The sequence below is a fragment of the Xenopus laevis genome, chromosome 3L, assembly GCF_017654675.1.
Source record: "Xenopus laevis strain J_2021 chromosome 3L, Xenopus_laevis_v10.1, whole genome shotgun sequence".
In the NCBI taxonomy this organism is placed as follows: domain Eukaryota; kingdom Metazoa; phylum Chordata; class Amphibia; order Anura; family Pipidae; genus Xenopus; species Xenopus laevis.
Window position 1 is genome coordinate 137,182,108 of NC_054375.1, and position 53,869 is coordinate 137,235,976.

Here is a 53,869-nt window from a genome sequence, read left to right on the forward strand (position 1 = left end):
GACTAAAGCTTATTCTTGGCTCTCTACATCTCTTTTAAGACTAACAACGTGTATTTAAAGACAGTCTTTCATGATTTGTATGGTATAGTTTGTATTACTAAATTACACTGTGTACATTGCAAGTAATTCATTTTACCATTTAAAATGTTATTCTTGAACCAATAAATGTATTTTTTAGATGTAATATTGGTGTGTAAGGAGCCATATCAAGTCATTGTGCCTGATCCTGTGCTCTCAGAAAGAGCCAGCACTTCACAATGGAACTGCTTTCAAATAAGCTGCTGTTTCTCCTACTTAGTGTAACTGAAGAAGTCTTGACTTGTGTTAGCTGGACTTGGATTTTTACTAGTGAGTACTGTTCTCATATCTACCACTAGATGGGACATGGGAGCATTTTTAGCAATGCAGGTGTCAGCGAGCTGTTATCTGGTTACCTTCTGGTTCCATTGTTCTGTTGTTAGGCTGCTGGGGGGAAAGGGGGGTGGGTGACATCACTCCAACTTGCAGTACAGCAGTAAAGAGGCGACTGAAGTTTCTCAGAGCACAAGTCTCATCACTGAGGGCACCTGGGAAACTAACAACATATCTAGCCCTATGCCAGATTTGAAAATAAAATGTAAAAAAATCTGTTTGCTTTTTTTTGAAAAATGGATTTCAATGCAGGATTCTGCTGAAGCATTTTTTCCATGGCATAATCCCTAATAGAATATGGAGGGATACAAATATATTGACAACACAGAGAAATCAAATGAGAAAGAGATTTAGAAGCACAACTAACAGAGTTGTTGATTAGAATACAGGAGGAAGTATCATTTATATCCCATTAGGTCAAAATGGTTTTCTCATTATTGCCACCAACTTGGTCACCCTTGACTGAGCTGGCAACCAATCGACCCATACTACCTATTCGATATCTATCTGGAGTTTGTTCAGTTATCAATCCATATGGCTTGAAAATTCCATTCGATGAGGACTGCAACATTGATGAATCCGAGGAGCATAAGTCTGCACTGAGCTACCAATTTCATATAATTTTTATGTCAACCGAAGATCAAAACCTCAGCACACTCAACACTACTTAATAAGACATTGGTGCATCACAAGAACAGCAGCAGAGGTCTATTAGTGATCCCAACTGCAGCAACATGGGGTTGAATTGAACTATAAATTAAACATAAAGGCTAGGGAGATTAGGGAGAGATTTAATTGAGCTACAGTAGAAGTTGGAAGGAGGATTTTATGGCTTAATAGCAGCAGTTATTGAGATGATGTCATGAATAATAGAATTATTAAGACTTGGGGCATCACTAGAACAGCAGCAGAGGTCCGTTCATGATCACTGCTGTAATAATGGAGCATTATTGGGCTGAATTAAACTATAACTTAATTATAAGGAAAGGGTCGAGGCATTATAGAGACCTTCTATTGAGGGGTTATAGGAGAAATAATAAGAAGGAGCTACAGGTATACTAAACAATAGGACACAATATACTGAGCAAGAGTAGGACTTCTAGAGAGAATTAATATGTAATAATAGGGAAGATTTATATGGGGCAATAGAAGGAGTTATTGGAGTATTGGGAAGTGGTTGGGAATGTTAAATTGTCTAACAGAAGGAGTTCCAAGGAGAAACTATACTCAGCAATAGCGTGGATGAAAGGGAGAAGTTATATGGAGAGACAGAAAAATCCAAAGAAGGGGCAGTAGATATAGTTATAGTGAATGGAAAATGAAGGAAAACTAAAGCTATGGTTATACTAATAATCAGAGATATAAGGAAACAGTAATAATTAGTAGCAGACATTTTAGGGAAAGGATTTATAAGGGAAACTCTAAGTAGGAATTATTTGGAGCAATAGGAGCTTACAAATAAATAAGACCAAAGTATTATATAAGTCTGATGAGGGACGCTAATTACTCTATGTGTTTACATTCCTCCCATATGATGCATCCAGATAAGATAATGCTGATATCCCCTTTGGAATTCTCCCTTGCCAACTGCTCTCAAAGATTAAAGTCATTCCCTCGTAAACAAATCCATCCTGCTCTTGTCCTGGCCCTCTTACCCTCGCCACTTCAGGGACAGGAAATGCTTGGAAAACAGTTTCAGATGGAGGGGGCGGTGTTCCTGGGCACTCTAATGGTGCCACGCTAGGGTTTCATCGCTGGGGCACCAGGAAAAGAAGAGGGGAATATGTGCAGATGTGGAGCAAAAAATTCTGCCAAATTGTATACTATGCATAAAGTTAAAATTGTTATTATACAGGGTAAAGTGGGGTTTATTGTTATTATTATTATTATTATTATTGTATCCCAGTCTTGTGCTGCTATATCTGCTGTTGATCATCCTTCTTCCCTATAACTGCTGCTCAGTACTATGAACTATATCTGAGGCCCAAATCTATCCTATTTCAGCACCTGATCTGAACTTCACAGTGAAGTGGATGGTGCATGGGAGCATTTTAAACTTTTTTATAAGTTGATCTCAAGGGGCTGTGAGCTGATAACTCTGGAATGCTGAGTATGATAAGTGTAGACAGTGTCGGAAGATGGGTTATGGTGGATGCACAAAGCAGTCTGCCTCAATCTGGTGACCAACACCTGCCAAGGCAACTTTTGTTTTCAGAATATAGTGGAAAAGGTGGCAGGTTTCTGCGGAGTATTCAGGCAGATTAAATGTAGATGCCTTAAGGGTTCTTGGTAATTCTAATTGGGCTTAAATTAATATACAGAGAATGTGGATTTATGTGTGCCGTTTAGCATTTACATAGGAGATCCGCAGTTGCAGAAGAAGAGCGTAGCTTACTCATCTGCAATATATCTTAAAAAAATGAACATCAAGGCTCAAAGAGGGAAGAGTTCTTCCTGCCTCCAATATACCAACAAAAAAAGATTTAGCAGCAGGACACTGTAGAGACTGAGAGAGAGGCTGTTGAAAAGCAATTTTATTCAGCAAAATAACATTTAAAAAAGGCAACATTTTGGGCCTTCAAGGCCATTTAAGAAGGGTTGATTCATGGCCCAGCTAAAGGATCCATGAAGCACCGACATATTGCCTTCCTTGTGTGTTTTTGGGCTGAATAAACACTTCAGTCTTCACAGTGAGCCAATCCTTTTTTATTGGTATACTGAGTCAGGAAGGACTATTCTCACTTTGGGGCAAATTCACTAACAGGCGAAAATTCGCCAGCGATGGTTTTGCGCACATCGCAACACTTCGCCAGGCGTAAATTCTCCTGGACAACGCTAATTCACGAAGATCCGAAGTTGCGCACAGGGTACCGAACGCTGGTGAAATTACGCTCAGCAGTTCGAAGTTACGCTAGCGTTGGCTAATTAGCATACGGCGTGCAGTTAAAGTACAATGGACGTATAAGGCCAGGGAACCTTAATAAAATTATATAAAGTTGTTATAATGCCCTACACATGTGCCCACAGTATAGTTTAGGTGCCATATGTTAGCAAATGTAGGGGGAAGGAGCATACCCGAAAAAAAAAATTACGATCTTTTTCAGTCTATCACCCTTTAAATCGGAAATATCGCCAGTTCCCCAACTTTTTTTTGAGAAACTCCTATCTAATCTATTGCACTTTGCCTGGTCTGAGGTGGTGAAGGCAAGTCTGGCGATAGAGGTAACGGTCAGTAAAATCAAAAACTTAGTGAATTTGCGTAGTAACGCTCTTTCGCCAGACTGTAAATTCGCCTGGCATTAGAGTGCGAAGTTGCGCCAGAATCTATCTCCTTGGCGAAATTACGCCAGCGAATTTATGCCAGCTACCAAAGTGCCGATATGACGTCAATTTTCGCCAGCGTTAGTCACTCTGCCCTTTAGTGATTCTGCCTTTTTGAGCCTTGATGTTCCTTTTTGCTTTCCTCTGGATGAACTAGAACAGGGATCCCCCCTTTAGAACCCGTGAGCAACATTCAGAAGTAAAAGGAGTTGGGGGGAAACACAAGCATGAAAAATGTTCCTGGGGTGCCAAATAAGTGCTGTGAATGGCCATTTGGTAGCCCCTATGTGGATTATCAACCTACAGTGAGCCTCTGTTTGGCAGTACATCTGGTTTTTATACAACCAAAACTTGCCTCCAAGCCTGGAATTCAAAAATAAGCACCTGCTTTGAGGCCACTGGGAGCAACATCCAAGGGATTGGAGAGCAACATGTTGCTCACGAGCTACTGGTTGGGGATCACTGAACTAGAAGATATATTACAGTTGGATCTCCTATGTAAAAGCTGTTTCAGAGGTGTTGATCCCACCACAATGGTGTGTGTTTCCAATTTACCAACAAGGCCAGCCCCTGGATCAACATTTCACTGAAGAACTGAAACCATGCATGGGTCCTACAGTTGACCCATGTAGCACCACCTTTATAGAAACTGGTCATGTGAATATATGAATGTGAAATGAGTGGCATTTACAAGTGACAGCAGTTGATACACCGCACTCCTGTCAATCAAGCGTAGACTGCACTGGTGGTGCACACATGCATTGAATGGAGGTGCACACAAGCATTTATATGCATCTGGGGAGCTTAACCCATTTATTAATCTACGTTTTGGGGGAATGCAACCCTCCTGGGTGGGGGAGGGATACTAAGTACAGAGGAGGCATTTAGGAAGCTGCAGGAGGGACATGTGGTCTGAGAGCATGCCCGCAGGTCAAGTAGTATTGCCTTGGGCTGGTTCTGGTAAATGCACACAGTATAAATTTGAGGTATATTTTCACCACTGAGATAAATAGGTCCATACGTAAGCAACAAAATGCTTGATACCACCCCCCACTGATTTAAATCAGGACTGCTGGGGTCCTCACAGTTAGGCACCTGATCCTCAAAAACAACTACTTCTTGTCCTGTGGTACCTGTGAATCAAGGTGATGGCCATTCCAATGAACAGGGAGTGAACAGCAGCTAACAACATGTCTATAAATGTCTATAAAAGTGACTCTAATGTTATTGTTCAGCCATAAACAATAACAAGTAACTTCCCATTTATTTGACACAATGAGAACTAGTCTAATGACATAATGAATTTTTATACAATTATTGACTTTTTTCTCTTCTAACGTGTTTAATGAGAAGGTAAAAATGCAGCCAAGTCTCATTAAACTGCGTACGTTGAGTTTCTCGGATACATTGTTATTTAATCGAGTGAAACAAAAATGAATGTCATTAATGCTATTATCTGCCTGTTAAGGACAATTCTATAAATATCAGTAAAGGGGGGGGGGGTTAGAAGTTGCAGAACAAAATATAAATGTGAATATTAACTTTAAAATGAATTCCAGATTAATTGTGTGAAAAACACAGTCGGTGTCAAGTTATGTCTCACTATATGCAGTGCTGCACAGAAGAGGAACAGGTGGGGGCATATGGGTTGTCCTGGAATGCCCTTATCATGCAATCCATTCACAATATGCGAAGAGGGGGTGCATCCGGGACACAAGATATTGGGGAGCTCTCTTGCACCTGACAGTGTAAACCCTTAAAACATATTGTCATGTAATGTTTGCTCTACTTAGAACTGACCAGAGAAACATCAGATGTCTCATCTCTGCTCATTTACTTTATTTTCTAAGGAAAGCAGCATCACAAGATGCTCTTTTTCTCACTAATTTAATTTTCATCTGACCGAAGCCATGATAGTAGCCCCATGACTTCTATTGGTAGCCCCTCACATAGATTTTATGAAGCTGTTACTTTCTTTTTAATCTGGTCCAACTGGCTGGTCGGTTACACCTTTCCTAACCACCTCCCTTTTTATTAAAACGTGTAAAAAGTGTACTACATATTTATTATTTTTCATAGAAAACAGAAAACAATGCTTTTGTACCTATAAAACTTTCTTAAGGAACAAGCAGCTTGGGCCTAAGTCTAAGTCAACCCAACTATTTGAGAGAGGGGCTTACAGGTTTGTATAGCAAGGCCGGAACTAGGGGCAGGCAGAGTAGGCGCCCCCCGTCTAGGGCGAAATCATGGGGGGTGCACTTTTAAGGGGGACCTGTCACCCAAAAAAATTATTCCAAATCCTATTTTATTATGTTAGCCAAGCAAAATAAACTTTAATTACACTGTAAAAATTATTTGAATCTTGTTTCCTTGCATCTTGGAATTAATAATTACAGCAGGCAGGAACTATTTTGTGGACACAAAATCTTGTTTGTGCACCAGAATGGGGGACCTGATGTCCATCCCCATGCCCTGACTTCACAATTAAATGGTTAAGAGAGGGGGGAAAGAGAGAGGGGGAATTTGGGGAGAGTAGTGACATGTAGGAAGTGCTGAATGGACAGTGAAAGTAATTGCCTAAGGCATAGAGGAGGAGCAGGCAATATATGATTGACAGCTGAGATTTTTAAATGAACAGTTATGAATGCTTAAATAAAAAAAATAATTTGGGTTTCATGTTTAATTTGAAAAGGACTTTTATTATACAGCTTTTTATGTCTGGGTGACAGGTCCACTTTAAGGGGAATTAGGGGCAATACGATGAATTTTTGGCTGTTGCAGGCACAGATACATATTTGGGAGATATATGATAGATTTTTGGCTGCTGCTGGCACAAGTACATATTTGGGGACATTATCACAGATTTTTGGCTCCTACTGGCACAAGTACATATTTGGGGGCAATATTGTGGATTTTTGGCAGCTGCTGGCACAGGTATAAATTAGGGTCAATATGATGTATTTTTTTGGCTGCCGCTGGCATAGGTACAGATTGGGGGCTTGGGGACAATCTGAGGGATTGACTGCCGTCGGCACAGGTACAAATGGGGGCAATATGAAATGGTAATGCAGGACCGGGTGGGGGGGAGGCACTGATTGAAGCCCTTGCCTAGGGAGCCAAAATACCTTGGCCCGGCCATGTTGAGAAATACCGGAGTTTGATTCCTCCAGACAATCACTCTACAGCCAAGACCAGTCCTAGCCTATAATGCCAAGCCATTGAAGCTCTCTATGATTAGTCCCGTGGGGTCTTTGCTCCTAGAAGTTAGTGCTCCAGTGTAATGAAAAAGTATAAGGTATGACCAATGAAGCAAAACTTTCTGTGAGCTGCTACAGTAACAGTAAATCATCTGGTTGAGCAGCTGAGGCTTCAACAATGAGGAAGGAAAGGGTCATCACCCCAGTGGTACCTTACTAGTCAGGGATACAGAGTATAGGGGCAAAGGCTTTGTTCTGCACCAGAAACCTTGGAGCCACCTAATCAGAAAGAAGATAACCATGAAGGTTGGAAGCCAAGTGGCCTTAATATACTTAAAACAGGTATAAGACCTGTTATCTAGAATGCTTGGGACCTGTGGTTTTCCAGATAAGGGCTCCTGATCGTCATACTAGAAAAAAAGCTGTACAGGTATTGGACCTGTTATCCAAAAAAAGCTCAGGGGGTTTTCCGGATAAGGGATCTTTTCATAATTTGGATCTTCATACCTTAAGTCTATTGCAAAATCATGTAAACCTTAAATAAACCCAATAGGCATGTTTTTTTTCGGCAATTAGGATACATTAAATCTTAGTTGGGATCAAGTACACTATACTGTTTTATTATTACAGAGAAAAAGAAAATCAAAATTTGGATTATTTGTATGAAATGGAGTCTCCTTTCCGTAATTTGGAGCTTTCTGGATAACGGGTTTTTGGGTACCTGTATTATTATTGTCAGGAACTGTGTAAACTAGAAATGGAGAAGCTGTGCTAGTAACTGTAAATAAAGTTTTTGTGCATTTTGTGCATGTGTGGACCTCCAGTTTATTCCATTTTAAATGATGGAATACAAGTCTTGGAAAAATAGAAATATATATCCTCTGTTTAGTGTGTATTGATGGTAATTACTTAGGGTGCATGTTATGCTACAGGAAGGCTTACTGTACAGATAGACAACACATTATACAGGTGCCTGGAGGCATATGAGAGGTCTAGGCAGGCTCTATAATTTGGCCCTGGCTTTTCACAGTTTGCACTCAAAGTCATGGGTTACAGTAATTGTTCTGCTGAAAGAATTGTGCTGTCAGTGAGCCTGCTTAGCTCTGGAATTGTTCAGGTACCTCCAGATGTTATGACAGCACCCACATTTAACAAGCATGCATACAATACACGCTCATTAGTGATGAACGAAATTTTACTCCGCGTTTTGCTGCGTAAATGACACCCATAGGGGCAAATTCACTAAAGTGTCAAGCACCTAACGCTAGCGCAAATTCGCCAGCGTGACGTCATTTCGTTACTTCGCCGATTTACTAACGGGTGCTGGCGTAAATTCGCTAGCGAAGTGGACCTACTCTTGCGCTACTTTGCACCCTTACGCCAGACGAAGGGACGTAACTACGATAATTCACTAACTTGTGCATTTTACTGAACGTTACCTCATGCGCCAGACTTGCCTTCGCCACCTCAGACCTGGTGAAGTGCAATAGAGTAGATAGGGATTGCTTCAAAAAAAGTTGAAATTTTTTCTAAGTTCCAAAAAACGCTGGCGTCTTTTCCTTTTTTAAGGGTGATAGGCTGAAAAAGATCATACTTTTTTTGGGGTACCCTCCTTCCCCCCTACATTTCCTAACATATGGCACCTAAATTATACACTGGGCTCATGTATAGGGCAATATAACAACTATATTTTATTTTATGAAGCTTTCCCAGGCTTGTGTAGTGTAATGTATTTGCTGCTACATATACGTCCGTTGTACTTTAACTTGGCGCCGTATGCAAATTAGGCATCGCTAACGTAACTTTTTCCTTGACGAATTAACACTAGCACAACTTCGCTACCTTTCGCCTCCCTGAGCGCAACTTCGGATTTTAGTGAATTAGCAGCGCCCTGGCGAAACTTTGCCTGGCGAAGTGTGGCGACGCCTGCGCTAGCGCAACTCCGCAGGTTAGTGAATATGTCCCATAGAATCCAATGAGAGAAAAAATTGTCGCACATCCAATAAATTTTGTTGCCCGTAGACTTCAATGCATTTACGTTTCGCAAATGTTCAGCGCAGTGGGTCAGATTCGGCCATCACTAAAGATGCTAAACTCACACATTAACAATAGGTCCTTTTTTAGGGTGACCACTCACTGAAAGTCAAAACAGTTGCCAATGTATGCTACACTGGAAGGGGGGCCCCAAGCTGAGGTTACACAAGCAGTGCAGGCAGGAGAGGGTTAAAACGGTATATACACAACCTGCATATTCATTCCTCGCAGTGTCCATTACAAAATGTTCTCTCTCTCTCCCCCGGCCGGTCACAATGTCAGATGTGTTATGTCACCCAGTAAAGTATGTCCCTGTCTGTCATTCCTGCCGTGTGGGAAGTGCAAAGAGACAGTGCCAAGCTAAAAGGAAGAGCTATTGTTAGAAGAGATGGGCGTTGCGTTCCTGTACCAGCTTCTAATTGCACTGGGCAAAGCTTTTGCTTTGAGGTCTGGTGCACACAGACGTCTGGATATACGCAGTACCCTACTCCTTAACATAAACAGAAATATGAGCCAACCAATGGGCTCGCTGCTTATCTCTTCATCTCCGCCGTTGGCATGTTATCTGCAAATGGCTCTATTTTTTCCCCTTTGTATTATTTATCTTTAAGGCATGACCATCTGACATAATCGCAGCTCACATCATGTTGTACGGAAGCGCCAGAAACCCATACTGGGCATAGTGCCACATCTAAACCTTTTTTTTTCATGATATTATTACAGTCCGTAACTAATAAACAGCAGATATATTATGTTTACTTTGTGTTACCAGCCTCTATAGTCCCAATTGAGTGCACCAGTATATATATTTGTGCACACAAGTTCCTTCTCGGTAAATATGCATGTGTGGGATCTCAGAGTTCTGCATTTTCAGTTCCTTAAATTATACTATATGGAATACAGGTACGAGACCTGTTATCCAGAATGCTTGGGATCTGTTGTTTTCTGTATAACAGATCCAAAAGATTTTGTGCAGGAGCCGGCCCACACCTGCCCCCAGGCGGGGTCGGACTGGGGGCTTGGGGCCCACCGGGGCTACTGGCCCCGGGCCCCCTCCGGCACCCCCTGCCGCTCCGGCACTCCGGTGCCAGGTATGTCTATCCCATCAGTGCGCACGAGTGCACACACGCGCAGCGCCACATTAGTGCGCATGCGCGCTGCGCAACGCTAGTGCGCACGTGTGAAAATTTGATTTTGCCGCGACCCCCTACATAGAGGTGTTGGGAAGCGGATCTGGGCCGGCGGGGCCCACAAGAGGCTTGGCCCACTGGTTTATTTCCCGGTGTCCCGCCGGCCCTGTCTGACACTGCCTCCAGGTAAACCGCCTACACTTTGGGTCTATGGCCAGCTTTGGTTTAGTTGAGTAGTTCCAGTAGAAAGTCACTCCACCCCTAGTGGTCATAAACAGATTGCAGCTATTAAAGGAACAGTAAAAGCAAAAAATCAAAGTGTTTTACACTTTACTGATCTGTTTGCTTCAGAAACACTACTACAGTCAGGGTTAAATTTATCCACAGCAGCTCTTTATCTTGGATCTTGGAAGGCTGTATTTTGAGTGTCAGTGGCACCGCACATGCTCAGTGTGCTGTTGGCTGCTGTTACAATGTTAAAGGGGAACTAGGCGAAAAGTCTATGGGCATCATAGGTGGCTCCTGAGGGGTTCATGGCTTGGTTGTCTCTGTTCTTGTGGCTAGTCTCTGTTCGGGATATTTTTTTTGACAAGCGTAATTTTTTTTGACGTGCAACACCATACAAGACTATGTGCGTCATTTCCGCTGACAAACAAGGGAAAGTTGTGCTCACCATTAATTCTTAAAAACATTAGGTGGGGGTTCAATGAGTCTGTGACCACAAACTACTTATAGACAAATACAAGAGGTCCTCTGCACTCAACCCATTATCAATATATTTAAGACAGAGACATTGCATACTGCTACTGAAAAATGCCTTACCCTTTAAACAAGGATTGTTTGTCCATATATTGCAATATACAGGTATTTAAGCTGGCCAACTACGTCAAAGTCATCCCATATCTGGCCAGTCCTATGCTCAACTGACATCTGATTCATTAAGAATTCTATTGCTTCATTATACATTTTACAAAGGGACTAAGTTTTACCTGCGAGTTACTTGCTGCTTTCAAAGTAAAACTCCCAAACTTGGCTGCCCTTTTATTAGACACCAGTTGTAGCTCCTTGTTGTAACTCCCACCCTTCCCAGCTACAGTCAGGTGGTCCACTGGTGTCTAATAAAAGGGCAGCCAAGTTTGGGAGTTTTACTTTGAAAGTAGCTAGTAAGTTTCAGGTAAAACTTAGTATTCGTCATTTCCGCTGAAACAAGCCAAAAAATGTGCCCATCTTTATTGACAGTTAGATCCAATATATCTTATAGGGAAGATCCTTTTGCCTAGAAGATGTATTAGAGCTCACTCTATTAAAATCACCAGACATCATGTCTCTCTACATGCAGAATTTGTGCAAAAGGCAGTTATTTTGTATATCTTTTTACTGGAATCAGTTATTTAAGTGAGCTCTAATACATCTGCTAGGAAAGGAAGCCCCCTATAAGATATATTGGATCTAACTGACAGCCAACTGCCCCATGAAGACAGAATGAAGAGAAACTGATGCTGAGAGAGGGATAATGAACATAAACTTGATTATTTCAGAAAGGATGCTGAATTTTTAATTGACTGTATTTTAGAAAGTTTCTTAGTTCAGTATGACTTTCATTCTCGCGATAGTTACCCTTTAAGCTTAGGGGTCATCTTAAATTGAAGAAATTGAGGGTACAGCTGTCATAGTAGGAGAAGCCACAAGTGTAATTACCAATCAATTCTGATGCCTAGTGCACTGGATTTCCTAATTTGGAAATCCGGACAGGCAGTTTTCACCCGGACAGCCCTTCCAAAAACTGGGCTGTCCAGGTGAAAAATGGCAACCCTAATGAAAAGCTCTCACTGGAAGCCAGTGCCCAGCACAGTAAGGCCACGCAGACATGAGATAAAACATTAAAAACACTTTTGGCAAAAGGATTATAAAGCCTGCCACCACATCAAAGTAGACTCTAAGCAAGTTCCTACTCTAGCCTAAATTGCACTTCGCTTTAGAATTTGGGTTGAGTCATTTGGGTTAATCAATTGGTCAAAAATAAAAAAAAACACTAGTGCCCAGGGCCCCTTACACAAGTAAAAAAAAAAAAAAAAAAAAAAAATGGTTGCCAGCACCACCCCTACATGATAAAACATAACATTGCTGGCCAGCCCTACCCCACAAGTTAAAGAAAACATTAGTGGTCAGCCACCCCCCCCCCCCACTTACAAGTTCAAAAAAGCATTTGTGGCTAGGCCCCCCCTACAAGTAAGAAATAAAACATTGGTGGTCAGGCCCCCCCTAAAAGTAAAAAAAACATTGGTGGTCAGGGCCCCCCTAAAAATAAAAAAAAACATTGATGCCCCCCCCCCACAAGTTAAACAAAAACTTTGGTGGCTAGGCCCACCCTACAAATAGAAATAATACATTGATGACCAGCTCCCTACCCCCACAATTTAAAAAAAACATTGATGGTCAGGCCCCCAATACTTTACTTACTTGATTAACAGACCCCCAGCGCTATCAGGGAAATGCATTCTTCAGAAGGGAAGGCGAGAGCTTAGGTGCCTGCTTATTCTTTCTGTACTGCCAATTGGTCACTGAAGTCTAAAGCTGGCCATACAAGCCCTAATAAAAGCTGGTGACTGACTGATTTGGCTGCTTATTGGCCCGTGTGTGTGGCCCTCCGACAGGCTTCCCCGATCAATATCTGTCCGAAAGTCAGCCAGATGTCGATCGGGCAGGGTCAAAAATCGCGTCCGAATCTGTTCGTTGATGTGGTCCAGCAATCCGGATGCCCATTATGATCCGATCATTGGGCCTGCGATCAGATCAGCTTGATATTGCCGTACCTCAATGTGGGCACATCGTGGAGGGATCCGCTTGTTTGGCAAAATAGTCAAACGAGTGGATCTTTCCACTCCAATGAGTGCATTTTAAAAGGGGTAGTTCACCTGTAAGTTAACTTTTAGTATGTTATAGAATGGATAATTCTAAGCAACTTATCAATTGGGCTTCATTATTTATTTGGAATTGCTTTTTTAATTATTTGCCTCCTTTTTCTGACTCTTTCCAGCTTTCAAATGTGGGGTCACTGACCTAGGGTTGCCACCTGTCTGGCTGAGACCGGGCAGGGGGTCCGTGACATCAGTGGGTGTCTGTGTGTGTGACCCGTGACGTCAGTGGGCGAGGCTATGACATAAGTGGGCGGATCCATGCCATCAGTGGGCGGGGCTATGATGCGGCAATCAGCGATTGCCCGATCGGAGTGTCAATCAAGGGGATCCCGCCCGGTTTTCCTTAATTGGAAGACTCGGCAGAAAGTATAGCCCCTCAAAATATCGGGCTCTCCGGGTCAAAACAGGACAGGTGGCAACCCTACACTGACCCCATCTAAAAAACAAATGCTCCGTACACATTCATTGTTACCTCTACATCATAATAAAAGTTAAAAGGTGAACAAACCCTTTGTCTATGCGCAAGCGCCAATCAGATTGGAGAGTGGCTGTTTGTCATTTCAAATGATTATACAAGTGACCAATGTAGGTCATGGGCTGCAAAACAAACTCCAGTGAACTGGTCATTCCTAAATGTTTAGCATTTGTTTGGAAATTTTTTTGAGGTCACCTGCACCATCTAGTGGTTAAGAAATAAATTACAGTTTATTTTTTTTTGTGACCAGCATAGGTTGTTCACCTGCACAAAGTACATTAGTTGCTCCAGAGATCAAGAACGTTCTTATTTAACCACAGTTCATAACTTTATAAGAAGTTCATAAGAAATGCTATCTCTTAGATACAATCAATAAAAGCGACACCCTTCCACTGGTTACATAATCCATAAAATTACATAAAGTTCAAAAATTAAATAAATAACTTTGGGTCAGTCTGGAGAAAGAGCTGTATACAAGCAAGTTGTCTTGTGAAGGTGATATTCTCTATAATGACTCTTCTTTATTAGTATCCTCTATTTAGATAACACTGACAGTGCCTTGCAGAGATTATGCCTCATTGTGACCATTAGTATTACTCAAGATGAACAGTTTAATTAAATAATACTAGTAATAATTATGCCATTCAAAATGTGCGCACAGTCCCTTCCCAGAGACTATTATCCCACTGTTACTATAGGCACCATCTCTCCCTACTATACCTGCTATCCCACAGTCACACTCCCTTCCCAGAGACTATTATCCCACTGTTACTATAGGCACCATATCTCCCTACTATACTTGCTATTCCACAGTCACACTCCCTTTCCAGAGACTATTATCCACTGTTACTATAGGAACCATCTCTCCCTACTATACCTGCTATCCCACAGCCACAGTCCCTTCCCAGAGATTATTATCCCACTGTTACTATAGGCACCATCTCTCCCTACTATCCTGTACCACAGTCACAGTCCCTTCCCAAGACTCCCACTGTTACTACACCATCTCCTACTATACCTGCTATCCCACAGTCACTCCTTCCCAAGACTATTATCCATGTACTATAGAAAACCATCTCTCCCTACTATACCTGCTATCAGTCACATTCTCTTCCCAGAACTATTACCACTGTTACTATAGCATCTCTGCTATAAACCTGCATCCATCACACTTCCTTCCAGACTAATTATCCCTGTTACCCATATCTCTCCCTATTATACACCACAGTCACACTCCCTTCCCGAGACTATTATCCCACTGTTTACTATAGGCACCATCTCTCCTACTATAAGACATGCCTGATCACACCAGTATCCCTTCCCAGAGACTATATCCCACTGTTACTAAAGGCACCATCCTCCCTACTATACCTGCTATCCACAGTCACATCTCCTTTCCAGAGAATATTATCCACTGTTATGCTTACTGTACTACCATATCTACAGTCAGAGATTATTATCCACTACTGATAGCACCTATCTCTCCTACTATTACCTGCTAATCCCACAGTCCACAGTCCTTCCCAGAGACTATTATCCCACTGGTTACTATAGACAAAACTCTCCCTACTATACCTGCTATCCCACAGTCACACTCCCTCCCAGAGATTATTATCCCACTGTTTACTATACCTTACCCATCTCTCCCTACTATAACCTGCTATGCACACAGGCAACTCCCTTCCCAGAGACTATTATCCACTGTTTCTATAGACAATCTTCCCTACTATACCTGCTATCCCACAGTCACACTCCTTCCCAGAGACTATTATCCACTGTTATAGATAACACCATCTTCCTACTATACCTGCTATCCACAGTCACACTTCCTTCCCAGAGACTATTATCCCCTTGTTACTATAGGCACCATCTCTCCCTACTATATGCTATCAACATCACACTCCCTTCCAGAGACTATTATCCCACTGTTACTATAGACACCATCTCTCCTACTATACCTGCTATCCCACAGTCACACTCCCTTCCCAGAGACTATACCCACTGTTACTATAGGCACCCATCTCCTCCTACTATAACCTGCTATCCCACAGTCACACTCCCTTCCCAGAGACTTTATCCCATTGTTACTCACCATATCCCTACATACTTGCTATCCACAGTCACAATTCCCTTCCCAGACTATTATCCCAACTCATAGCACCATCTCTCCCTACTATACCTCTATCCCACAGTCACACTCCCTTCCCAGAGACTATATCCCACTGTTACTATAGACCACCATCTCTCCTACTATACCTGCTATCCCACAGTCCACTTCCCTTCCCAGAGACTTATTATCCCACTGTTACTATAGACTACGCCATTCTCTCCTACTATACCTGCTATCCCACAAGTCACACTCCCTTCCAGAGACTATTATTCCACTGTTACTAAGCAACCATTCTCCCTACTATACCTGCTATCCCACAGTCACAACTCCTTCCCAGAGACTATTATCCACTGTTACTATAGGCACTCATCTCTCCCCTACTATACCTGCTATCCACAGTCACACTCCCTTCCCAGAAGACTATTATCCCACTGTTACTATAAGGCACCATCTCTCCCTACTATACTGCTATCCCACAGTCACACTCCTTCCCAGAGACTATTATCCACTGTTACTATAGTCACCATCTCTCCCTACTATACCTGCTATCCCACAGTCACACTCCCTTCCAGAGACATTATTCCACTGTTTACTATAGGCACCATCTCTCCCTACTATACCTGCTATCCCACAGTCACACTCCCTTCCCAGAGACTATTATCCACTGTTACTATAGCACCATCTCTCCCTACTATACCTGCTATCCACAGTCACACTCCCTTCCCAGAGACTATATCCACTGTTACTATAGGCACCACTCTCCTACTATACCTGCTATCCCACAGTCACACTCCCTTCCCAGAGACTATTATCCTGTTACTATCCCATCTCCCCTACTATACCTGCTATCCCACAGTCACACTCCCTTCCCAGAGACTATTATCCACTGTTACTATAGACACCATCTCTCCCTACTATACCTGCTTATCCCACAGTCACACTCCCTTCCAGAGACTATTATCCACTGTTTACTATAGGCATCATCTCTCCCTACTATACCTGCTATCCCACAGTCACACTCCTTCCCAGAGACTATTATCCACTGTTACTATAGGCAATCTCTCCCTACTATACTGCATCCCAGTCACACTCCCTTCCCTATATCCCACTGTTACTATACCATCTCTCCCTACTATACCTGCTATCCCACAGTCACACTCCCTTCCCAGAGACTATTATCCACTGTTACTATAGGCATCATCTCTCCCTACTATACCTGCTATCCCACAGTCACACTCCCTTCCCAGAGACTATTATCCACTGTTACTATAGACACCATCTCTCCCTACTATACCTGCTATCCACAGTCACACTCCCTTCCCAGAGACTATTATCCCACTGTTACTATAGGCACCATCTCTCCCTACTATACCTGCTATCCCACAGTTCACACTCCCTTCCCAGAGATTCATAGTTAATTTTACATCTTAGTCAATGTATGTAGCAGTGTATCTGTGTCACTTGGGATACAAAACATTACATGGATCCTCTTCCCACTCAGGACATAACACAGAGGATTATGATGTCAAAATATCTTATTAAGCTTTTACAAACATCCCCCACTGTTTAGTTCATTCGAGGAGCGCTGGATTCTAGCTGATTATTGGCCTCCCTCTGTGCAGATTATTGGACTCCCCTGTGTGCAAATCAAAGGGAGCTGTCAGCAGGCTAAATATAATGTGCTGCTAGGTATGAGTAAAATGCACCTATAGCTATGCTGTCAACTGCAAGGAATCTACACAAGGCATTTCAGCTCATCTGTAGACATGTGCATTAACCACATACAGTTACACAGTCCGGTATATAAAAGCTTGACCTCAAACAACTCGGCTTCAACATAAAACTTGTAGCACACATGAAAGTCTCATGAGATCCCATACATTTTCAATTTTTCAGAATGTCTTATTCTCTAGACATATATTGTTTTCTGGGGTCAGCGCACTGTTAGGAGCATTTTTGGTCTGGTAATAAAAATCACGCTGCTTTCTGGGGACATACTTTGTAATAGAATGTGAGGAGTGCACATACTTTAACAAAGTATATTTTTAAAGCCCATAATAATTTTCATATAACAACCTATATACAAAATTAATTTCAAAACTACTTTTCAACAAGCTTGAAGAGTTACTGGTTCTTGATCAGAAGGGTAATGTGCCAAGTCGTAACAATATGGGAAGACACATCTCACACACAAGCATGACAACCCACTCATCATGTGTAAGAACCAGAAGGATCAACAATTGAATCGCACTTAAAGGACCAAACTCTGACTAGTTCCTAAGTAGGTCATGGCGACTTTTCGTTTTGCAGCCCCGGTGGGCCCCCAAGTCTCCAGTCCGACCCTGGGGCCAGGGGCCAAATGTGATATGAAATACTGGGACAACTGTGCTATAAAATGCTGTGATCACTCTGTCGTGAAATGGTGGGGCCATATATTTATGTATGCAAAACAAAAAAGTAAAGGCAATAATGGGTGTATTGGTGGGCATCAGCCGGTGTGTGACTATATTGTACTCTGGGTGGGGTTTAAAACTGCAGCTACTTGTTTCGCCCACTTTAATCAGTTTTCGGATTTACAGTTTAGTTTAATTCCAGGCTTGGAGGCAAGTTTTGGTTGTATAAGTTTTGGTTGTATAAATACCAGATGTACTGCCAAATAGAGGCTACTGTAGCTGCTAGGCCACATAGAGGCTACCAAATAGCCAATCACAGTCCTTATTTGGCACCCCAAGAATATTTTTCATGCTTTTGTTGCTCCCCAGCTCCTTTCACATCTGAATGTTGCTCACAGGTTGAAAAGGTTCAGAATCTCTGCTCTAACAAATCATATTTTTAAAGCCCATAATAATTTTCATATAACAACCTACATACAACATTAATTTCAAAACTACTTTTCTACAAGCTTCAACAGTTGCTGGTTCTTGATCAGAAGGGTAATGTGCCAAGTCGTAACAATATGGGAAGACACATCTCACACACAAGCATGACAACCCACTCATCATGTGTAAGAACCAGAAGGATCAACAATTGCATCGCACTTAAAGGTCCAAACTCTGACTAGTTCCTAAGTAGGTCATGGTGACCTTTTGTTTTGCAGCCCCGGTGGGCCCCCAAGTCTCCAGTCCGACCCTGGGGCCAGGGGCCAAATGTGATATGAAATTATGGGACAACTGTGCTATAAAATGCTGTGATCACTGTGTCGTGAAATGGTGGGGCCATATACTTATATATGCAAAAAAAAAAGTACCGTAAAGGCAATAATGGGTGTATTGGTGGGCATCAGCCGGTGTGTGACTATATTGTACTCTGGGTGGGGTTTAAAACTGCAGCAACTTGTTTAGCCCACTTTAATCAGTTTTCGGAATTACAGTTTAGTAGTTTTTAGTAGAAAGATATACATAGCCATTTTCAATTTGCCAGAATGTTTTATTCTCTAGACATATATGCTTTTCTGGGGTCAGCTCACTGTTAGGGGCATTTTTGGTCTGGTAAAACAAATCACGCTGCTTTCTGGGGACATACTTAGTAATATAATTTTGTACCAAGAGAAAATTCAGAAAGTTAACGTAGGTATATATGTGAGTACACATACTCTAACACGGTGATCCCCAACCAGTAGCTCGTCACAACCCCTTGGATGTTGCTCCCAGTGGCCTCAAAGCAGGTACTTATTTTTTAATTCCAGGCTTGGATGCAAATTTTGGTTGTATAAACACCAGATGTACTGCCAAATAGAGCCTCCTGTAGCTGCCAGGCCACATAGGGGCTACCAAATAGCCAATCACAGCTCTTATTTGGCAGCCCAAGAATATTTTTCATGCATTTGTAGCTCCACAGCTCCTTTTACGTCTGAATGTTGCGCACGGGTTGAAAAGGTTCAAAATCCCTGATCTAACAAAACATATTTTTAAAGCCCACAAAAACTTTCATATACTAACTTATATTTTATATAATATATGTTACTATGTGTTAACATATATATTAATAATATTAATTACAAAACTACTTTTCAACAAGCTTGAACAGTTGCTGGTTCTTGATCAGAAGGGTAATGTGTCAAGTCGTAACAATATGGGAAGACACATCTCACACACAAGCCTGACAACCCACTCATCATGTGTAAGAACCAGAAGGATCAACAACCTCTTCACACTTAAAGGACCAAACTCTGACTAGTTCCTAAGTAGGTCATGGTGACTAATTTTTCAGTCTGCTCAAAACTGCTGTAAATTCTGAAAGAAATCGCTAATTTCTTACAGTAAATTGTTACAGTTGTACAAAAGTGACTAAAATGTTTCAAAAGCAGAGCCTAATTATGTACAAAATATGCATTCCCATCTACCAACTGTATTGTGAAATGATGTGGCTCTATACTAAGGCTAACTTTCCATCTGTACAAATATATGTATTTTCACTTGTAGGGCAAAGACAATACGCTCAGATTTGGGGAAATTAGTCACCCAGTGACAAATCTCCTCTTCTTCAGGGCGACTAATATCCCCAAACTGCTTCCCATCAAGTGACTTTGGAAAACGAAGCGCTCCGAGTGCCGTCGATTTAGATTAGTGGCCCCAAGAAGAGGCAATTTATCGCCGGGTGACTAAATCTCCCCAAACCCGAGCGTGTGTCTCTGCCCTCAAAGTAAGGGCAAAAGTAGGTGTGTTGGTGGGCATTAGGGGGTGTAACCCTATTGTGCAGTGGGCGGGGCTGAGATTTGTGGTACCGTCTTCAACCGCTGCTCAGATTTGCAGTTTGGTAGTTTTTAGTAGAAAGACATATTTAGCCATTTTCATTTGGTCAAAATCATCATCATCATTTATTTATATAGCGCTGTCAAGATACGCAGTGCTTTAAATGCATTATTCTGCAGAAATAAATGGTTTTCTGGGGTCAGATTAAATTTTGGGGCTTTTTTTTCAAGAAAAGCTGCCAATGTGTCAGCCATGGCCATTTGTTCCAACTTCTTTCACTATGGAGTCTCTCTACACTTCACAGCGTTTCATCATCTTTGGTAGACTGGGAACCAAACTGTTTATAAGACTTTTTGCCAGTGGCAGGCCAAGCTTAGGCAACTCATTTGCCACCTTTAGCACCACCGGGCCTCTTCTGCTGACCCCTAGTTCTGCCCCTGCTCCTCACATTTCTATATTTTAACTTTGTACCCAGGAAATAAGATGTGCAGTGTGGGAGTCCAACGGGGCCCCCTACCTCAGGCTACCAGCCTACACCCGCTGCGCGCATCCCCTACCCCTGCACATAACATTGCATTCTATTCAAATTTACTTGTGCCCACCTGTGCCCGTCCCACTGTGTCATCATGGAAGGGGTGGGCACGCTGGCGCGAGTATAAAAAAAGGAGTGCGTCCAGGCAGAAGTGGGGCACTAGAAGGTCATGGCCTGCACATCACTAGCACCCATAGTCAGGGCAGCAAATGGGCCTTGGTTGTGGGGGGCCCACTGGATTTTTCCTGATCTCACACTTGCCCAGTCCAGCCCTGAAGACTAGTGATGAGCAAATCTCGTTTTGCTGGAAAATTAGTGAAACAGCGAAAAGTCAATAGGCGTTTTTAAACATGACTATTTTTACGCACCAAATGCAAGTTAATGGGCATTTAATCTTACAGTGACTTGTTTACTCCAAATGCATTAAAGTCCATTGGCGTTTTTTCTTATGGCAACTTTTTTCTCCAAATGCATTAAAGTCAATGGGCGTATTTTGTTACAGAGCCTTTTTTTTTTTTTCTCCAAGTGCAGTAAAGTCAATGGGCCTTTTTTCTTATGGCGACTTTTTTCTCGAAATGCAGTTAAGTCAATGAGTGTTTTTTCTTATGGGCGTTTTTCCGCTGTGAATTTTTACTGCAGTTTTGTGAAAAAATTTGCACATGGTCGAAATTCAGAAGACTCGTCACTTCTGAAGACGTGTCATGTGCATGCTCTGAGGCGGTTTTCAGACATTTCATTAAAATCAACAACTTTTTAGCAAAGCTTTGTTGTTTGGAGTATTTGCATATTTACCCCCAATGAAATGTATCCAAATGTGTACGTTCCATAAATATACAATATACACTGTGGTATTCCAGGATCAACTTACTGGTTGGGTAAGAGCACACACTAAGATTAGGGGAGATTTAGTCACCCGGCGACAAATCACCTCTTCTTAGGGCGACTAATATCCCCGAAAAGCCTTCACGCCAGCTAGAATCGAGATTGCCGTCACTCGGATCGCTTCGCTTTTCCGAAGTCAGCCGAAGTTTCCTTGTAAGGCAACTTCGGAAAACGAAGTGATCCGACTGCTATCCCGCCGGCGATTTAGATTCTAGCCAACGGGAAGATTAGTCGCCCGAAGAAGAGGCGATTTGTAAGCAGGCGGCTAAATCTCCTCGAATCTTAGCGTGTGCCTTTACCCTTAGGGACATTTTTGTTCTTTCAACTGATTTTACACTGCTTTCAGCATACCGGTTTTATAAACCCATAATGAGAAACTGACAGTTTGTCAAACAACAGATCCTAAACATGATAAACTTCATCATAATCAAGACATAAGAGCATGTTTACTAATATTGGAGATAAACATCTGGAGATGTTGACATGGGCAACCAATCATATCTTTGCTTTTGTTTTCGAATTATAGGCGGCTATTTCAGTCTAATTGTTGATGTTGCCATGGGTAACGTCCCCACAACTCCCCCCAGATATTTGTGGCCTTTGTCAGTATATCTGCCCAATAATCTTTTTAAAACAATATTATTTCCTGGTTCTTAATCAGAAGGGTAATGTGCCGAGTCGTAACATTGTGGGAAGGCACATCTCACGCACGCACGCGCATGACAACCCACTCATCACGTGTAAGAACCAGAAGGATCAACGTTTTCATGGCGCTTCAAGGACCAAACTCCGAAAAGTTCCTCAAAAGCTCAAAGCGACTCGTTTTCCAATTCGCTCACAGCCTCTTTATATTTTGTAAAAAAAACTTTATTTCTCAACGTTCTCTTTTATAGTTTTACAAAAGTGATAAAAATGTTTCAAAAGCAGCGCCTAATTAAGCAAGAAGTATGCATACCCATCTACCAACCAGCGCTCTCTAACCCCGAGCCGGCCAAGCCCCCTTTTGATTGAGGACACGTCGGACATGTTAGTTACGGGCAAATCCCCTGGAAAGCCCATGCGGCGAGTCTCGCGAGATTCTGTTCCTGCTGATGGCCGCGCTCTGAGAGTGTACACGCGTTACCGGCTCTGGGGTGTAGCACGCGATCTAAGCAGCCGCCGGCATGCAGCATGATGATGTGAGTAGAGTCCGGCTGGTGAGGGGAGCAGGCTGGTGTGCGGTTGTAGTTACACATGTACAGGGGATAGAGGACTAGGAGCTGTAGTTTAGCTTTAGAGTCGCAGTCTGGACTGGGCGATTAGTAATCTATGTCCGAGTTTTACACAGGTTTAGCGTCTGTTACTTATATTATACAATGGTGGGAATTTTAGGAAATACAGATGAGTGACCTGAGCTGCTACAGAGCCTCTTTGAGAGCCTAGACTGCTCTGTGCTACTCCAGTCATTGGCCTCCTACCCTTATCATACACTCTGTATGTCTGCACTCTTCCCTTTCTAACTATTCTGTATATTACATGGTTAGGGGCCAGTTATTTTGTATATTACATGGTTAGGGGCCAGTTATTCTTTTTATTACATGGTTAGGGGCTGGTTATTCTTTTTATTACAGGGTGGTTGGGAGCCAGTTATTCTGTATGTTACTTGGTTGGGGCCTGTTATTTTGTATATTACATGGTTAGGGGCCGGTTATTTTTTTATTACATGGTGGTTGGGAGCCAGTTATTCTGTATGTTACATGGTTAGGGGCCGGTTATTCTGTATATTACATGGTTAGGGGCCGGTTATTCTGTATATTACATGGTTAGGGGCCGGTTATTCTGTATATTACATGGTTAGGGGCCTGTTATTCTCTATATCACATGGTTAGGGGCCGGTTATTCTGTATATTACATGGTTAGGGGCCGGTTATTCTGTATATTACATGGTTAGGGGCCTGTTATTCTCTATATCACATGGTTAGGGGCCGGTTATTCTGTATATCACATGGTTAGGGGCCGGTTATTCTGTATATTACATGGTTAGGGGCCGGTTATTCTGTATATTACATGGTTAGGGGCCTGTTATTCTCTATATCACATGGTTAGGGGCCGGTTATTCTGTATATCACATGGTTAGGGGCCGGTTATTCTGTTTATTACATGGTTAGGAGCTGGTTATTCTGTATATTACATGGTTAGGGGACGGTTATTCTGTATATTACATGGTTAGGGGCTAGTTATTCTGTTCATTACATGGATAGGGGCAGGTTAGTCAGTTTATTACATGGTGTTGGGGGCCGGTTATTTTGTATATTACATGGTATGGGGCTGGTTATTCTGTGTGTTACAGAATAAATTACAGAGTAAATGTATCTATAGACAGTCTATCCTTGTGCTACAATGTTGTAGAAACACACTTGATGCTGTTTGAAAATCCTCCAATTAATCAGGAATATTGTCTTCCAGGTAATCTGGGATGTTGTGGGGAACAAGCAGTTCTGCTCTTTCAAAATAAAGTAAGTAACCTTGGCATTGAATGACATCAATACAGGTATGGGACCTGTTATCCAGAATGCTCGGGACCTGGGGTTTTCTGGATAACAGATCTTTCTGTAATTTGGATCTTCATACCTTACGTCAACTTAAAATCATTTAAACATTAAATAAACCCAATAGGCTGGTTGTACCTCCAATAAGGATTAATTATATCTCAGTTGGGATCAAGTACAAGCTACTGTTTTATTATTACAGAGAAAAGGGAAATTATTTTAAAAAATTTAAATTATTTGAATAAAATGGAGTCTATGGGAGATGACCTTTCTGTAATTTGGAGCCTTCTGGATAACGGGTTTCCCAGTAATGGATCCCATACCTGTATATCGAAACATTCTAATGTACCAGTATCCTGGATTTCCGTCAGTGCAACATACGCTCGGGACGTTAGGGGTGTGTCCCATTTTACTAAATGTGAAATTGCTGAGTTCTCTTATGAACACATCTGCAGTTCCCATTGTTTTTGTCCATGTGTGTGCAAACGGCAGAAGCTTAACATGGCAAATTTTTAATTGGTCTTCATTTTTTTGTGGTTTTTGAATTATTTGGCTGCCTGTTTCTGCTTTCAATTGGGGTCACTTACCCCGCAGCCAAAGATTGCTTTTATTATTATTGTTACTTCCCCCCCTCATTTTTCTATCCAGGCCTCTCTTAATCATATTCCAGTCTTCCATTCCAAACTGAATAACCTGGGATTTAGTGTAAATCATGGAAGTGCTGAATAATTACACAATTTAACTAAGGATGCACTGAATCCACTATTTTGGATTCGGCCGAGCCCCCGAATCCTTCGCGAGAGATTCGGCTGAATACGAATCCTAATTTGCATATGCAGATTATGGATGGGAAGGGGGAAACATTTTTACTTCCTTGTTTTGTGACAAAAAGTCACGCAGTGTCTCTCCCCCACCCCTAATTTGCATATGCAAATCAGGGGTCCTGATTTGGTTTGGCTTGGCCGGACAGAAGGATCCAGCTGAATCCTACTGAAAAAGGCCGAATCCCAAACCGAATCCTGGATTCGGTGCATCCCTAAATATAACGCTGTTTTGTTGATGCTTAGATTTCCCCTGTAATTTCAAAACCTTACTGATCATTCTAATACGGCTCTTATTTTTGGTGCTTTTGTTGGATTGTTGTTCAATTCGTACCGGTTTTCTTTCAGAACAAAGACACAGAACTTCTGTCGAAATGAATACAACATAACGGGGCTGTGCAATCGCTCCGCCTGCCCCCTAGCCAACAGCCAGTATGCCACCATCAAAGAGGAGAAAGGTACGAGACCAGAATCCATGTCTATTGGGCACTGTCCCAGCTCTATGTATATCCAGTATGGCTGCACTACACATTAAAGGGGTGGTTCACCCATACGTTAACTTTTAATATGGTATAGAATGGCCAGTTCTAAGCAACTTTTCAATTGGTCTTCATTTTTTACAATTATTTTCAACTTTCATATGGGGGGTCACCGACCCCATCTAAAAACAAGCCTCTGTAAGGCTACACATTTATCGTTCTTGCTACTTATTCTATTCCGGCCTCTCCTATTCATATTTCCAGTCTCTTATTCAAATCAATGCATCGTTGCTAGGGTCATTGGGACCCTAGCAACCAGATTGCTGAAATTGCGAATTGGAGAGCTGCTGAATAAAAAGCAAAATAACGCAAAAACCACAAATAATATAAAATGAAAACCAATTGCAAATTGTCTCAGAATGTCCCTCTCTACATCATACTAAAATGACTATGTACATTTAGTACATAGTAGTGAAGAACAAAGGAACAGTTAATGACTGAGGCAATCATTAATGTTGTTAATAGTTTCTTTTCTCCTTACTCACAGGCATCTGCTATCTGTATATGAAGACAATAGAGAGAGCGGCCTTCCCAGCTCGCATGTGGGAGAGGGTAAGTCTTTTTAACAAACGATATGGCAGCTTCGTGGTCCAAAGGAATGTTAACGAGCAAGGGATGTGTTTAATGCAGGTACGACTGAGCAAGAATTATGAGCAGGCGCTGGAACAAATCGACGAGAACCTGATCTATTGGCCGCGCTTCATTAGACACAAGTGCAAGCAGAGATTCACCAAGATCACGCAGTACTTGATCCGCATCCGCAAGCTCACACTCAAGAGGCAGTAAGTTCCCAGTTGGCTCATTTTTAATATTTACAGGTTAATCTAATACATCATGATGTTTCCACATGGTCTAGTATCCCTTAGCAACCAATCAGCAGATGGCATTTACTAGTTATTTGTATAAAGGCTTCATAATGAGTAAAGTGGACAATTAGGTATACACAATGAAAATTTGCACCTAGTCCTCTCGATCAGTTTTTTTAATTTGTTTTTGTTTTTTTTTAATCCTTTAGACGTAAACTGGTTCCCCTGAGCCGGAAGGTGGAAAGGAGAGAAAAGAGGAGAGAGGTAACACAGTCATGCTGATGAGCCTCTGTTATTCTGCACCAGATGATTCAGGAAGCCTGGATAAGTGTCTGATCATATTGTTCTTTTTGCTCACGCAGGAAAAGGCTCTGGTGGCGGCTCAGCTGGATAATGCCATCGAGAAGGAATTACTGGAGCGTCTCAAACAGGGAGCGGTAAGTGGGTGGAGCAGGAGGATATCTTAGCTGTGTTAAAGAGGATTTATAGCATACATTTTCACATTGCACCAAACCACGTAAAATAGAATAGTTTTTATTTTAAAGGACAAGGAAAGTCTAAAATAGAGTAAGGCTAGAAATGCTGTATTTTGTATACTAAATATAAACATGAACTTACTGCACCACAAGCCTAATCAAACAAATGATTTACGCTTTCAAAGTTGGCTACAGGGGGGTCACCATCTTGTAACTTTGTTAAACAGCTTTGCAAGACTAAGACTGTGCACATGCTCAGTGTGGTCTGGGCTGCTTAGGAATCGTCATAAACAAAGCTGCTTGAGTTCTGCATGGCTGGGAAGTAAGGCGGGGGCTCCCCCTGCTGTTCATAAGTATGATTGTTTCCCTGCTCAGCAGTTAGGGACCGTCTGACAATTCCTATCCACAGCAGTAAATGAAGGGAGAATTTCACTGCATACAGTCAGGTTTCTTATAAAAACGGTACACATTTTTTAATCAAAGTATATTTTTTATTTTTCATTAAAGAAAGTAAAAATGGGATTTTATTTTTTTGCCTTTCCTTGTCCTTTAATACCTTTTGGGTCTAAACGTCTGTATTAGCTTAAAAACTGTGCTCAGCCCTACCCCCGTTCACTTTAAAGGGAAAGTATCACAAAAATTTAAATTTAATGTAAGCCTAAGAAATAAGACATTTTCTAAATACAGTCAATGAAGTATTCTGTACTGTTCCTGAAATAATCAAGTTTATCTTCACTATCCCTCTCTCGCCTCTGTTTCTCCTCATTCTGTCTTCATGTAGTGGTTGGGTGTCAGATATTCATTGACAGTTAGATCCAATATATCTTATAGGGGGGCTCCTTTTGCCTAGAAGATGTATTAGAACTCACTCTATTAAAATCACCAGACATCATGTCTCTCTACATGTAGGATTTGTGCAAAAGGCAATAATTTTGTTACATTTTGTTTGTACTGGAATCAGTTATTTAGATGAGCTCTAATTCTCTCTCTCACACACACAGTATGGGGATATTTATAACTTCCCAATTCAAGCTTTTGATAAAGCACTGGAACAGCAGGAAGATGCAAGTGCCTCAGAGTCATCTGCCGACGAAGAAGAGGAAGATGATGAAGTAAGTATGCTGCACTACATGAGCACATTAGACACGGAGCAGAGTTATTGTGTAGTATCCATTGCGTTTATTGTATCACTAACATGGACGTTTATTTCCGCAGGAGATTGGCAAGAGGGAGTTTGTGGAAGATGACAACGTTGACGAAAGTGACCTGAGTGATTTTGAGGTATATCTGGGAAGCCTGCAGATCTGCTTGTAAATTGCTTGTTTTCTTTTAAAGGGGTTGTTCACCTTCAAACAACTAGTTGGTTTCAGATAGTGTCCAATGACTTTCTATTTTCTATGTGTGACCGTTTTTCTAATATTGAAGTGTAAAGCGTTATTTTACACCTTCTAAAGCAGCTCTGGGAAGGGGGGTCGCCGACCCTGTAAACTGTTCTAAATTTATACATTTCTTGTCTGTGTCCCTGCTGAGCAGAATCCCTGAGTTTCATTAAAGGCAGCTGTTAGAATTGATACAATAGTTGCTAATACTGAGAAATGTATCAACTAATGTAGCAAAATTGTAACAGTTTAGAGTCTGCACCTGAATTACTGAGCTGTCAGACTCAAACACCAGAGACACGAACATTCAACTTTAAACTTAGATTTTGGAAAAACAGTAAAAAATAATTAATGGAAAGTAATTGAAAAATGTCTTTATTTCTGGGGAACAATCTGAAAACAACTGAAATGAAAAAAGTGTTTGGAAGATGAACACCCCCTTTAAAAGTTAACTTTTATTATGTTCTAGAATGGCTGATTCTAAGCAATTTCTCAATTGGCCTTCATTTTCTTTTTTGTTTTTTAAATTATTTGCCTTCTTCTGACTTGCCAGCTTTCCAATGGGGGTCACTGACCCCATCTAAAAAACCAAATGCTCTGTATTCTGTAAGGCTACACATTTATTGTTATTGCTACTTTTTAGAACCCCCTCTTTCTATGCAGGCCTTTCCTATTCATATTTCAGTCTCTTATTAAAAAAAAATGCATGGTTGCTAGGGTAATTTGGATCCTAGCAATCCGATTGCTGAAATTGTAGACTAGTGGGCTGCTGAACAAAAAGAAAAAAAATTCAAAAAACTCAAACACAAATAGTAAAAAAAAAAAAGGAAAACGGATTGCATATTGTTTCAGAATATCATACTCAACATCATACTAAAAGTTAATTTAAAGGTGAACAACCCCTTTAAATGAGAACAAACCCCTACCCATACTCAGACTTTCCTTCACCCCCACCCCCAAGCTTCCTCACTGCACAAGCTATTCTGCTCAGAAGCCTCCCTGTCTACTGACCTGCAATAAATCTGCAGAGTTGTGCATCTTCTGTCTGTTTTCTGACATCATCTGTCTGTCAGGTGCCGATACGGATCTTGTGAGAATCTCCATTAGAAGCCAATTCAGGACATAGATTGAACTGTGCATGCTCCTTAAAGATCCGTGTTGCCACTCAACAGAATAAGACCAGAAGACTGGGAAGATTGCCCCTTTGAACTTCCCAGCACAACTCTGCAGTTTTAGTGCAGGTCAACAGACAGGCAGACTTCCAAAAAGAATAGAGGCTGCAGGGAGGGAGGTATATGGTTTAGTTCTCCTTTAAAAGAGAAGGAAAGCTACGGAGGCATTTTATTGCCAATAGATTAGCCACAATAGTGCAAGCTATAACATTATTTATTCTGTAGAATGTTTTACCACACCTGAGTAAAAATCTCTAGAAGCTCTCTTGTTTGTTTAGGATAGCAGCTGCCATATTAGCTTGGTGTGACATCACTTCCTGTCTGAGTCTCTCCCTGCTCACTCATAGCTCTGGGCTCAGATTACAGCAGAGTGGGGAGGGAGAGAGGAGCAAACTGAGCATGCTCAAGCCCTAGCCCTGGAGGTTTCAGCTGAAAACAGGAAGTCTGATACAGAAGCCCATGTGTACACAATAGAAGGAAAGAAATGTGAGGTTTCTTTTGACAGAGCAGCATTACTTTGAGGGTTTACTGGTGTATTTCTATAGACCTTTCTGATAAAGCTTACTTAGTTTTAGCCTTTCCTTCTCCTTTAAAGGAGAATTCAACCCTTTAAGAAAAAAAACCCATACCCCCCACGGAGACCCCCCTCCCTCCAGCCTAACTGCCCCCCCAGGGTAAATGCCCCATAAAGTTCCCACTCCCATAGTGCCAGTGCCATAGATTCTGTGGTTTCAGATCCCATGTATGCTGCACTGTAACAGCGAATCCCGCCGCACTGAGAGGGTTAAACAGCAGACTTCTTTTAACATTTTCTTACAAATGGCAGTTTTTTTAATGTTACTTTGCTGGTTTTCTTCTCTTTACAGGACATGGATAAACTGGGGGCTAGCAGTGACGAAGACAAACATTCCAGTGAGAGCGAGGAAGAGTCATCGGAGGAGGAAGAAGAGGCCGGCAAAGCAAAATCCAAGGGCAAGGCCCCACTGAAAGGACATTTAATCAGGAAACGTCCGCGGGTGGAGATAGAGTATGAACAAGAAACAGAGCCGCAGCACAAAGCCAAAGTGACATAAATCACAAGCTCAAGGTGCTCACAACTGTACTGAACTCTGTTTTTTAAATAAACCCGGTTTTTCCCCACCTGCTAACTCTCTTGTAATACAAAGATAAGCCATAAGAACAGCCACTCATTCTGCCCTGCAGCTTCCCTCTGAATGACTGGGTGTTGGAGGAAAAGCCAACAAAAAATAACCGTTTTAAAGATATAGTATGAATTAAATTGCGCGGGAACGTGTGAATTTATGGCAGCGTTCTCAGCATTTGGCTGAAATGACAGAGAGACAATGTTAGAAAAGAGACACAGTAAATTTGTTTTGTGGGGTTGACTTGCCCTTTAATTGCTTTCCCTTTCGGGCAGAGACACACGCTCAGATTTGGGGAGATAAGTCGCCCGGCAACAAATCTCCTTGTTCAGGGGTGACTAATCTCCCCCTGAACTTCCCGCCAGCTAGAATGTAAATCTCCAGTGAGATGGCACACTAAGATACAATTAATCCTTATTTGAATCAAAACCAGCCTATTGGGTTTATTTCATGTCTACATGATTTTCTAGTTGATTTAAGGTATGAAGATCCAAATTACAGAAAGATCCCTTATCCGTAAAACCCCAGGTGCCGAGTATTCTGGACAACCGCTCTCATACCTGTACCATAAAGTCATGCACGCATAGCTATTAATGTGTACTCATTAAAGTTGTCTTGGAAAAGGTACACTGGCCCTTTAAGCATATGGATTAATATTTCAAGGAAGATTGTGTACATTGCTCAGGATCTTATTGAATGAGATTAATTAATTTAACAATTGATTAATGGAGCAGGAATGAAAAAAAAAAAAAGAGCTAGTTATAAAAAACAAGGTTTATTCACAATTACTCTAAGCCATCACACATAAGAGGCCTCACTTTTGCTTAAAACTTTAGTTTTTGCAGAAATGATCGGCCACAGGCTAAACCAACGGATTCCACACTAGCAGCCATACTGTTCGTATAATCAGCTGCAGCTCCTTTTTCACTTCCTCAGTGGCTGCTGCACCAAGTATTATCTGGCAGAGAAAACGATCCAACTGGTCTCCATGGTACAAATATCGGCATCATCACCCTCTTCATTGAAAATAATGCCATACTGTGTTATCCATGAGTGAATTGCTTAAGGGATCAGTTTCACACAACATTCATTATTACTGGCCTGAGTCTTGGGGGGGATTGGCAGTTGGGTGGAAAGTTTTAACTTAAAGTGGACCTGTCACCCAGACACAAAAATCTGTATAATAAAAGTCCTTTTCAAATTAAACATGAAATCCAATTTCTATTTTTATTAAAGCATTCATAGCTGTTGTAAGCTCATTTAAAAACCTCAGCTGTCAATCAAATATTGTCTGCCCCTCCTCTATGCCTTAGGCAGACCATTACTTTCACTTTCCATTCAGCACTTCCTAGATGTCACTACTCTCCCCACATTCCCCTGTTATCTTCACGGTTTAATTGTGTAAGCAGGGCATGGCGATATATATCAGGCCCCCCCATTCTGGTGCACAAACAAGATTCTGAGATGATACAAGACTTGCCTTAATAACAGTGTCCACAAAATGGCACCTGCCTGCTTGCTATAATTATGAATTCCCAGACTGATGGAAACAAGATTCAAATAATTTATATAGTGTAATTAAAGTTAATTTTACTTGACTAATGTGATAGAAGTAGGATTCTGAACAGTTTTTTTTGGGTGACGGGTCCCCTTTAAAGTGACATTGACACTTTACTCCCTTTCTTATATTGCTCTAACCTTCGAACAGTTTAGGAAGTACCCACAGGGGATTGGCAATCTGTTTCAATTGCTAATTTCATTTAAAGTCTTAAAACTCTTGCAATTTTCAGTCTGAAACTCCTCCTTCCTTGGTAACAAACAAATGAGCGCGGGACTACAGACCCGGAGGAGATTTTGGCTGTGAGAGCTTCCAACCTGTGACGTGGCAGGGTCACGTGGCCTCTTGCACTCTCTTCATACACTGTACCAGGAGAGGATCATCACAGAGGGACGGGAGCCCTTCTAGTGTCGCCTAAACAGACAAAAAAAAAATCAATAACACCTTGCCATTTTGCTTTTAGAAGTGACTGTGTGGATTCTAATACTAAAGGGAACTAAGTACAGGTATAGGATCCCTTATCCGGAAACCCGATATCCAGAAAGCTCCGAATTACGGAATGGCTGTCTCCCATAGACTCCATTTTATCCAAATAATCCAAATGATTTCCCTTTTCTCTGTAATAATAAAACAGTACCTTGTAATTGATCCCAACTAAGATATAATTAATCCTTATTGGAAGCAAAACCAGCCTATTGGGTTTATTTAATGTTTAAATGAATTTCTAATAGACATAAGGCACGAAGACCCAAATTACGGAAAGATCCGTTATCCGGAAAACCCCAGGTCCCGAGCATTCTGGATAACAGGTCCCATACCTGTACTAGCATTCTCTTGCAGTTATCCCAACAGCATTAGCACAAGAAAATTCGAGGCATTTAAAGTACTAAAAAAAAGGCACTGCATGACTTGCCTTAGGCTGAAATTCTCTTCTCATATATGGGTCAGGTCTATTTCCTAAATACTCAGTCTTCCACTTTCTCCTTCCTCTCCTTCCAACCCCTCTATCTGGTTCCCATATTGGCTCCCAGATTCTCCATAGTGTGTTGCAGCTCTAAAAATACATGATTCTGTAATAATAATAATAATAGTGTTTGTTCTACACTGATCCCTGCATTATTGTGTAGTTGAGACACTAGTTTTGGCTGAGTAACCTAAGGAAGACAAATGAAGTTACTAGGTTCAGCTACTTGTCATGGCTCCAAAAAAAGGCCAAAAAGCAAAAAAACCCTGCCATAGATAATACTGAGAATTGCCTCTGCTAAAACACATGTATGGGGGAATGTAATAAAAGTTGCAAAGAGCAAAACAATTTGCACAAATAAGAATAAAAATTTGCATGTCGCAATGTAATACTCTTCCTTAAACTGTTATTACATTGCAAAATTTTAAGAAGTGCTTGAAGTTGTCGTCGTTTTGGAGCAAACGATTATTTCAGTAAGAAGTTTTATTACATTCACTGTGCACTGGTGCAAACTATAAAATTCGTTTTCCGGGTTCTGCAAAGCTATATTCAATACACACAAAGGCCAATTTCTCACAAAGGCATAACTTTTCACATTATGAATATTGTTTCTGTTAGTGACTTTTATTACATTCCCCCAGTAGTGTCTTAGCAAAGCCAATTATCACTATTGTCTATTTTGCAGCAATGACAAGTAGCTGTTAGTAGCTCGGTGTGTCTTCACCTTAATGCAACAAGGCAGGTCTGTTTTCCATAAGATATAATGCCCCCAACATGAGGAATAGAGAGAAACATGCTAATGATGCTAAAGGGGTGGTTCACCTTTAAGTTAACTTTTAGTATGTTATAGAATGGCCGATTCTAAGCAGCTTTACAGTTGGTCTTCATTATTTATTTATTTATTTATTTTTTTTTAATAGTTTTTTAATTATTGGCCTTTATCTTCTGACTCTGCCCAGCTTTCAAATGGACTCCATCTAGAAAACAAATGCTCTGTAAGGCTACAAATTTATTGTTAATTCTACTTTTTATTACTCTTCTCTCTTATCTTTCTATTCAGGCCTCTTCTATTCATAATTTAATCTCTTATTCAAAATCAGTGCATGGTTGTTAGGGTCATTTGGACCCTAGCAACCAGATTGAAATTGTAAACTGCTGCTGAATAAAAGCTAAAAAAAGGTAAAAAAAAACCCAAAAAAAACAATTGCAAATGGTCTCGAAATATCACTCTACATACTAAAAGTTAACTCAAAGTTGAACAACCCCCTTTTTAAGGATAATTCAACCCCTAGGCGCAAAAAATCCCTCCCGCCCCTGTAGGCCCCCCTCTCTCCTGGCCTCCCCCCCAGGCAAATGCCCCTAACTTGTTACTTACTCCTTCTTCTAGGTCTTCGAGCTCACGGCTGCCATCTTCTCCCGAGTGCTCTTCTTCCTGTATTCAGCAGCGTTTGGTGGCGCATGCGCAGTAGGAGGCATTTACCGGTAAGGATCTACTGCGCATGAGCCGAAAGTCACAAAGAAACTTTGTGACTTTCGGGCGTATGCGCAGTTGGAGGCATTTGCTGGTACGGAGCTACTGCGCATGCGCCCGAAAGTCAAAGTTTTCGGCGCATGCGCAGTAGATCCTTACCGGTAAATGCCTCCCACTTCGCATGTTACACCAAACGCCACTGAATACAGGAAGAAGAGCACTCTGGAGAAGATGGCTGCCGTGAACTCCGCTGGAGAGGACTTAAAAGGAGGGGTAAGTAGTAAGTCAGGGGCATTTTCCCGGGGGGGGGGGGGTGGGGGGAGGTAGGCCGGGGGCCTACACAGGGGAGGGATTTTTGCGCCTAGGGGTTGAATTCTCCTTTAAGCATCCTCATTAGATGATTCCCCCATTAATGGATAATAAATTGAATATGGGAACCTCTAGAGGGCAAGTAATGACAAAATAAAAAGTCTTTGTGATGTCAGTTTTGACCATTCACTGTAAAACCCTGGTTAATGCGAGGCCACTAAATAGATCAAGGATAATATTCATTCAAATACAATGCACCTGTAAATAGGGTGTTTTTGTTTGAGAAGAAATTTACATAATTTAAAGGCTTTATAGAAGTGTGGCCAACTTTTAGTATGTTATAGAATGGCTGGTTCTAAGCAACTTTACAATTGGTCTTCATTATTTATTTGTTATAGGTTTTTAATTATTTGCCTTTTTCTTCTGACTCTTTCCAGCTTTAGATGACCCCATCTAAAAAATTCTCTGTAAGGCTATACATTTATTGTTATTGCTACTTTTTATTACTCATCTTTTTATTTAGGCCTCTCCTTTTCATGTACCAGTCTCTTGTTCAAATCTATGTGTGGTTGCTAGGGTAATTTGGACCCTAGCAACCAGATTGCTGAAATTGCAAATTGGAGAGCTGTTGAATAAAAAGCTGAATAACTTAAAATCCAAGATGATAAAAAATGAAAACCAATTGCAGTCTCAGAATATCACTCTCTGTATCATACTAAAAGTTAACTCAAAGGTGAACAGCCCCTTTAAAAACAAAATAGTTTTGCAACTTGAGTGGCTTTTAAATCACTTAAAATCCACTGGGATTGATCTAATGTGTTAATATGAAAAGTATGCCTCCTCAGCTGTAGCAGTTCTTCATCCCAGTCTGGTGGGCAGAGACAGATGTAAATAACTGCAGTAGCCATGATGCAAAGTTTTCGATTTTACACACTTGTAAAAGACAGAAAGCTTTTATGGCAATTTTGAAGTGTTGTGTAAAAACCTGGAACAGTACAGTATCACATTAGTGGCTCATTTGTGCTCTGTTGGGGATACTGGAACAACAGGCCCTGCTGTGGTGCGGAGGAGGAATTTGATAAACTAAGCTACGCTGTAAGCTTATAACATATCTCACCTTAACCTGCCCATTGCAGCATCTGTCCAGTAGTACGAGGCACTCCGTAGTGCCATGGAGCAGGGCATCTGTCACAGATTTCGGGTTCTGACCAGGATCACAAGATACATCGGAGATGAGCTTCAAAAGGGCCTTCAGTAGAAGTGGCAGCCTGCTAGGCATTCTGGGAAAGGAGAGGACAAGGGAAAGTGATGTAAGCTTACTAAATATGGAGGTGGTAGAGCCATGCACATTAAAGTCTGTAATGAAGAAAAGATCGCCTTCTGCTTACTGTCTGATTCTAACACTGCTTTCTATCATTTTGCGGTTTTGTTTAAATGCACTTGCACCAATTTAGGGAAATTTAGCATTAACATGCCTGTAGGAACACAAGCCGTTCCCTTAGAATGCCTTATATAAACTCACTGAGCACAGGGTGAATTTTCAGTTCAGGCAAGAAAGACTCACCTGGGCCAAGCAACTTTGATGGTCCCCTGTAAAGTCTCCAGGATGCAGAGTCTGGCAGTTTCCTCCGGCCCATCATACACTTCTAGGTAACCAACTATCACACTCAGCAGTCTTTTCATATGGCGGGCAACTCTAACTCCCAGCCTAAAAAAAAGGGGACAAGCATCAACATTTAGTTCATCAGCAGGTTATTCACAGCATGTACGGTCAATAAATGTTTATTAAAGGAGCAGTAGCAAAAAATGTACAGACTATAATGTTAGCATGCACTGGTAAAAGCAGTGCTTCAGAAAGCCTACTATAGTTTATATAAATAAGATGCTGTAGCCATGGGGGCAGCCATTCAAGCTGGAGAAAAGGCACAGGATAAATAGCATATAACAGATAAGCCCTGTAGAATACAATGGTGTTTTATCTGTTATGTACTTTTGCAATGTACATTCATTATTTTTTTTTTTTCATTCCAAGATATTAAGGGATACATGTACTGTTAATATAAATGAATTTTGTTACAACAGTGCCACCTGCTGGTCATTTTCTAAACATCAAGTAGTCAAGGAATTTGTCAGGAGAAAAAGAGGCTGGTGTTTTTCTGGTCTGGTGGTCAGACTGATCAGAAAATGACCAATAGGTGCTGCTATTGTAACAAAATTCATTCATATGAATGAATATAAGGATGCACCGAATTCACTATATTGAATTCGGCCGAATCCCCGAATCCTTCTCGAAAGATTCGGCCGAATACCTATGCATATGCAAGTTAGGGGTGGGAGTGGGAAAACATTTTATACTTCCTTGTTTTCGGACAAAAAATCACGTGATTTCCGAGAATTAGGATTCGGTTCGGCCGAATCCTGCTGAAAAAGCCTGAATCCCGAACCGAATCCTGGATTCGGTGCATCCCTAATATTAACAGTACATGTACCCTTTCATATCTTGGAATTTAAAAAAAATAAATGTACAATGCAAAAGTGATTAGAATAGCACCCTCATCAATTTTACATTCACTTATTTTTAAGGTTTACTTATCTTTTACATATAAGAATGTTTACAGTACTCATCTTATTAACCAGCAATGCTCTCGTCACAGCTACATGACAAATGATGCTTCTTGTGTCTTGTGTTAGAGAGATGCTCTATTAGGTCGGATCGGGTCAAACTCACAAATCCAGTAAATGGGCCAGGCGTACACACTTACCACTGCTGCAGTGCTGGGAGGTTGCGGGCATACACCCTGCGCAATCTAATCTTGTGCTCCATTTCCATGTGGGTGAGGACCAACTGCAGAATTTCATCGGCAGGATTCTCCTTTTCTTTCTGGTATTCCCCAAGTGCTGGAGGGGGGTTTTGCAGAACAGGAAGAAGATCAAGCATACAGGGCAGGACAACCTTGTGTGAAAGAGGAACAAATTTTCTTTTGAGATCATGGCAATGTCTTTAGGATGTAGCGGGGGCATCTATAGCTACTACCCCCACCAACAAAGTGATATGGGGGCAATACATTTTCATAAACATATATTGGAACTCCATGTTAGTCAGTGGCCCACTGGGCACCCCTTAAGTTTCATACAGAATGACTTGGACACCTTTCCTAAAATCTAATTTTCTACAGTTTGTTTCTCCAGCGTGAAAATATATCATACTGAATTCTTTTAGCCATGACTACTGTAAAGTGAGTTACCCTTCGATGTTGCACGACACTTCCAATAAATGAGGGCACTACCTACTCCCCAACTATCAATTGCTGCGTGTGGCTGTTCTTTCTTTACCTCAATAACCTCAGCGTCAGCTGTATACAGATGATTCTTTAGAGCATGGTATATAACCTGCGCCTGGTTATACTGCCGTAGTTCTGCGGCTGGCTGAAAAGAAAGAAAAGGTTAGAACGCTTGTAAACCCATGGTGGTTCGTTTTAGGTGATCAACAAAGATGATTGTATAGGAAGGCTGACCTCACATGAGATCAGTGATATAACTAAGAGGCAGATTTATCAAGGGTCAAATCGAAAATTTGAATTTGAAATCTCAAGTCTTTTTATGGCCAAAACTGTCAAATTAGACTAAGGAGCTACTCAAATTCGATTAGAATTTTTTTTTTTTTTTTTTAAAAATTGAATTCGATCTTCGAGATTGATCATACTCTGGCCCTTTAAGAACTCAAATTTGACTATTCGCCACCTAAAACCTGCGAATTGCTGTTTAAGTCAACGGGAGAGGTCCAGGGATCAATCAATTTTGAGTTGTTTGCAGCCTTCCTGACATTCTCTGAAAAGAATTGAGTTTTTTAAAGTCGAATAGAATTCGATTCGAGTTTTTGGGTCAATTTTATTCACCCGAGTTTTAGAAATTAGATTTTTTTAAATTTCGACTGGTCAAATTTCAAGTTAATGGGAGTTTAAAAAAAAAAAAAAAAAAAACTGGGCCTGCAGCAAAATTATTTTAGGGTTCCCCCTATTTATTTGGAAATAAGACGTGCTTCATAAACATGTTCTGGGATCTCTATACCCCCTGGGCCCCCCAGCAATTGCAGGATCTGCTTGCGCTCTGGTTAAGCCACTGCATAAGATCACAACTGAGGAACATAGTAATAAACAGTCTCAAAGTAGAATGTCTAGAAGTTTTGTACTGGGGTACCTGGATGCCTACTGCCAACCAACAGAACCCTGGTAGGCCAGTTTGACTGGACTTGCTGAGTAATGCTGAACGCTGAAGTGATAAAACATTTTCAAGATTACACAACAATTCCATTTGTTTTAAAGGACAATGAAACCTTAAATTCCCGGGTTGCCTATTTGTAATGCACCCAAGTATAAGCAAAAATGCTTACCTTCGGCCCTAGGAAGGTGATCCTTTTTCCATAAAATAAAAAACATTGACCTGTTGTACTTGGCTGGGGAGAACAGACACAACATCATTCTTCAGTTGCCAGCTATTCCTTGCCCAGGATTGGGGTGAGCCTGTGCTCAGAAAACTAGGACTTACTAGAATTGCTAAACTGTCCATCTCCAGTCCCCGCAATCACTACCTGACAGATCAAGACATATGGCATTCCCCAGCTAAATACCCCAAGTCAATGGCATTTTTATAAAAGAGGTGCAACAGCCCAGGGCAGAAAACAAAACAAGTGTTCTTGCTCACTGGAGGGGCACCTAACATACTGGCAATTATTTAAAGGGGAACTCCACACAAACATAACTTAAGCTTTTTGAAAAGTAAACATGATTTCTAGCATCTTTGCAATATACATCAATTAAAAAATATGTAGACTTTGCATGATTTTTAATGGTTTAGTACAATTCACTAAGCCTAACACCCTGCTCTCCTGCTGATCTGTCGGACTACTTTGCTGAGCTGGCTGACTACTGTTACTTTGTATCAACAGCCATCTGTCCTCAGCCTGCATCCTCCAAATCCCACAATTCCCTGCACATGTGATTTCAATAAGGAACGGAACATCCCAGTGCAATGCATTGTGGGTTATGTAGTTCCTGCATGTTGTCTGTAAGCTGTGGAGAAGTTGTTACAATTTGTACCATTAGTGTTTAGTCCCTCCTTCCCTGCCAGGATTTCAAATGATGCAGAAAGAGAAGAACTGTTAAACAGTTGGATTTCAGCATAGAAAATGGCATTTATTCATGCTTTTTGAAGAAACAGGCAACTGTGATGGGTATATTAGGGGTTTCTGTGTTATGTGGACCTCAAATTTTGGTTTGGAAGCCGGAGTTCCCCTTTAAGCTTTCCTTGTCCTGTAAACTTCCCACTACTAGATTATATATATATATATATATATATATATATATATATATATATATATATATATCTATATATAATCTGAATGAATTAAACCCTTCCCAGAGAGAGTATTGAACAGTTTTAAAAGCAATGTTCCTTTGTGCACTCTTTGCATCGTTAATGTCCCCTTACTCTCTTGCTCGCTGTAGCACTTACCACATTCCTGATGATGTGATGGAGGCAGGTTACACCCAGCACCTTATTCTCCACCCTATAATCGTCTGAGAACAAGAGGGAGGGAGGCAGAACTTGGCTGAAGAACTCAGAGAGCCAGGGTCGTGTTACCCGAAGCAGCATCCATGAGAAGATGGACTTGGCCTCGGGGTAGGACTCCCACGTATCTCTAAAACAGGCAAATCTTTGTTAGTGATGGTTGGAATGAAACCACTTCACCTGTTACACTTGTTTATTGTTGGCTGACATTTAGAGGAAATATGTGGTGGTGGCAACAACATGATGAGAAGGCCATGCTCATGCCAGGGCGAAATACGTATAGTACTACAGCCAAACGCAGGGTCAAACTAAAAGGTAGGCAGCAGAGGAACATGTCAAGGGCTCAAGTGGGGATGGGAGTGCAGCCCCAACGGAACAAGGGAATGACTGGCACACATGAGCTTGAGGGAATGGCAACAGGGAGTGTGGGAAAGTAGGTCAGTGAGCCCAGTAGTATTGCCAGGGCAGTATAGTTGTACTGTATGGTCATCTTTATGGCAGCAACATTGCTTAAAGGGATACGGTCATGGGGGAAAAAATTTTTTTCAAAATGAATCAGTTAATAGTGCTGCTCCAGCAGAATTCTGCACTGAAATCCATTTTTCAAAAGAGCAAACAGATTTTTTTATATTCAATTTTGAAATCTGACATGGGGCTAGACATATTGTCCGTTTCCCCAAGTCATGTGACTTGTGTTCTGATAAGACTTCAACTACTCTTCACTGCAAGTTAGATAGAGTGATATCACCCCCCTCCCTTTTTCCCCCCAGCAGCCAAACAAAAGAACAATGGGAAGGTAACCAGATAGCAGCTCCCTAACACAAGATAACAGCTGCCTGGTAGATCTAAAAACAACACTCAATAGTAAAAACCCATGTCCCACTGAGACACATTCAATTACATTGAGAAGGAAAAACAGCAGCCTGCCAGAAAGCATTTCTCTCCTAAAGTGCAGGCACAAGTCACATGACCAGGGGCAGCTGGGAAATTGACAAAATGTCTAGCCCCATGTCAGATTTCAAAATTGAATATAAAAAAATCTGTTTGCTCTTTTGAAAAATGGATTTCAGTGCAGAATTCTGCTGGAGTAGCACTATTAACTGATGTGTTGTAAAAAAAACATGTTTTCCGATGACAGGATCCCTTTAAAGGGGTTGTTTACCTTTGAATTAACTTTTAGTATGATGTAGAGAGGGATATTCTGAGACAATTTGCAATTGTTAATATTTGTGTTTTTTTGAGTTATTTAGCTTTTTATTCAGCAGCTCTCCAGTTTGCAATTTCAACAATCTGTTTGCTGGGGTCCAAATTCCCCTAGCAACCAGGCACTGACTGAAGAAGAGACTGGAATATGAATAGGAGGGTGCCTGGACAGATAAGTAATAAAAAGTAGCAATAACAATACATTTGTGGTCTTACAGAGCATTTGTGTTCAGATGGGGTCAGTGACCCCCATTTGAAAGCTGGAAACAAAGACCAATATTTCAAAAACAATAATGATGACCAACTGAAAAGTTGCTTAGAATTTGTAACCTATTACAAGTTAACTTAGACGGTGTACCATCCCTTAAATGCTTCCTGGCTCTCTGCTATAAATAAACCTTCTACTGAAAATGAAATCCATTAATCGTGTTCTCTGAGGCGCCCCTATAAATAAGCACAGGCATTACTGCAGCACCGGATCCCTTACTTGCAAAGCCGAGGTCTGAGCAACTCCAGGGCCTCCCTAAAAACCCCAAACTCAGGCTCCAGGTCCCAGAGTCCCAGCAGCGAGTCTGACAGAGAATCACAACTGTCACCTTCCATCAGGCTCCTGAGACGCTCTATGGTGTCAGCCATACCGCCCACTGTGACCATTTTATTAACGCAGCCCCTGTTTAAAAGTCCCGCAGCGCCGGCCACTTCTAGCTACGTAATTCCCGTCGCACGGCTAATGCGTACGTCACAAGTGTCATCTCGCGAGACGGTGATCACGCCACATATAAAAGCCAAGCTGGAAGCGTTCCAATCGCATTCTCGATGTTGCAGGCTTCTCGGCTTCAAATGGCGGATTGAGGCCTAGTTGTTCATATTAGGGAAACAAAAAAAACACATATTTACCGCCTCCAGGGTCTTAGTTTGACCAAACTGAGTCTCTCTTGTAACTCGGGCCCTCTGAAATGGTCTCATTTCGTTTTATCTTACTCACAGCCTCCCATTTCTTCATGTGAAAACAAAAGACCATTTTTTGAAGTGCAGGGACAAAGCTTTGGCGAATTTAGGAGAAGCCAGTGGGTGAAACTTCAAATCTTGAGTGCTGAGGGTTTTTAATGTTTTAGCTGTGGCACGAAAGGATTCAAGTATTTGATTTGGAAACTAAGTTGATATTTTTCTCAGTTAAGGGGCGACGAGCACGAAGAAAAGTGACAACAAATGACTAAAACAGACTTTTTAGAATCCCAATTTTTTCCAGTGGCCGGGGATTAGGGTTGCCACCTTTTCTGGAAAAAAATACCTGCCTACCTATATATTTGTCTTTTTCCCTATTAACATTGGGATCAGTCACCATTTTTACCGGCCAGGCCGGTAAAATACTGGCCAGGTGGCAACCCTTGCCTGGGTTGCCAGGTCTAGTTTTCAAAACCAGCCAAAGTCAGCTACAAAATCAGCCCAAAACTAGCCAAGAGGCACTTCAAAAGTAGCCAAAAAACAGCATAAATACGTGGAGCAAAAAAAGTCTAAAAAATAAACGAATATATGTGAAAATATACCTTTTTCAAATGTTATTTTCCATGAAGAAAAATGGCACAGATTCGCCCCACCAGGAGTGTAACTACAGAAGGGGGTCCAGGCGGTATAGGGGCCCCATAATGAACAAATATTGGTAAAACAGGTCAACCTCTAGACATTTTGGTGGCCAGCAGATTTTTGCCCCCAAATTGTCTGAAATTGAGGAAAGTCACCAGAAAAATGCGAGAATGCTGAAGAGTGACGGGATACTGGGGAACAGGGCCCAAAATCTGGTAACTTCCAACTTCTACAGAACTTAGTCCCATAGCATGCTGGGTATTGTAGTCCTACATTCAACTTGGCAGTTGGCAAATTGTTAAACAAAAACTACATTACCCAACATGCACTGGGAGAAGCAGCCTTGGCACATTAGGGCAAGAAAAAACTTTGGCTGGTTTCCAAAGTTCAAACCGGCCAAAGACTAAAAAAGCAGCCCAAATCCGTACCTTGACTAGTTTGCACTTTCAAACCCTGCCTGGGCTTTAAATTAGTAGCCCAATTTAACTGGAAAACTTCCAACCTAGCAACCCGGCCAGTGGTATCAGTGGGTGTTTTATTTGAAAACTAGGGCCAGATTTTTCACAATTTAGGGTCAAAAAGAGGCTGATTGAGGAGAAGGTAATTGGTGAAATTGAAGAAGAAAATAGGGAAACCGCCGTTTGCAGAAGAGAGAATATGTCATCCGGTAGCCGATAAATCCCACTAGGCCGTTCTGGACACAGCATTAGAGCTTCTGATGAAGTGACGTATTAGTCACGAAATGCGTCAAGCTACTTCTTTTATATATCATCATACGGCTTGTATATATCATTTTAGTATGGATTAATAAAGCGCAATTTTAATTAATTCGTGGTTCCACCGTTGATGTGTTTTTTTTTTACTCTGGACTTAAGTTTTATACGAGGTCAAAAAAAGAGCTAATTTGTGAGAATATAATGGGTGAAATATACCCAGTGTTTTTGTACAAATGGGGCAGATTTTTCACAAATTAGGACCAAAAAAAGACCATATATACGAGAATACAATGACCCAAATTTAACTTAAGTATTTAGTTTTTTTTTTTAAATGTTTTATGTGAAAAATGAAGCCAGATTTTTCAAAATTTTTGTAAAGAAAGGGCTAATTTAGAAGGATATTATGGGTGACTGACTAATAATCGTGAGTTTTTTAAGGAGAAATAAACCCCTTATTAAAAAAACCCTACCCCCCATATACCCCCCTCCCACCTCCTCCTAGCTTAGATGTTACCCCGGGCAAATTCCCCTAACTTTTTACTTACCCCTCGGTTCAGATTCAGGGATCCGAGTTCACGGCAGCCATTTTATGGCTCTTCGTGTCTTATTCCAGCACTTCGGCAATTTCCATCAATTTTGGCGCATACACAGTTGTCGCGAACAGGGAAATTTCTCCAACTACGCATGTGCTGCCACGCCGGTCTCGTCGTCAGTTTTTTTTCAACTCTGCTATAGGCGGATGCCAGTGTTTTATGAGAAAACGTGGCCAGATTTAGGAGAATATAATGGGTGAAATATACCAATAATAATTTTTCTGTCAGACTCATTTTTTCACAGTGACGTTGGAGGATCCCAATGTTTTTTGTGCAAACAAGGGCCAGATTTCACAATATAGGGGCAGAACAAGGCTAATGTAGGAGGAGAGTGGGTAAAGTTTACCAGAAGTAATCTTTTAGTCTTCACTTACTCTAATCCTAATTCTAAAATGTCTAAATTCCCCACTCTAATCCTAGCTGAGTGTTTAGGTTCCATGTAAGTTTCACAGTAACTCTGAGGCTCCAAAATGGCATCTGTATGTGAATATCAACTACAAAGATTTCCAGCCAAGTTATTCCTACCTGCATAGACCTCTACAGTGTCCGGGGCCCCACACATTGGCAACCTTGTTAACTAGTTCAGTGATATCCTGCCATTTAAGGCCTCTTTTGCTGAGCCAATGCATATCTGCTCTCTCTCATTGGATGACACTGCTATCCTATGTGCCCAGGGAAGAATAGAATGGCCAAATAGCCACACCTTCTTCAGTAAACATATAGCAATAAAATGGGTAAAACAAATAGCCTGTTGCTTCTACAGACTGGAAAGAAAGAAGGGAATCCCTTAATTGTATTATGTTCTAAAAATGTAGCTTCAAAGCTAATTATGCACTGTAACATATTTGCTGTGAATTTGCTGTGTTCTTTTACCATCATGATATCTTTTTTTGAATACCGTGGCTGCTCTAGTTTAACCCTCGTTAAGGTAAACCCTTACTAGTACACTCCCCATGCAATAACTTATTTATGAAGGAGACCTTACATTGTTTTTTTTTGTTGTCCCAGGTAACAAATTCTCAACTGTAAGGGGGTTATTTACTAAACCTCAGATTTATCTGGTCAGGCTTTTGGGGTAAAAACTCAAATTTTTAATGAAAAAAATAGGGATTCAACCGAACCCCCGAATCCTTCGTGAAAGATTGGCTGAATACTGAACCGAATCGGAATCCTAATTTGCATATGGGAAAACATGTTTTACTTCCTTGTTTTGTGACAAAAAGTCATGCAATTTCCTTCCCACCCTAATTTGCACATGCAAATTAGGATTTGGTTCGGACTGGCAGAAAGATTCGGCCAAATCCAAATCCTGCTGAAAAATGCCAAATCCTGGCCGAATCCTGGATTCGGTGCATCCCTAAAAAAAAAAAAAAAAAAAATCTAATTTTTTGAGATTTATTATACCCCAATGCTACAAAAAAACAGAATCTGAAAATCCACCACAGACCTGTCAAAGGCCTGAATACGTCAATGGAAGAGGCACCAATCTCAATATGAAGTTATCGTGGTTTGCGCTGGGTTTAGCCCAAAAATCCAAAAAATTCAGGGTTTTCAGGCAAAAATTCGGAAAAAAACGAGGGATTCAGGAAAAAAGTCAGAAAAAAAACATATGGATTCAGGGTTTTTTTTCCCGATCCGATTAATTCAAGTTTTTTAATTAATAAATATGGTCAAATCGGGCATGGGAGTTTGGTTGTGTTTTTTTAAATAAAATGAGATACATCCGGAGTTTAGTAAATAACCCTCGTACAGATAAAAGGGTTTCAACAGTGATTAGAAGGAAAAACCTATGGGGCAGTAATGATAAGAGTTTTATCTAATTATATATAAGGCAGGAAGGATTCAGTAGGAGTCCTGACAGATGGTGATGAATATCTAGAATTCAAACAACTAGAACTGTGTTAATCTATAAAGTAAATCCAGTATTTTCTACCACCTGCTGTACCGAGGCAAATGGATGAAGGTCTGGAGCTTAACTGCCACAAAAATATCTGTAGTAAGATAGGGTGTAAGAGTGAAACACAGTGGCAGTGAACTGCTTAATAGTTATCCAATTTCAGAACAATTCTTGGGTGATGCCTAGAGATATTATGGGGGAAATTCATTTAGGGCGAAGTGACTAACGTTAGCGAAAATTCGCACGTGTGACGCCATTTTGGGACTTTAATAACGGGCACAGGCGTAAATTCGCTAACGAAGGAGATAGACTCTAGCCAGGCGAATTTTCGGTCTGGTGAATGGACGTAACTACGCACAATTCTAAGATGCAGATTTTACTGAACGTTACCTCTTGCGCCTGAATTGCCTTCGCCACCTCAGACCAGGCAAAGTGCGATAGAGTAGATAGGAGTTCCTCAAAAAAAAGTTGAACATTTTTTTAAGTCCCAAAAAACGCTGGCGACTTTTCAGTTTTTCAGGGTGATAAGCTGCAAAAGATCGTACATTTTTTTTAGGGTACCCGGCTTCCCCCCTACTTTTCCTTAGATAAGTACATAAACTATACACTGGGCTCATGTGTAGGGCAATATAACACCTCTATTTTATTTTATTAAGGTTCCCTGGGCTTGTGTAGTGTCATGTATTTGCTGCAACATATGCACCCATTGAAATTGCTGCTGTATGCAAATTAGCCAACGCTAGCGCAACTTCACTTTGCTTGCCGAATTAACGCTAGCACAACTTCGCCACTGTTCGGCGCCCAGGATGCAACTTCACATTTTAGTGAATTAGCGTTGTCCTGGCGAATTTTCGCCTGACAATGTGAGCGAAGCAGTCACTGGCAGGTAAGAGAAGCACATTCAATACCTAAAGTGGAAGTTGAGTAGAATAGAGATATATAAAAAGCTCTCCAGGCTCACTTACTGGCAGTCCATGATATTGTCATTGTTAGCCATGCATTGTTCCACTCTTCCCTAACCTACCCTAATGGTGAACTGGAAACATGGGATTTTATTGGAATATATTGGGATTAATATACCCCCTACTGTAAAATATAAGCATATTAGCAGTTGCATGATTGGAATTTTTGTCCCCCCCCCCCACCTATTTTAAAACATAGGGATATTAGAAGTCAGTAAAATATTCCATGGCCATATAGAGGCACAAAACCGCTTGCCAAGTGTTTTTATATAAACGATACAACTAAAAGCTGACTTAATATACTCATATATTACATTGAGTGCAAATAATCTTTTGCAATAAGCAAGTTACATTGAGTCAAGTGACATCACTATGCACCAGTTACGACTGATGATATCACTAATTACCAACACCAAAGATATATATGTTAACAAATTCTAAGGATTTGGTTCTGCTTCCAATAAAGGAATTGTTCAGTGTAAAATAAAAACTGTGTAAATAGATAGGCTGTACAAAATAAAAAATGTTTCTAATATAGTTAGTTAGCCAAAAATGTGATATATAAAGGCTGGAGTGATTTTATGTATAACATGTCAGTCAGATCACTACTTCCTGCTTTTCAGCTCTCTTGGTTTACACTGACTGGTTACCCTGGCTACCAGGCAGTAACCAATCAGAGACTTGAGGGGGGGCCACATGGGTCATATCTGTTGCTTTTGAATCTGAGCTGAATGCTGAGGATCAATTACAAACTCACTGAACAGAAATGTACCATGTGGCCCCCCTTCAAGTCGCTGACTAACTCAGAGTTATAGAGCTGAAAAGCAGGAAGTTGGATTTTGGCTGTTTTATTAGACATCTGTTCACTCCAGCCTTTATACATTACATTTTTGGCTGACTAACTATATTAGAAACATTTTTTATTTTACACAGCCTATTTATTTAGACAGTTTTTATTTTCACACTGAACTATTCCTATAAGGATTAATTCTATCTTAGTTGGGATCAAGTACAATGTACTGTTTTATTATTGCAGAGCAAAAGGAAATACTTTTTAAAAATTTGGATTATTTCATTATAGTAGAATCTATGGGAGACGGCCATTCCGTATAAAGGATCCAATATATATATATATATATATATATATATATATATATATATATATATATATATATATAGAATCCATCCAAAGGTGACGGCACTCACAGGAAAAGAAATTACCAATAGTTCAATAAGGTGAAACCAAAAAGGTTTATTGCGATCCAACGTTTCGGTTCCTTCTTGGAACCTTCGTCAGGGAAAGAAAACAGAACACAAACAAATCAGTGCAGGGTTTAAATAGTGTCAAAATGGCGCCAAAATATGGTTGCTAGGGTGCTTAGCAACGCGTGCACAGGGAAAGAGGTGTGCGCCTTATGTTAAAAAACTGTATATTGGGCATGGGGCAAGATAGCTGGAACACCAGGGAGAGGCTAGAACCCGAGAGCAATCCGCCATTACAAACGCGGTTTACAAGTGCAAGAAGCAGAAGTGCCGGCTAGCATTACCCGTCCTTCGGTCTGTGAGCGGTGAACCGGAACTGCGCTCAGTTCCCGGCGCTTCAGTGAGCCGCAGCAGAGGCGCGTTGCCTAGCAACGCCAACGCTAAGTCCGTGTCAGCGCTGTGCGCTGGCTTTGCAGAGGGGCTGTTTGAACTGCCATTGTCAGCCAACCTCAGGCCAAAGAACAGGTTGCTCTAAGGCTCCGTGGGGGGCACCGGCGGCTATTTAAAGCCAGCAATGGCCCCACTTACAAGCCATATGCATCGGACTAGCTGTGTTCTAGGACTTACGGCACCTCTGGTCTATGCTGGTTCACCTAGGCACCTTAGTCACATAACAGACTGGGGTATTCAAACATACTGGTAGGACTGCCAACCTACAACGGTTATGGCAAAACGTAGTGTATGTGGATATGCGCTCAAGGGTCGCCAGCGTGGGGTACTCCTGCTACCCACACGTCGAATCAGGTGCCCACTATTGCCCAAAAATACTCACAATATGCACAGAGGTGTACTGTGCCAAAAAAGGGAGGGAAATTTGGATAAAGGAAAAAAAGGGGGCAAGGGGGGGAAACACCAATATGTTGAAGAATGTCAAATAAAGCACCCCAATGGGAGTGTCTCGTTTAGGCCCCGAGGGGCCACAGTATCCAATTTGAAGATCCACCTTGCTTCTCTGCGGAGTAGCGCCTGATCGCGGTTCCCACCTCTGTCCAGGGGTGGCTGAAAGTCAATTACCATGCATCTAAAAGTGGGTAATGTGTGTCCTTTGAGCAGAAAGTGCTTGGCAACAGGTTGGAGAGCCTTCCCCTCTCTTAGAGCCTTACTGATGGCTGATCTATGGTTGCCAATCCTTTCTTTGAAAGTTGTTCTTGTTTTGCCCACATAGTACAAACTGCAAGGACACGTGATAATGTATACTACAAACGATGAATTGCAGCTCAGTCTATGCATAATTTTAAACCTTTTCCCCGTATGTGGATGGGGAAAGTCAGGGCCTGTAATGAGACATCTGCAAGTAACGCAGTCTGGACATTTGTAGCATCCCATTTTTTTCTTCTGGGATAGCCAGTCTGTGTCTGTATTAGCCAGACCTCAGAAAATCCGTGCGCATCAACTGGTCTCTCAGGCTTCGGTCTCTCCTGTACCCCATAATAGGCTTCGGAGCCTGATGTAAGGAGAGGGATTCGTCCATATTGAGCATAGGCCAGTGCTTCCTCACACTAGCTGTTAGTTGTCGGGATGCTGCTGTGTAAGTAGTGGTGAAGATCATTGGATGAGAGGGGCTCTGTGTGGACTGTTTTTTATCCAATAAGTCTGATTGAGAACATGTCAATGCTCTTTCAAGTTGTCTGCAGAGTAATTCGTCCGAATACCCTCTCTCCAGGAACCTATTGAACATTTCCCGTAGCTGGACTGTAGCAGTTTCCCTTGAGCTGTTGTTCCTAATTACCCTTAGGAACTGTGAGTAGGGTATGCCCCTTATGGTGGCCGGAGGATGGTTACTCCCAGCATGTAGTACCGAATTCCTATCCGTTGGTTTTCTGAACAATCTGGTTCCTAGCTGTAATCCTGTGAAGAAAATATTTAGGTCCAAGAAGTCAATATTGTCATTGTCAGAGTTCAAGGTTAACTTGATCGGGCTATCCAGTTCATTAAGCTGTTGATGAAAAGATAATAATGTCTCTTTGGTATCAGTCCATATCAAAAAGAGATCATCTATATAGCGGAAATACACGAGGATTTCTTTTCCCAGTCGTGGACATATGTGGGGCAGATTCATATTCCAGCATAAAAATGTTAGCATAAGAGGGCGCGAGCGCACTACCCATAGCTGTCCCAGAGATTTGTAGATAAAAGGATTTCTCGAATCTAAAGAAATTCCTTGTGAGGGTTAATTCCAACAGGTGCAGGAGAAAGTCGGTAGGCACTTGGTGTGTGTGTGGGGCCAGCAAGGCCTTCCTGCATGCCGCAATCCCTTGGTCATGGGGTATAACCGTGTATAAGCTTCTGACGTCCATAGTCACTAGTAAGCTGTTAGGGGGGATATTCTTTAGTTCATCTAGTTTTCTGATGACATGGCTGGAATCTTGTGTATAGGATGGCATCAATTTCACTAGCGGCTGTAAGTGGTAGTCAACGAATGTAGCAACAGATTGGTACAAGGAACCGACTGCAGAAATAATTGGTCTGCCTGGTGGGGAGGAGAGGGACTTATGCACCTTGGGTAGTGTGTAAATAATGGGCGTGCGGGGATATTCTGTGACAAGATAGGCATATGTATTCTGGTCAATCCAACCGGCATTTCTAGCCAAGGCTAAGACGTCATCTAATTCGTGCTTATATTTTAAAGTGGGATCTCCAGTCAGAAGTCTGTACGTAGTATTGTCCGCTAGTTGGCCTAAAAGTTCCTGTCTGTAGTATGTGTAGTCCAACAGGACTATAGCGCCCCCCTTGTCTGCTGGTCTGATGACTAGATTTTCATCATCCTTGAGGGTTTTGATAGCTTGGCGCTCCAGAGGGGAGAGGTTATTGTGTATCTTATAGTTACCTTTAGTTTGTTTAATATCACTACTTATGATGTTCCCAAAGGTACGTATGGCAGCAGGAGTATTCTGTGGCTCAAAGTTGCTCTTATTTTTAAATTTAGGGGTGACCTGTTCGGGTGTGCCCCTAAAATGCTCTTTTAGTTTCAATTTCCTTTGGAATCTGTGTACATCAATGAGTAGATCTAGGGGATCAGGCATATTGCTGGGGACAAAAGATAAGCCCTTTGACAATAGTGTGATTTCACCAGGGGTCATAATGTGTTTGCTCAGATTAAACACTATGTTCTCTTGCCCCTGGAGGTTTCCCTTTATGTTTGCGGCCTCCCCGTCTGGTGTGTCCCCTCCTCCTGTTCCTTTGTTCTTTCCTATTTTCGAGCGTGTGCTGACCCCTAAAAAAGGTTTTGCAGTGCTAGTGTCAGGTACTGTGTCTGAATCTGTTGACTGGTCAGAGCTGTCAACCGTGAGTAGGGTTCTTGGTAGCCGTCTCCTTCTGAAGGGGGTTCTATGGTTTTCTGACCTCAGTCCCAGTAACCACCCATACACCCGCTTTGATTTGTAGTCATCTGATACCTTCTTTAGTTTGCTTTGCTTGAAATTTGTCAAGTCTAATTGGTACTTGTCAGTAGCTACCTTAAGTTTACCCAACCAGTCGGTTACGTTATCAGTTTTAAGTGTGTCTAGAGGGGAAGGCTCTCCAACCTGTTGCCAAGCACTTTCTGCTCAAAGGACACACATTACCCACTTTTAGATGCATGGTAATTGACTTTCAGCCACCCCTGGACAGAGGTGGGAACCGCGATCAGGCGCTACTCCGCAGAGAAGCAAGGTGGATCTTCAAATTGGATACTGTGGCCCCTCGGGGCCTAAACGAGACACTCCCATTGGGGTGCTTTATTTGACATTCTTCAACATATTGGTGTTTCCCCCCCTTGCCCCCTTTTTTCCTTTATCCAAATTTCCCTCCCTTTTTTGGCACAGTACACCTCTGTGCATATTGTGAGTATTTTTGGGCAATAGTGGGCACCTGATTCGACGTGTGGGTAGCAGGAGTACCCCACGCTGGCGACCCTTGAGCGCATATCCACATACACTACGTTTTGCCATAACCGTTGTAGGTTGGCAGTCCTACCAGTATGTTTGAATACCCCAGTCTGTTATGTGACTAAGGTGCCTAGGTGAACCAGCATAGACCAGAGGTGCCGTAAGTCCTAGAACACAGCTAGTCCGATGCATATGGCTTATAAGTGGGGCCATTGCTGGCTTTAAATAGCCGCCGGTGCCCCCCACGGAGCCTTAGAGCAACCTGTTCCTTTGGCCTGAGGTTGGCTGACAATGGCAGTTCAAACAGCCCCTCTGCAAAGCCAGCGCACAGCGCTGACACGGACTTAGCGTTGGCGTTGCTAGGCAACGCGCCTCTGCTGCGGCTCACTGAAGCGCCGGGAACTGAGCGCAGTTCCGGTTCACCGCTCACAGACCGAAGGACGGGTAATGCTAGCCGGCACTTCTGCTTCTTGCACTTGTAAACCGCGTTTGTAATGGCGGATTGCTCTCGGGTTCTAGCCTCTCCCTGGTGTTCCAGCTATCTTGCCCCATGCCCAATATACAGTTTTTTAACATAAGGCGCACACCTCTTTCCCTGTGCACGCGTTGCTAAGCACCCTAGCAACCATATTTTGGCGCCATTTTGACACTATTTAAACCCTGCACTGATTTGTTTGTGTTCTGTTTTCTTTCCCTGACGAAGGTTCCAAGAAGGAACCGAAACGTTGGATCGCAATAAACCTTTTTGGTTTCACCTTATTGAACTATTGTAATTTCTTTTCCTGTGAGTGCCGTCACCTTTGGATGGATTCTATCGCTTGTATTTAGGCTGGCACCCAGGTTGTTATTTATCTTATGGTGTGCGCTCCACGAACGGACAATATACAGACCAATCCCTCTTGGGGTTGCTCTATGGTTCGCACCCAGCTTTTTTCATTTAATGGGATTTTCCCATGACAAGAAACTTTTCTTATAAATAATCCGGTTTATTGAGGGTATCGGCCATTTTGGGTCTGGGATCTATGAATACTGGAAACCGCACGGCTGGGGACACCCTACATCTGAAACACCAACTGTCATCACATTGAACCACAATAATCCACCCGATCTCAGTTATGGCAGATGACTACACACAGCATACACTTGATATCGAGACCAACATTGATTTCACGTTCTCACCACAGGATGCGGACAGGATACTCTTTGCAGAAACCCCTTTGGATATTGCAGTAAGTAAAACTAATATTGACATTTATCACGAACTGACTGCACTAAAGAAAAAAGAACTTGATTTAAAACTGCACGGGATTTACTTGTCTAACTATCATCGCCAGAGACTTATCCCACGAGG

General features: G+C 41.6%; 2 protein-coding genes and 4 non-coding genes across 6 annotated transcripts; 1 reads left to right on the forward strand and 5 right to left on the reverse strand.

Annotated features, from left to right (window-relative positions):
- Nucleotides 1-17,732: 17,732 nt before the first annotated feature.
- Nucleotides 17,733-17,830, reverse strand: LOC121401709. The gene has a single exon (XR_005966451.1). It is a non-coding gene; the product is annotated as a small nucleolar RNA U13 (small nucleolar RNA).
- Nucleotides 17,831-18,519: 689 nt separating this feature from the next.
- Nucleotides 18,520-18,617, reverse strand: LOC121401710. Its single transcript, XR_005966452.1, has one exon. It is a non-coding gene; the product is annotated as a small nucleolar RNA U13 (small nucleolar RNA).
- A 1,017-nt stretch (nucleotides 18,618-19,634) lies between these two features.
- On the reverse strand, nucleotides 19,635-19,732 carry LOC121401712. The gene has a single exon (XR_005966454.1). It is a non-coding gene; the product is annotated as a small nucleolar RNA U13 (small nucleolar RNA).
- A 2,624-nt stretch (nucleotides 19,733-22,356) lies between these two features.
- LOC121401711 lies at nucleotides 22,357-22,458 on the reverse strand. Its single transcript, XR_005966453.1, has one exon. It is a non-coding gene; the product is annotated as a small nucleolar RNA U13 (small nucleolar RNA).
- Nucleotides 22,459-22,785: 327 nt separating this feature from the next.
- Nucleotides 22,786-30,562, forward strand: mak16.L (MAK16 homolog L homeolog). The gene is given in 10 exon segments (NM_001093716.1): nucleotides 22,786-22,879; nucleotides 24,147-24,196; nucleotides 25,399-25,508; nucleotides 26,077-26,141; nucleotides 26,220-26,371; nucleotides 26,605-26,659; nucleotides 26,758-26,832; nucleotides 27,873-27,983; nucleotides 28,087-28,152; nucleotides 30,289-30,562. Coding segments are annotated over 10 exon segments (906 nt in total). The 5' UTR covers nucleotides 22,786-22,864; the 3' UTR covers nucleotides 30,496-30,562.
- Nucleotides 30,563-31,323: 761 nt separating this feature from the next.
- Nucleotides 31,324-42,367, reverse strand: tti2.L (TELO2 interacting protein 2 L homeolog). The gene is made up of 7 exons (XM_018253490.2): nucleotides 42,125-42,367; nucleotides 40,378-40,564; nucleotides 38,200-38,292; nucleotides 37,629-37,819; nucleotides 36,431-36,574; nucleotides 35,984-36,146; nucleotides 31,324-32,536 (listed from the first exon to the last, which is right to left on the reverse strand). The coding sequence occupies exons 1-7, from the start codon at nucleotides 42,289-42,291 to the stop codon at nucleotides 32,456-32,458; spliced, it is 1,026 nt and encodes a 341-aa protein (XP_018108979.1). The 5' UTR covers nucleotides 42,292-42,367; the 3' UTR covers nucleotides 31,324-32,455.
- Between the last annotated feature and the right edge of the window lie 11,502 nt (nucleotides 42,368-53,869).

Coding starts and splice junctions, on each gene's coding strand:
- tti2.L (XM_018253490.2), bottom strand. CDS start 42,291: ATGGTCACAGTGGGCGGTATGGCTGACACCATAGAGCGTCTCAGGAGC. Junction 37,820..38,199: donor CTGACGCTGAGGTTATTGAG/GTAAAGAAAGAA, acceptor CTTTCACACAAG/GTTGTCCTGCCCTGTATGCT. Junction 36,575..37,628: donor CTCCCAGCACTGCAGCAGTG/GTAAGTGTGTAC, acceptor CCTTTTTTTTAG/GCTGGGAGTTAGAGTTGCCC.